The sequence below is a fragment of the Nicotiana tabacum genome, chromosome 19 (assembly GCF_000715075.1).
Source record: "Nicotiana tabacum cultivar K326 chromosome 19, ASM71507v2, whole genome shotgun sequence".
NCBI classification, from domain to species: domain Eukaryota; kingdom Viridiplantae; phylum Streptophyta; class Magnoliopsida; order Solanales; family Solanaceae; genus Nicotiana; species Nicotiana tabacum.
Genome location: NC_134098.1, coordinates 150,103,661 through 150,175,749, shown reverse-complemented (window position 1 = coordinate 150,175,749; position 72,089 = coordinate 150,103,661). Strand labels below are relative to the sequence as shown.

Genomic DNA, 72,089 nt, shown 5'->3' with positions numbered 1-72,089 from the left:
ACCGAACAGCCGATTCCCTTTGCCTATATGGCCTTTCCCAACTATTGATTAATTTACTCAGTCAAAAATCTATATATAAACCCCTTTACAACTTGCATTTTCATTTCTTTCCCATTTTCCATTAAACCCTAACCCCCTGAACTTCGATTGTCTCTCTGTTTTGTCTGTATATTAAATCGACAAATTGAACGTCTTAAGTTTATGAAATAGCACTGCGAGTTCATTTTAACCGATCGATTTGATCGATCGGGTTTGTTTACAATAAAGAATAGTGGAAGCTTAGGAAGATGTCGAAGTTGTATGGAGGGGATTTCAATCAGAAGATAGATTACGTGTTCAAGGTGGTGCTGATCGGGGATTCTGCGGTTGGGAAATCGCAGCTATTGGCCCGGTTTTCGAGGAATGAGTTTAATCTTGATTCTAAGGCCACCATCGGTGTTGAATTCCAGACGAGGACTTTAGATATCGATCATAAGACTGTCAAGGCTCAAATTTGGGACACTGCTGGTCAAGAAAGGTAATTTTGAACTTCATATCTGTGTAAGATCTGTTAATATTTCGCGGTGATAGTGATTTATTCCAAATTGTCGACTTTTGATCTGTGAATTATATAATTGGTATTTGTTTGATATGGGTTTGATCAAACGGTTCTGTTATGCTATACAGAGACTTAAAAGACTGTATTCTGATATGTTCACTTAGATGTGTTCTTTTCGAGCTATGATCAGATATGTTTCTCTATTTGATAAGAACTTTGTCTTTTAGAAGGGATATACAAGTAACTGTGAACCCCAAAATATGGAGTATTGGAATGAAACGGGTTCAAATTGAGCAAAATGATTACTTAGTCCCATTTAGCTCGGAATTGTCGATATTGAGGAATCATATAATTGACCCCAATTAGATTAGCATTGTTTGAGATTGTAAAGGAGTGCCCCTTTTTAATACATCTAATGCTTCGCCTCATATTCTGCGTTGGGTCATTTGATTCTTTATTATCTTTTTCTTACTCATTTTGTATCAATCCGTAGTTTGATTTACCTTCCAAATTTAGTTCTTATGTTGATAAAGGGTGCATTTTATTGATTTAATTGGGGATAACTCCATATAAAATGACATGCAAGAGTAGAGGATCTAGATAAAAATGTGATCCTCTACAAAAAGGTCCCAATCATCTATACTAATTGGAATTTCATAGGTTTTCGAGAAATTTCTACATAAAACGTAAATGATCCTCTTTTTTGATAAGTCCGGAAACATAAATGATCCTCTATTATGTACAAAAGAGTTTTCAACCTCTTCAACAGGTATTTTCTTCCTTGCTTTCTAAATCTTCCAAGTGAGTGCCAAAGGAACCATTTCCTCCGCTCTACTCATCCTCCTTTTTCTTCTGAATACCTAACTTAGTAGCAAACTTATAACAAAATATGGCACTAATCTTTCGATACCCAACATATTCCAAATTACTCCACAATTTGCGGCTGTCCGATGCACAAGGCATCCCGCGTTCACGCAGGGTCCGGGGTGTGATGTAGACAACCTACCTTAATGTAAGCATTAGTTGCTTGAAATTCTAGTTAGCAAGTCATTCACATCTTCACTGATTTCTTGCACACAAAAACCAACTTATATGAGTTATATCCCTCTTTATCAAGTTCTTGGATGTCAAGAATGGCTATAGTCAAGAATGGCCGTCAAGAATGGCCATAGCTATTAAATTAAGAGCATATATATCATTACCTTCATTGCCATCTCCATCTTTATGGAGTTGAGGCAAGAATTCCTTTTTTATTTCTTTGACTTGTTTAATTTGGTTGTTGTCAAGTTCTTTACCATTTTCTTTGGTTATTTTAAGTTCTCAGTTTCTGCTGCCCTGGTTTTAGATTTATGAACTTCATAAATTTCTCTAAAAGGTAGCTATTAGTAGGTTTCTTTTCCAAACACAGAGTGGGCAGGTGTTTGGGCTACCTAAAATTCTCACATAATTTAATGTCATCCTGGGAACTCCTTCCCCTGGATTATAAGTTTTGCATTCGTAAGTCAGGTAAATGGACTGTAGCTAAAGACAATCTGTGCTGGTACTGAACGACAACTCCATGCATAATTAAATATAACCACAGTGACACAATCCAACTTTGATTCTGGGGAAAATGGTAGTTATAACTTCTACTTCCCTTTTCTTTTTAGGACTACAGGATAGCTGCAGGTATCATTGTTATCAGCATTCCATATCACCTCGAAAGGAGAGAATGTATTTGTGCCTTGAGGGGCTGTGAATACATGACATCTGGTGTAGAATGTCTAAAAATCAATTTTTTTTTCATAAAAAAAAGAAGAAAAGATAATACAACCATATGTGGAAGACTGGAAGATATTTCTTTGTGAGACCAGTCAAGTGCAATGAACATCAGAATGCTTAAGAAGTTCAGTCCTGTTTGTAGGTTTTGTATTCGTGTGTGAAATGAGTACCCTCCTAAGAAAGAAAAGAAAGAAAATGGAATTTCAATATGCAGCCGAAGATATAAAACTTTAATATAACTGCAATCTCATACTGAATTCAGGAATGTAGAGAGCTGAACTGAATGTACTAAACACTTATGCTTGGTGCAGTTTAAAAATCTGGACTATGATCCCTCTGGGTGTTTTCTTGTTAACCATTTGATTATAGGTTATGCCCCCCTCAGGAGAGAAATTAAGAGTCCCAAAGGCAATATGTGTGGTGATTGATGACTGAATGCCCGTAGAAATGCTTTGATACCAAACATGAATGTGAAGTGAGGAAAGAGTTGCAAAAAGGAAAAAAAACTGAAGCACAATGTATTCCTCTAAATGATAGTTGACAATTCGACATAGTCTGGTAACTACTAATCTGATGTGGGACACCCTTTACCTATTAATAATATAAAAAGATGTCCTCTGCATAACTTAGTAGTTGTTCTATATACGTGCATTATTATGGTCATGCATGATTATGCTTGTGCCTGTCGCAAGAAAATGGCTGCTATTTTCCAGATGCTCTATGTGCCCTTTTGGGTCTCAAAACTTATGTTTGGTGTGTGGCTCCAGATATAGGGCAGTAACAAGTGCATACTATCGAGGTGCTGTTGGAGCAATGCTGGTCTATGACATCACCAAACGTCAATCCTTTGATCATGTTGCTAGGTGGTTGGAGGAACTGCGGGGCCATGCTGATAAGAACATTGTCATCATGCTTGTAGGCAACAAGACTGACCTGGTTAGTCTTCGTGCTGTACCTACTGAGGATGCCAAAGAGTTTGCTGAGAAGGAGAACCTATTCTTTATTGAAACATCGGCCCTAGAAGCAACAAATGTTGAGACAGCGTTTGTTAATGTCTTGACGGAGATATATAGAGTTGTGAGCAAGAAATCCCTTGTTGCCAATGAGGCAGACTCAGCTGGGAGTTCAGCTCTCCTCAGGGGAAAGGAAATTGTTGTTCCTGGCCAAGAACCTGTACCAAGTGGGAGCTCATACAGCTGTTGCAGATCTTCATAGGATTGATCTTTTCCAGGAGGTTTATATGTGGGTATTATCTGGTAATCAGTTTTTTTGGTCACTTGTAGCTCTCAACGGCTTCCACTTCTTGATGTCTGGTTCCCTTTTTTCTGTGACATTTATACTTTTCTTTCCCTTCATGTGGGACTGATGAGCAAGAGAGATGTACTGATCCCTGAGTTGGAACAGTATTGCTACAGTAGAATTAGATAGTTTTCATTCTTCATGTAGGTTTTCACGAGCTTACAAGTATGGCATTGTCTTCTGAGGGGATATAAGTTTGATGTGTTCCATTGTGTATCATAATCACATAAGATTGTGTTTCTTTCTTGCTTTTACTTCCTGATACCTGAAATTGTAACTTGCAGTTGAAAACGAACCAAAAACATTACATACTGATCAATTAAAGTACACGCGTCCTTTCACTTTCTTAAGGGAGCACTGGAAATCTTTTTCTTACTTCTCTATAGTAAGTGTATACATCTTGACTTCCTGCAGTTATTCCATGCATTACTACTTCCCTGCCTTGGAGACTCCTGTCATTTTTTTCGCTATAATTGGCATCATTTGAATAGGGAAGAGGGAGTGCTGGGAGAGATGATGACTTTTAGATACGGTGTTTAAATGACGGAATTAAATTAGCTATAGTAAGTTTTTAAAAACTAAAGTTTAGAAAATTTCAGACCCTTCTGCTTCAGAACTTAGGGTATGAAATTTTAAACTGCTATAGAATGTTTGAATTTTGATCTGCCAAAATTAAATTTGACAGTTTAAACTTCTTTGAAACTTCAGCCCCACGATTGAAATTTTCAGACCCGAGGTTTGAAATTTGATTATAAGATAGCTAAACTTTTTAAAAATACTTTGTAAATTTTGACTATTCTTTAAATATCGGTCTTAAAAATGAAAATTTGTGCACTTTGCCGCATTGAACTTGAGGGCGGCCCATTCGATAAACTTGGGCTTGTATTTGGTTCAGTTAGGTGGGCGGGTCATTGCCTCTAGCCAAGTTTAGGCTTAGCCCAACTTGTAATGTAACTTGATGAGTCGATGTGGAAATGACTACACAGTTGAGCAGAATGAACATCTGTTGATATGTCAATAATCAATACCTATTTGTTGGAATAGAAAAGGCAGACTAATGAATTTGCTTCCACTTCACCATTTTGAGTGCAAAGTTGTCATATACCTAAACTGATTGACCTTCTTAGCCACCCAAATAATTCTAAATTTTTTTAGTTTTCCAGTCTTTGAACAAAAGAAGGATAATCCTTGCAAAAACAAATAGTGGCTTTCAGTTATGACACAGAATGAAAACTTCATTTTATACTTCATTATACACTCCATCATTTTGATCAAACTGGTATACGTAAATACACGTGCACATCTTTGTAATGAGAGTTGGCATTTGAATTGAAGATACTATTATAAACTAAAATATTTTTTTAACGATGAATCTGTATACAAAACAACTGGAATATGATTTTCTCATTCCACTTGTGAACCCACAAGATTTTCATGTATTTATTATTACTACTACCCATAATTCATTAATTCATCCATATATTGCCCTACCAATAGGGTATATTTTGAATCCACAAACTTTTCAGAAAATTTTAATAATAAATACATAAATAAATTGACTTGATATAGATTGTCAACAGAATGAGATGAGGTAATCAGCTCCCTTACAGGTAAAAGTACTTGTTGCATCATCATAAGGATAACTATAAGCATCTGGACAAGCCTTCTTGAAAATTTCTGAGTACTTTGTAGGTTTGCATATGTTGGGATCATTGAATTCCTCAGTGCAACAATACTCTGGTTTATTAAAAGCAAGGCATGCACTTTTACATGCAATGACTGTATCATTATTTGTTTTCACTTGTAATTCAGGAGGACATTGTAAGTTCAAGTCTGAAACACACTGGACATTTGAACAATTCCCAGATCCACCTAAAGGGTAAATTGATATGGGGATATTGAAACCATCCACAAAACTAACATCATAGAAATCCATAGGACTATCAAGGGTGAACTCTGCAAGTGAGGCAGGTGGGTTGCCACCTGCACCATTGCATTCGAGTACTCCGCCGCAATCTGCAGTGGCACATGTCCCTTTACCTGCAGTGGCGTACACAGAATTTACAACAACAACAATAACATGCCCAGTGAATTTTTACAAGTGGGGTGTGAGGAGGGTAAAATGTACGCAGCCTTACCCCTATCCTGGAAGGGCAAAAAGATTGTTTCCAATAGACCCTCAATTAAAGAAAGAATGAAAAGAAGTAATGACAACAAGTAGTAACAAGAACATGATAAAACAAAGTCGAAACAAAATGATAGAAATCTAAGAGTATAAAGATATCAAACTAGCACTAAAGCTAAAATTCGCATGTATAATTCTCCATTTTCTAAAAGTAACCTAGCACGTAAAAACTATGAACAATTTTGTCTTTCACTCTTTCCATCTCTTAGTCAAATGCCTCTCTAATTAGTCAGATCCCTCACTATAAAAGCTGCAATGCCCTTCTTTTTCTATCTCCCTTTAATTTCTTCTTCCATATTTGTACCTTTCCTCTAGTAATTGGGACCAACAATTCACATGTCAAATAAGAAAGTGCTTTCACATAATTATTTGGCTCAAATTTAGAAAGTGCTTTCACACACGCGCACGCACACACATATATCATTTCCAGGGGCGGAGCCACAACGTTGGTTGCGGGTTCGGTCGAACCCACTAGCTTTTGTTCAAACTCTGTATTTATACTAAAAATCTAATAAATATATATAAATTATTAACTTAGAACACAGTAACTTAAAAGGATTATAATCTCGAACCCATAAAGTGCAAATCCTAACTCCGCCTCCGATCATTTTGATACCCCTTACTAAAGGGTGTCATCGTCACTCGTGTTTACCTGAGGTGTCAAAGTTGCATTGGCTTCGTGGCCAGAATCGACCTGACCAACCAGTAGGTGCTTTGATTTCTGCAGTCTCATTTGGTTGTAGCTGCAAACCTCCATTCATTAGTAAGGGATGACCTCCTCCTGATAAAATTCCAGGCCATATTTTCATATTACATTTGTTTTTTAATGTGAAAACTGCAGCATCTCCACCTGTATGTAAGATCATATATAAGTATTGAGAAGATAGTATATTTACATTTTAAGAAACAAGAACTATATATATAGAGCGTTAAAGAATACTTACCAATGAAAAAGAGAAGGAAATAAAGGATAAGAACTAAGAAATGTGGTTCCATATTGATTTCCTTTTGACTGTTTTTGAGTTCAAGGATTTTTTAGATTTTTGGATCTTGAAATTGATGGTGTATATATAAGGTTGAGATGAAGTTAGGAGTAGTTGTATACTCTATTTATGAGGAAGTTGAGAAAGGTTGATGTGAGAAAGGTCAATTAATATCTATCAATCATAAATGAATTAGAGGGAGGGTTATCTTCACATGCCTAAAATTAAATCTTTAATTGTAAATTATGAAAAAAGGAAAAGAATGGTTGAAAAAAAAATAGAAGAATTATAATTTCAATGATTTTTCTACCTAAATGAAATGGGTAGTCATGAAAAATAGATGGTGGTTTGAGAAAATGAAGGAAAAAATTAAGGCTGGTTTCTCCCCCTAGCTTTAGACTCGTTCTAGTTTCAACATCCTTGGTGTATATATTATATATGATGAAATTAAAAAAAAATTGTTTGATTTACGTTATCAATGATTTCTTTTTCTTTTGTGTTTATATCATACCGAGTGGATATTATGTTGTTTCTTCTATGGACCTCGATTAACAATGTCAAAGAAAAGTTTTTGCTCATAAAACTCAACAATGTTATGTTAGTACAAAATATTGTTACTAAAATTTTGGTGAAAAGTATATATCTTTAATCTTTAAAAAAAAGAACAATATCATGTAAAATGGAACTAGTTAAAAGTAAATTATAATTCACGGAGATAACATAATTTGAAGATGTCAAAATCATTTCGTTTGTCACAGAAAACCCTCCAAAAATATTGTATTCCTGAAATACTGAAACAGCAAAATCATGTTGTAATCACTTCACATCATTACGTTTCTCATAGCTTTCAGCTGAACTTTCTCCTCTCATGGCCAAATGTTCGTGTTAAACAATTGGCACCTCGATGGAATTGTAACAACACTAAGATTTGACGAGAGTGTATGTGTGTATAATTAAAAATAATAATATTCGAACATATGATATTTTTCTTGTGGTTTATATATTTCATAAGTTTTAGTTTTGTGTAAAATGATCAGTTTATCCCTGTCCAATGTCACTGTGATAATTAATTAAATTGACACTCTCAAAAACATAAAGTAATGGTCAACGAAAAAATGCAAACACAGGAGATTAATATTTAATATCTCCATATGTAGCCACAAAAAAACCAGTTCGTTTCCTTTACGAAATTATGTAACCCTGAGGTGAACGAAGATTTTAGTATCAATATCCTACTATCTATAAAATTTCTTTTACATGATTATATTATCTAGAAGAGTATAATCATAAAGATGATTATAGGTAATTAACACTATTCATAAAAAGTGAGATTGATAACTTAAAAAATAAAACATATCATATGCTACAATATATATTAAAATACACAGATAGTGTAATTTTTTTTTTACACAATTAGTGTATATAAGTTAATCTTTCGAAGCAACTTGTTCAAAGTTCAAAGTGCCGTATAAACTCGACACATTGTTTAACGATTTGGCACATGAGTAGCATATGGCTTGTCTTTGCATTTTTTATTTTTCTCTCCTTAATTCGTTTAGACCATAATTGTATTTTTTATAACTAGAAGGTCATGTTATGAGCCTATGCATCTGCAAGAGGTTACCAGTAATAGAAATATTGAACACTAAATTCAAACCATAGATAAATTTTCAAGTTAATTAAGCGAAGCCATGTGCAGTGTTACAAACCTTTTTATTGTGTTCATCTTCCCTTGCGTACAAGTAATTCCATGGTTAGGACTTAGGAAGCCATGGTCATTGTCCGACATTTGGAACGTGCTATTGAAATTAATCCTAAGATTCTTACCTCCCGTAATATTTTATTACTATAAGTTTTGGCACGTGTTGTTTTGTAGGGTTGTAGGCGAATTACCATTTTGTTACTGTATACAGTCAAAATCGGGTTCGCCTCTTGTGCGACTAATCGAAACTGAAAAATGATAGGTTAAAGTTCAACCTCGAATTATTTCAAACCGAGGTGCGAAGCTATATCGTTAAACTCGAGACCATGTCATCGAACAAAATCGAGACTAGACGAGATCGAGAAAAATTTACCAAGCCGAATAATAGAAGGACAAAATATCTGTGATCGGTTATAGATCACAGCGGAAATCTCAGCACGTATCAAGGATAGGCCGATTGATTAGCAAATCATGAGATTTCTTACCTTGTATAGAATTGTATCGAGAGTAGGACTCCCCTACTATATAAAGGGAGTCTGAGCATTTGTAAAGGGATACATTACGCAACATAAAGCAATATACTGTTATTTTCTAGCTTTTATCATCTTGTTATTCTGTTCATACATTAGTTGAGACATCTCTCCGATCAAGGGTGATCGAACTCGAGGGCCAAAGCTGTTCGATTTGATAAACAGTTTGGCATAAGGCTGCTCGATTCGTGTGGTTTGCATTAATTCTTTTATCATCAATTTCAATTTTAATCTGTGTTCCTTAATTTGTATCAAGTTATATCACGTATCCATAAAACCGCGTATAAATTCAATTGTTATCCGATTAGGGTAAACAGTTTGGCGCCCACCGTGGGACTAAGGATAATAGTGATTACCTGGTACAAACTTTCATCACACACTATTTTACACTTGTTCTTTGGAGTATCTTTGATTCTAGAACCAAAATGTCGAACTCTAAGTCAACACCTCTACACGTGGACAATGATTTTAGTCACCACGGCGAAAATGATAACATAGCACCAGGGAACGACATACCTCCAGTTGGCCTTGATAGAGTTCCGGCTGTAGATCCAATTAACGTCAGCTCGCATGTTGCCATCAATACAAATTTGGCCGTCGATCCCGAGAATAGCATCCGTAGAGACATTCGATCAGCCGCTCAAAGTACACGTTGCGGCGAAGAGGGCGGGATTAGCCTGCGGGTGATCTTCGAAATGTTGCAGGCTCAACAAGCAGCGATAGCCCAGCTCCAAAACCAGAATCACCCAGCGAGCAAGATCGAGCCCGAGCCGTCCCAAGAAGTTGTCCATAGGGTCGAATCGGTTTCAAGGAAATCGAACGAGAAGGAATTGGAGTCCGATCGTGCAATCATAAAGATGCTCGAAGAACTGACAAAACAAGTTGAGTCTGGGGAAAAGAAGATCGAGGCAAACGATAAGAAGGTGGAAACTTATAACTCCAGGGTCGATCAAATCCCGGGGGCACCACAAATATTGAAGGGTCTGGATTCCAAAAAGTTCGTGCAAAAACTCTTCCCCTTGAGCGCGGCTCCCAAATCGATTCCCAAGAAGTTCAGCATGCCCGAGATTCCTAAATACAATGGAACGACCGACCCAAACGAGCATGTCACCTTTTACATATATGCTATCAAAGGGAATGATCTAGAGGATGACGAGATCGAATCTGTCTTGCTAAAGAAATTTGGGGAAACCATGTCAAAGGGAGCTATGATATGGTACCACAATTTACCACCTAACTCTATTGATTCGTTTGCTATACTTGCAGATTCTTTTGTAAAGGCACACACTGGGGTCATCAAGGTCAAAACCAGGAAGTCGGACCTTTTCAAGGTAAGGTAGAAGGACAACGAAATGCTCAGAGAATTCGTGTCTCGATTCCAAATGGAACGAATGGATCTGCCACCGGTCGCCGATGATTGGGTTGTTCAAGCTTTCACCCAAGGACTCAATGTTCGAAGTTCAGTGGCTTCACAACAGTTGAAGCAGAATTTGATAGAATACCCGCTATTACTTAGGCCGATATGCACAATCGGTATCAATCAAAGATCAGGGTCGAAGATGACCAGCTTGGAGCTCCTTCCGGGTCCGTTTATTCTATCAAGGACCGTTGATAGAATCAAGAGGGACATTGACCGAGAATCGAGGTTGAACAGGGATCAGTATCAGTCATATAATGGAGATCGTAGGAGCAGCGGATCTGGGCGAAATCCTGTATGAAATGAAAGGAGGGGTGATCGAGGCTAGAGCTCTCGAGGGCTTATGAGTAAGAACAGCTTCGACAGGCCTATCGTACCTAAAGAGGCACCACGATTAATAGAATATAACTTTAATGTTGACGCAGTCGGCATCGTATCGTCTATCGGACGCATCAAAGATACCAAATGGCCTCGACCTTTACAAACCGATCCAGCCCAGAGAAATCCCAACCAAATGTGCAAATATCATGGCACCCATGGCCACAGAACGGAAGATTGTCGATAATTCAGAGAAGAAGTAGTCAGGTTATTCAACGACGGGCACCTTCGGGAGTTTCTAAGTGATTGAGCCAAGAATCATTTCAGAAACAAGGATTCCAATAAACAAAACGAGCAAGAAGAACCTCAACACATCATCATATGATTATCGGAGGGGTCGATGTTCCCCAAAGTCTGATGTTCAAACGTACCAAGGTGTCAATCACGAGGGAGAAACAAACTCGGGACTACATACAAGAATTATCACTATGTTTCTGCCATCTCCCCTTTTTGTGAACAGAGAATGATCATAGGCACTTTGAGAGTATCCAACAGTGAGCAATGCATTAGACAACTTGATGTTCCATTGTCTTGATGCCTGCTTTAATCCATATAGTGATGTCAATAGCTTGCATACTTTGGACTCCCCCTGCCTATGGAATCCCTGTGGCAAGTCCATGTATACATCTTCCATGAGGTCTCCTTGCAAAAATGCATTATTGATATCCATCTGATAGAGAATCCATCCTTCAGAGGCAGCTGAGCTGATGACAGTCCTGACTGTAACCATCTTGGCAACATGAGAGAAGGTCTCATGGTAGTCTAGACCCTCTTGTTGTGTGTAGCCCTTTGCCACCAATCTAGCCTTGAACCTGTCAACTTCCCCATTAGCCTTATATTTTATCTTGTAAACCCATTTTGAGCGTATTGGTTGTTTCCCTGATGGCAAGTCAACTACTACTCATATATTGTTGTCCTCAAGAGCATGTATCTCTTGCTTCATAGCACCAATCCATCGATTAACTTGTGATGCTTCCCTGAAAGAAGATGGCTCAATGTTGTTGGAGAATTCTGTCAGGTAAGATTGGTAATGACTTGGTAGATGGTCATATTGAACATGATTGGTGATTGAGTGAACGAGATTCCTGGAGGGAGTGACAGGCTCTTCATGTAGTTCTTCATGTATAGGTACTTCAACTGGTGCATTGGCTCAATTTTCCATCTCTGAATCCAATTCTACATCTGCTCCATTATCCATCTCTACATCCATTACATGATCAATTTCATCTGTTGCAATCCCATTGTCATCTTCTTCCACCTGGGCAACTCCCTCACCAGTGATAGTGTTAGATTCTGTTCCTTGTAGTGATTGACCAGAAGTTGGTTCACACATCTGCTGAGTTGGTTGGACTGCACACTCAGTATGTTCTATAGATGAAGAGAGAAATAGATCCTCAGAAGACTCTGCTAATTGCTTGAAAGGAAAAAAATTCTCTCTGAAACTAACATCCCTGCTAACCAGAAAGGTCTTGGAGTCCAAATTAAACAACATATAACCTTTCTGAGTTTCTGAATATCCTATCAGCACAGTTCTTCTTGCTCTTGGTGATAGTTTATCGCCCTTGGGCAGGATGCTTGCATAGCATATGCATCCAAAGACCCTCAAGTGTTCAATCTTAAGAGGCTTCCCATGTAGCATTTCATAAGGTGATTTACCATCTAGTACCCTTGTAGGTAGTTTGTTAATGAGGTAGACTGCAGTTTTTACAGTCTCCCCAGAACCTGGTTGGTAACCCACTCTGAAACATTAGTGCTCTTGCCATCTCCAAAATATGCCTATGCTTCCTCTCAACTACCCCATTTTGTTGAGGGATATAGAGACAACTACTCTGATGTATAATGCCAAATGAAGACAACAATTCATTACACTTTGCATTAAAGAATTCAGTTCCATTGTCGAATCTCAGAACCTTAATCGTTGTCCCAAATTGATTCTTTATTAATGACAGAAACTTTCTTAGTACAGTTATCACCTCACACTTTGAATTCAGTAAGCAAATCCAAGTATATCTACTTTAATCATCAACTAATGTAGCAAAATAGTGCTTTCTATCATAAGTGGTAGTCCTATATGGACCCCATACATCAATGTGCACAAGCTGGAAAACACAATTAGATTTGCTGTTACTAGTAGGAATTTTAGTCTACTTTGCTAGGCTAATGGACAGATTTGATAGTCTTCTTGTACTTTTTGATTCAGTTTGTTCTTCAAAGCTGGTAAATGCTACATTGCCATTGGTGATGAATGCCCTAACTTTTGATGCCATAATGTTGTTGTTAAAGGTTTACACAAGTAATTTAATTAAGTAAAAACTATAATTTAAATAAGTAATTCATGCTTTTGAGTCCTAAACTACCGGACCTTTAGCATTTAATAGTAGCTACGCACGGACTCTCGTCACCCAGTGCGTACGTAGCCCCCCACAATTAGCAATATTTATTTAATTTAATTGCCTATGGGTAATTTCCTCATCACAAGATTAGACAAGATACTCACCTCGTCTTGCTCCAATTTAATCCACTAGTAGGCATTTCCCTCGATTATCCAACTTTGATTGGCTCGAATCTAACCAAAAAAAATAATTCGATACAATCACTAAAATTTATAGGAATCAATTCTATAAGAAAATACTACATTTTCAATAAAAAAATTCCGAATTTAATTAAAATTTCGTCTGTGGGGCCTATGTCTCGGAATCCGGTGAAAGTTACAAAATCCGATAACCCATTCAATTACGAGTCCAACCATACCAGTTTCACTCAAATCCGACTCTGAATCGATACCGAAATCTCAAAAAATCGTTTCTATGAGATTTCTAAAAAATTCCCAAATTTTAATATCAAAACACTAATTAAATGATGAGAACAATGATATATTTGTGTTTATAGACCAAATCCAAGTTAGAATCACTTACCCCAATGTCTTTTTCTTGAAAATCTATCAAAAATCGCATTTGCTCAAGCTCCAATTTGTTAAAAATGGTGAATGTGACGAATGCCCTCTTTTATAATTCTGCCCAGGCAGCCCTCGATCATGGTCGAGGATCCTCGGCCTCGATCGTGGCTTCGATCTTGGGTCTCGATCTTGGGGCTCGATCTTGGCCCAGAATTTCCAGCATAAAGGAAAAATTGCAACAATTGTTTTAAATCCAACTTTTGATCTGTTAACCATCCGAAACTCACCTGAAGCCCTCGGGACCTTAACAAAATATACCAACAAGTCCTAAAATATCATACAAACTTATTTGAAACCTAAAATCACATAAAACGACGCTAAAATCATGAATTATGCTCCCATTCAAACTTAATAAAACTTAAAATTTCCAACTTCTACATTCAATGTCGAAACCTATCAAATCAACTCCGGTTGACCTCAAATTTTGCACACAAGTCATAAATGATATAACGGAACCATGAAAATTTTTTGAACTGGATTCTGACTTAGGTATCAAAAAGTCAACTCCCCGGTCAAATTTCCAAACTTAAATTCTTGTTTTTAGCTATTTCAAGCCTAATTTAACTACGGACTTCCAAATAAAATTCTGAACATGCTCCTACTTCCAAAATCACCATACGAAACTGTTGGAATCATCAAAATTCTATTCCGGGGTCGTTTGCATATAATTCGACATCCGGTCACTATTTGAACTTAAACTTTTAATTTTTCATCAAAAATTCATATCTTGGGTTAGGGACCTCGGAATTTGATTTCGGGCATACGCCCAAGTCCCAAATCACGATACATACCTACCGGAACTATCAAAACACTGATCCGAGTCTGTTTGCTCGAAATGTTGACCAAAGTCAACTCAATTGAGTTTTAAAGCTCTAATTCACATTTTAATCCATTTTTCGCATAAAAACTTTCCAGAAAATTTTACGGATTACGCACGCAAGTCGAGGAATGATAAATAGTACTTTTGAGGTCTTAGAATACATAATTAATTATTAAATTTAAAGATGACATTTTGGATCATCACATTCTCCACATCTAAAACATACGCTCGTCCTCCAACGGGTTTAGAATTATACCTGAAGTGTTGAATAAGTGTGAATATCTGCTCCGCATATTTTTCTCAGCCTCTTAAGTCGCTTCCTCGACTGGTTGGCCCTTCCACTAGACTTTTACTGCAGAAATCCTCTTGGACCTCAACCGTCGAACATGTTTATCAATAATGGCAACTGGCTCCTCTTCATAACCCAAGCTATTATCTAGCTGAACTGTGCTGAAGTCTAACGCATGTGATAAGTCGGCATGATACTTCCGGAGCATAAATACATGGAAAACCGGATGAACCCCCGATAGGCTGGGAGGCAATGCAAGATCATAAGCAACCTCCCCAACTCGTCTCAACACCTCAAATGGGCCTATAAACCTTGGGCTCAACTTGCCCTTCTTCCTTAATCTCATGATTCCCTTCATCGGCGAAACTTTCAAAAGAACTTTTTCACCCACCATAAATGATAAATCACGCGCTTTCTGATCCGCATAACTCTTCTGTCTTGACTGTGCTGTACGAAGTCACTCCTGAATCCACTTTACCCTTTCCAAGGCATCTTTCACCTAATCGGTACCATATAACTTAGCCTCACCGGGCTCAAACCACCCGATGGGCGAACGACATCGCCGACCATATAAATCCTCAAATGGAGCCATCTAGATGCTAGATTGGTAACTGTTATTATAAGCGAACTCGGCCAAAGGCAAGAAACGATCCCACTGACCTCCAAAGTCAATCACACATGCCCTGAGCATATCCTCCAAAATCTGAATTGTCCGCTCTAACTGGCCATCGGTCTGCGGATGAAAGGTTGTGCTGAGCTCTACATGGGTCCCCAACTCACTATGTACTGCTCTCCAGAAATATGAAGTAAATCGAGGGCCTCTATCTGATACGATAGAAATTGGCACACCGTGCAACCGAACTATCTCCCGGATATATATCTGGTCCAACCTATCTGAAGTATACGTAGTCACAACAGGAATAAAATGTCCCGACTTGGTCAGCATGTCAACAATGACCCATACTACATCAAACTTCTGCAAGGTCCGCGGCAACCCAACTACAAAGTCCATAGTGATGTGTTCCCATTTCCACTCTGGTATAGTCATCTGCTTAAGTAGGCCACCTGGCCTCTGTTGCTCATATTTAACTTGCTAGCAATTTAGACACCTAGCTACATACTCAACTATGTCCTTTTTCATTCGCCTCCACCAATAATGTTGTCTCAAATCACGATACATCTTCGTAGCACCTGGATGAATAGAATATCGAGAACTGTGTGCCTCCTGTAGGATCTGTTTCCTCAGTCCATCCACATTAGGAACACATAGACGATCCTGGAGTCGCAGAACACCATCCACTCCAATAGTAACTTCTTTGGCACCACCCCGTAGTACCGTTTCTAGAAGAACCATTAAGTGTGGATCATCATACTGGCGAGCTTTGATCTAATCAAATAGTGAAGACTGAGCTACAACTCATGCAAGAACTCAGCTGGGCTCTGAAATGTCCAGCCGCACAAGTATGTTGGACAAGGACTGAATATCCAAAGCTAATGGACTCTCCTCTGCTGAAATGAAAGTCAAACTACCCATACTCTCCGCCTTTCTACTCAAGGCGTCTGCAACCACATTTGCTTTACCTAGATGGTATAGGATAGTAATATCATAATCTTTTAGTAACTCCAGCCATCTGCGCTACCTCAAATTTAGGTCCCTCTGCTTGAACAAATGCTGCAAACTGCGATGATCAGTGTAAACTTCATAAGACACCCCATAAAGATAATGCCTCCAAATCTTAAAAGCGTAAACAATCGCAGCTAACTCCAAGCATATGCAATAACTCACCTTTCCTGCATTAATACACAACCCAAACCAACGCGTGAAGCATCGCAATACACTGTATACATTCCCAAATCGGAAGATAGCACTAACACTGGTGCTGTAGTCAATACTGTCTTGAGCTTCTGAAAGCTCACTTCACAATCATCAGACCATCAGAACGGAACACCCTTCTGGGTTAATTTGGTCAAAGGTGCTACAATAGATGAAAAACCTTCCATGAACCGACGATAATAACCTACTAAACCCCAAAAATTCCTGATCTCAGTCGTTGAAGTGGGGCGATGCCAATTCTGAATTGCCTTAATCTTTTTGGGATCAACCTTAATAACATCACCCGATACAATATGCCCCAAAAATGCTACAGACTCTAGCCAAAACTCACATTTAGAGAACTTAGCATATAGCTTTTGTTCCCGTAATGTCTGAAGCACTACTCTCATATGCTGCTCATTCTCCTCCTTACTGCGCGAGTAGATCAAAATGTAATCAATAAAGACAATGACAAACGAATCAATATATGGCCTGAATACCCTGTTCATCAAATCCATAAACATTGTCGGGGCGTTAGTTAAACCAAAGGACATCACCAGAAACTCATAATGACCATATCTAGTCTGAAAAGTAGTCTTCGGAACATCTGAATCCCGAATCTTCAACTGATGGTACCCCGACCTCAAGTCAATCTTAGAGAACACCCAAGCACCCTGTAACTGGTCAAATAGATCATTAATACGCGGCAACAGGTACTTTTTCTTAATAGTGACTTTGTTCAGTTGACGATAATCAATACACATCCGCATTATTCCATCCTTCTTCTTCACAAATAATACCGGTGCACCCCAAGGTGATACACTCGGTCTGACGAACCCTTTGGCTAGTAACTCCTCAAGTTGTTCTTTCGGAGCCATGCGATACGGTGGGATAGATATAGGCTGGGTATCTGAAGCCAAGTCAATACAGAAATCAATATCACGATCAGGTGGCATACCTGGAATATCTAACGGAAATACATCGGAGAACTCCCGAACTACAGCCACTGAATCAATAGTTGGAGTCTCTGCAGTAGTATCCCGAACATAGGCTAGATAAGCCAAACAACCCTTCTCAACTATGTGTTGAGCCTTTATAAAAGAAATAACTCAATTAAATGAATTAACAGGCGAACCCTTCCACTCCAGCCTAGTGCTCTGATACCATGTTGTCACGACCCAAATTTCACCTATAGGTCGTGATGGCGCCCAACACTACAGCTAGGCAAGCCAACTAATAAGTCAATCGTACATTGGTTAAACTTTTATTCCAAGAAAATAATAAAAATACCAACTTCTACCAATGTGTGTGCCAAGACCCGGTGTCACAAGTGCATGAGCATCTAGTAGATTATACAAAACTCCAAATACTGTCTGAAATAAAATAGACAGAATATAAATATAAGAAGAGACACCGGTAGCTGCAGAACGGCTCAGAAAGGCATCTCACCACTATGCCTCGGGATGACGTGGGTATGTGATGATAGGTCCTCCACTAGTACCTGTCTCAGATCCTGCACAAAAAGTACAGCAAGTGTAGTATGAGTACGTAAACAACGTGTACCCAGTAAGTATCAAGCCTAATCTCGAAGTGGTAGAGACGAGATGGCCGACTTTGACACTCACTATGGGTCAATAATAATTGAAATAAAATTAGGATATTCAAATCAGCATGATTTACAGAATTTACAAATAATTTATTTAATCAGCGAAAATAATCAAATTCCTTCAAATGTAACAATTCTCAATATATTAATTAAATTCCTTCAATTCAAATAAATTCCAATTTATCAATTAAAACTCATTTACAGGAGTAACAATTAATTCCTAAACAAGCAAGAATAATAATTCATTAAATTTCAAGGATTTTCCAATTTATTACTTAGCTTCACAAGCTGAAATAAATTATTAAAGTATCGTGTAATTATCATTATTAAGCACGATTTCTGCCGAGGATGTACGGCCCGATCCAGAGTGTCGTGTACACTGCCGAGGAACGTGCGGCGCGATCCATAGATGCATCTATCCTGCCGAGGCATTCGGCCCGCTCCACAAGAAAGGAGGATATTTTCTTATGTGCCTCCGGAAGGAGAGTATATTTATTATAAGGTAAATTCGGGAGGAGAATAATTTCTTTTAACAATTAATTGATTTAAACAGACAATCAAGCCTATGAGATTTCCATCATTTAATATCTTTATCTAACAATTCACAATATATTCATATAGATATCAATTAATATAAATAAATCAAAAAATACAATTTACACAAGTAAGGCATGCTTTGAGTCCTAAACTACCCGGACTTTAGCATTAATAGTAGCTACGCACGGACTCTCGTCACCTCGTGCATACGTAGCCCCCCACAATTAGCAACAATTATTTAATAATTATTTAATTTGAATCACCTATGAGGTAATTTTCCCCTCACAAGATTAGACAAGAGACTTACCTCGTCTTGCTCCAATTTAATCCACAATTTTGCCTTTTCCACGATTATCCAACTCTGTCTCGCTCGAATCTAGCCAAAATAATTCGATACAATCACTAAAATTTATAGAAAATAAATTCTATAAGGAAATACTATATTTTTAATAAAAATCCCAAAATTAATTAAAAATTCGCCCGCGAGGCCCACATCTCGGAATCCGGCGAAAGTTATGAAATCCGACAACCCATTCAATTACGAGTCCAACCATACCAATTTCACTCAATTTCGACTCCGAATCGATACCGAAATCTCAAAATTTCGTTTCTATGAGATTTCTAAACTTTTCCAAATCTCAAATCTCAAAACCTGCCAAAAGTCGTCTCTGCTCAAGCTCAAGTTCGTCAAAAATGGCAAATGGGACGAATGCCCTCTTTTTATAAAACTGCCCAACAGCCTTCGGAACTGGTCCTCGAACTGGGCCTCGATCGCGGCATCGAACATGTGACTTCGATCAGGGCATCGAGCTTGGGTCTCGATCCTAGCCTCGAGCCATACCTTCGATCATGCCCTCGAGCCATACCTTTGATCATGCCCTCGAGCTTTACCTTCGATCGCGGCTTCGATCACAGGCTCGAGCTTGGACCTCGGTCATGGCCTCAATCAGGGTATCAAGGTTGGGCCTTCGATCATAGACTCAATCATGGCATCGAGCTTGAGCCTTCGATTGTGACCCCTTGATCTTGGGTCTCGATCCTGGCCCTCGAGACTTGCCTTCGATCATGGCCCTCGAGCTGGACCTTCGATCATGGCTTCGATACACTAGCTCGAGCCTGTACCTCGTCAACCCTGGGCTCGATACCTGGGCTCGATATCTGGCTCGATATCTGGGCTCGATATCTGAGCTCGATCACAGCCCAGAATGTCCAACATAAGAGGAAAAATTGCAGCAGCTTTTTAACTCAAATTTTTGATCCGTTAACCGTCCGAAACTCACCCGAGGCCCTCAGGACCTCAACTAAATATACCAACAAGTCCTAAAATATCATACGAACTTAGTCGAACCTCTAAATCACATCAAACAATGCTAAAACCATGAATCATACCCCAATTCAAGCTTAATGAAACTGAGAGTTTTCAACTTCTACATTCAATGCCGGAACCTATCAAATCAACTCCGATTGACTCAAATTTTACACACGTCATAAATTACATAACGGAGCTATGAAAATTTTCGGAACTGGATTCCGACTCCGGTATCAAAAAGTCAACTCCCCGGTCAAACTTTCAAACTTTAAATTTCTATTTTAGTCATTTCAAGCCTAATTTCACTATGGACTTCCAAATAAAATTCCGATCACGCTCCTAAGTACAAAATCACCATACGGAGCTGTTGGAATCATCAAAATTCTATTCCGGTGTTGTTTTCTCAAAATGTTGACCGAAGTCAAACTTAGTACTTTAAGGCCAACTTAAGGAACCGAGTGTTCCGGTTTCACCTCAAACACTTTCAAATCCCGAACCAACCATCCCCGCAAGTCATAAATCATTACAAGTACCTACGGAAAGTTTTATTTTAGAAAACGGGGTTCTACAAGTTAAAATGGCCGGTTGGGTCATTACAGTAACAGTCTTGACATGACAATCTAGAATAACATAATATGGAGATAACCAGTCCATGCCCAAATAATTTCAAAATCGGTCATCTCAAGCAATAGGAGATCTGCTCTAATTTTATAACCACAGAATGTAATAATACAGGACCGATAGATCCGGTTCATAACAACAGAATCGCCCACAGGATTGGACACATAAACAGGAGTACTCAAGGACTCACGAGAAACACCCAAGAATAGAGCAAATAGAGATGACACATATGAATACGTAGATCCTAAATCAAATAATACTGAGGCATCTTTGCCGCAAACAGAAATAATACCTATAATCATGACATCTGAGGCCTCTACATCTGGTCTGGCCGGAAAAGCATAGAACTGAGCTGGAGCGCTAACTGGCTGGCCTCCGCATGGCTGGCCTCCACCTTTAGGACGACCCCTACCCACCTGTCATTCACCTCTTGGTGGTCGGACTACTGGTGGAGCAATTGGTGCGGTAATCATAGGCTGCTGACCCTGCTGCACTGGTCTACCCCGCAGCCTGGGGCAGAATCTCCGCATGTGACTAGGATCCCCGTACTCGTAACAACTTTTTGGTGCGATAAGCTGCTTACTAGAAGTCTGGCCCTAGTGACCTGAATACCCACTAGAAGAACCCTGAATAGCTGGTGGGCAATAAGAACTCTCTGGTATAACACTGAGATAGGGCCGCACTGGAGCACCTCGAGGAGGCGATGGTGCTGGATATGGGGACCTGCTGGACTGCCCTCTCACGAACTGACCTCTTTCCCCAGACGGAGCACCTCTGAACTCTCCAGAATACCTTAACCGCTTATCTCTCGTAACCTGCTCTCGGCTCCGCTGACGTACACCCTCAATCCTGCGGGCTATCTCCACGACTAACTCATAAGAAGTACCCATCTCAACCTCTCGAGCCATAGTGACCTGAATGCCAGTATATAAACCCGCAACAAACCTCCGAAGTCTCTCCGCCTCAGTAGGGAGTATCATAAGTGCATGGCGAGATAACTCAGAAAACCTTGCCTCATAATCGGTCACTGACATCTGACCCTGCTGGAGCTTCTCAAATTGAAACCTCAACTCTTCCCTCTTAGAGGGTCGAATATACTTGTCCAGGAAGATACGGGTGAACTTGTCCCAAGTTATGGGAGGAGAATCTCCTGGTCTGCCAAGAACATAAGACTGCCACTATCTACGGGCTCTGCCCTCTAGCTGAAAAGTAGCAAAGTCTACCCCATGAGACTCCAATATCCTCGTGTTGTACAGTCTATCCTTACACCGATCAATGAAATCCTGGGGATCCTTATGTCGCTCACCCCCAAAGACAGGAGGATGTAGTCTAGTCCATCTGTCCAATAGTTTCTGAGGATCAGCGGATACAGCTGACTTGGGATCAGGTATAGCTGCTGCCACTGGCTGGACTCCACCCACGGGTAGTGCACCCTGGGTCTGATATACAACAGTTGCATGTCCATGAACCTATGCGGTAGGGGTATGTGCTCCCCCGCCCGCCTGAGATGTGGCTGGGTCTGCCGGAAATAAACCGGCCTGAGTCATATTATCCATGAACCGCAGCATACGACCTATGGCATCCTGAAATCCCAGTGCATATGTGAAATCCACCGAAGCTGGCTCTGCCACAGGCACCTCACCCTGCTCCTAAATAATGGGATTCTCTATTGGACCCACTAGCAGCATAACTGGAACAGCCCTGGGACGTCCTCACCCTCTACCACGGGCTGGAGCCCTCCCTCGGCCTCGGCCTCTGCCTCTGCCTCGAGCAACTGGAGGAGTAGCTCTTCCCTAGTCTGGAACCTCATTAGAGTGCGTTCTCACCATCTGTGAGAGAATAAGAGAAGGATATTTAGTAGTACATTAATTGCACGATGGAATATGAAAAAGGTAGTTTCCTAACACCCCTTAGCCTCTCGAAGATAAGTACAGACGTCTCTGTACCGATCCGAAAGACTCTATTAGGTCTGCTCATAACTTGTGAGACCTACGTGAACCTAGTGCTCTGATACCATGTTGTCATGACCCAATTTCACTTATAGGTCATGATGGCGCCCAACACTATAGATAGGCAAGTCAACTAATAAATTAAACATATCGATAAAATTTAAATCCAAGAAAAATATTAAGACATCAAATTCTACCAATGTGTGTGCCAAGACCTGGTATCACAAGTATATGAGCATCTAGTAGATTATACAAAAATTCAAATACTGTCTGAAATAAAAATAGACAGAATTAAAAATATAAGAAGAGGCATTGGTAGCTGCAGGACGGCTCAGAAAGGCAGCTCACCACTACGCCCCTAGATACCGAGGATGTGCTATGATAGGTCCTCCACTAGTATCTGTCTCAGATCCTGAACAAAAAGTGCAGCAAGTGTAGCATGAGTACGTAAACAAGGTGTACCCAGTAAGTATCAAGCCTAATCTCGAAGTGGTATAGACGAAATGACCGACTTTGACACTCACTAAGGGTCAACAATAATAAATAGAATAAATTATAATTATTCAAATCAACATGATTCACAAAGTTAATAATAATTTTATTCATTTAGCAGAAATAATAAAAATTCTTCAAATGCAACAATTTCCAATCTATTAATTAAATCCTTCAATTTCAATAAAAATTTCAATTTATCAAATAGCTACACAAGCTGCAATTCAATTTCAATAAATTTCTAATTTATCAAATAACTTTACAAGCTGCAATAAACTGTCCAAGTATCGTGAATTTTTTTTATTATCAAGCACGATTTCTGTCGAGATCGTACGACCCGATCCAGAGTTTCGTGTACACTGCCGAGGAACGTGTGGCACGATCCATAGATACATCTATCCTGCCGAGGCGTTCGACCCGCTCCACAAGAAAGGAGGACATTTTCTTATGTACCTCCGGAATGAGAGTATATTTATTATAAGATAAATTCAGGAGGAAGAATAATTTCTCTTAATAATTAATTAATTTAAACAGAAAATTTAAGCATATGAGATTTTCATCCTTTAATATCTTCCCTAACAATTCACAATAATCAATATATATATATATATATATATATATATATATATATATATATATATATATATATATATATATATATATATATATATATATATATATAAAATCAAATAATTTAATTAAGTAAAGACTATAATTTACACAAGTAATTCATGCTTTTGAGTCCTAAACTACCCGAACTTTAACATTTAATAGTAGCTACGTACGGACTCTCGTCACCCTGTGCGTACGTAGCCCTCCATAATTAGCAACATTTATTTAATTTAATCACCTATGAGATAATTTCCCCTCACAAGATTAGACAAGAGACTTATCTCGTCTTGCTCCAATTTAATCCACTAGTAGGCCTTTTCCTCGATTATCCAACTTTGGTTGGCTAGAATCTAACCAAAAAAAATAATTCGATACAATCACTAAAATTTATAAGAATCAATTCTATAAGAAAATACTACATTTTCAATAAAAAAAAATTCCGAAATTAATTAAAAATTCGTCTGTGGGGCCCACGTCTCGGAATCGGCAAAAGTTACGAAATCCAACAACCCATTCAATTATGAGTCCAACAATACCAGTTTCACTCAAATCCGACTCCGAATCGATACCGAACTCTGAAAAATTCGTTTCTATGAGATTTCTAAAAATTTCCCAAATCTTAATCTGAAAACACTAAATAAATGATGAGAACAATTATATATTTGTGTTTATAGACCAAATCCAAGTTAGAATCACTTACCCCAATGTCTTTTCCTTGAAAATCTATCAAAAATCGCCTTTGCTCAAGCTCCAATTTGTTAAAAATGGCGAATGAGACGAATGCCCTCTTTTATAATTCTGCCCAGGCAGCCCTCGATCATGGCCGAGGATCCTCGGCCTCGATCGTGGCTTCGATCTTGGGTCTCGATGTTGGGCTCGATCTTGGCCCAGAATTTCCAGCACAAAGGAAAAATTGCACCAGTTGTTTTAAGTCCAACTTTTGATCCGTTAACCATCCGAAACTCACCCTCGGGACCTCAACCAAATATACCAACAAGTCCTAAAATATCATACGAACTTATTTGAAACCTCAAATCACATAAAACTTCGCTAAAATCACGAATTGTGCTCCCATTCAAGCAATCAAGCTTAATGAAACTTAAAATTTCCAACTTCTACATTCGATGTCGAAACCTATCAAATCTACTCCGATTGACCTCAAACTTTGCACACAAGTCATAAATGACATAACAAAGCCATAAAATATTTTGGAATTGGATTCCGACTCCGGTATCAAAAAGTCAACTCCCCGGTTACACTTTCAAACTTAAATTCTTATTTTTAGCCATTTTAAGCCTAATTTAACTACGGACTTCCAAATAAAATTTCGAACACGCTCCTAAGTCCAAAATCACCATACGGAGCTGTTGGAATTATCAAAATTCTATTTCGGGGTCGTTTGCACATAATTCGACATCCGATCTATATTTGAACTTAAACTTTTAATTTTTCATCAAAATTCCATATCTCGGGCTAGGGACCTCAGAATTTGATTTCGGGTATACGCCCAAGTCCCAAATTACGATACGGACCTACCGGAATTATCAAAACACTGATCCGAGTCTGTTTGCTCAAATTATTGACCAAAGTCAACTCAATTGAGTTTTAAACCTCTAATTCACATTTTAATCTATTTTTCACATAAAAACTTTCCAGAAAATTTTACGGATTGTGCACGTAAGTCGAGAAATGATAAATAGTACTTTTTGAGGTCTTAGAATACTTAATTAATTATTAAATTTAAAGATGACATTTTGGGTCATCACAGTCACTACTCTACTAAGGTTAGGCTTGACACTTATTGAGTACCGCTGTGGTATATTTATACTACGCTTCTGCATATCTTTTTGTGCAAATCCAGGTACTTCTTACCAGTCTAGACATTAGTGAGTACCTGTGTACGGATATTTCGAGGTATATCTGCCAGCGTCCGCAGACTCCGGAGTCCCCTTCTATTCTTGTTATGTTGCTTCCTTATTTTCTTAGACTTTGTTATATAGAGACACTGAGCATAAATTCTTAAAAGCTTGTAACTTTTTTCTACTGAATTTTGGGAGTTGAAATTATTTGAATTGTAGTTTATTTATTTCAGATATTTATTATTATTCCGCATTGATAGGTTTACCTAGTCTTAGAGATTATGTGTGCCATCACGACATCCTACAGATAGATAGATAGATATAATATAAATATATATATAGATATAAATAATTGAAAACAATTTGATTACCTCGTGAAAAAGATATTTCTCTTTTTGTTTAACTTAAACTTAGATTTTAAGAATTGAAGACTGTTTGATTTTCTTGAAAAGGTACTTTTCATTTATTTATGGTAGGATTTTGGGAATTTTATATTTTTCTTTTATTTATGTTAGAAAATTTAGGAATGTCTTATTTTTCTTTTTAACATGTAAATCAATTATTTTTATTCTTTGTAAGTATATGTAATTACACTTAGTTAATTTCTTTGTTATTTAAATTAGGATTGCTAAACACTTTGAGAACAATTTTGTTACTTCTTGTAATGATAATTTCCTTTTTTATTTACGTTTTATATTTTTGTATTTTCCCTAAAAATTATTTTTATTTTTTTGACAAAAAAGAAATAAGACATATTTCAAAGAAATCAAGGTAACAATAAAATTTTATAGGAGAATCCTTTGCTACGTTTAGCTGTCAGAAAGAGGAAAGTTTTCAAAAGTTATTTTTTTAGTTTTGTTTGATAAGCAACAAGGTTTTTGGGAAAAAAAACTCTCACAATCAAAGTAGATAAGTTTCCTTTTTAAGCTTTTTGAAGGAATTATAGTAGAAAAATCAAAGTACTGAATATTAGGAAAGTAATTCAATGATTATTTTTATATATTAGGAAATTATTTTAATGATTATTCCTAACTATTAAGAAAATAATCAAATGACTATTTTGTTCGACGTGAACTCTATTTTTAAAGGGTAAAAAAGCCGAGCGACATTTCGCTAAGGTCACGAATTTCGTACTTTTAATATAATATAGATAAATTTATATACTTGATTAATACTTTTAATAAATTTTTACTTCAAAAATAATATTTGTTTTGTTTTAAAAGTAGGACAAAAGTAAGTCCATAGCATACGTTTTAGAAGAAAGAGAAAAATATTGTGACTTTCAAAAAATACAAAGAGATGAAATATTGATAATCTAAAGGGTAAAATATGTATTATTATTATTATCGAAAATAAGAGTAGAAAATGTATATTGTCTAAAGTTTCTCGGAGAATTTGATTTCTGAGACAAAATTGAGAGGAAAAAACGATTTTTAACCAAATATAGATTATAAAATATAACCATCTCTTTAGAAAATTTCCATAATTTTTGTTTCATTGCACAATGTTTCTAAGTTATTACAATTACGGCTAACTACTAATAAGGGACGCCTCTTCCCAAACGCCGCCCCACCCATTGACAAAAACTTGTTCTTTCTTCTTTCAGTTTCTTAAACCCTAAACCCTAGCTGTCAGTCATACTGTCCAAGAAAGACAACAGGAAGATGGAAGACCAAAACGAAGGAAAGAATAAGGCGATGTCACGGCCGCATTTGTTGCAAGAGAAAGATTACTCAGCACTGAAAGAGCTGTTCAGCCACCATATTGAGTCCTTTGATCATATGGTCGATAATGGTCTTGAAACCATGCTCCTCAATATCAAGCCCGTTGAAGTCCTCGATTCCTTTTCCAAGCTCAAGCTAAGAAATATCCTTTTTTTCTTTTTTCTTTTCAAAATTCCTTTCTTTAGTTGCCAATTCTTCTGATTGAATTTTTAGCTATATACAGAGCTAAAAAGAGACGGAGTCTGTCTTATTTAGTCAAACAGGATAGTGAACAGCTTGAAAATATGTGCCTTGTGTTAAAGATTGGATTTTTTTTAACTATCTTATTTTTCTTTTCTACTGTATAAATTGAAGACCTAGGGGTTGTGCATTGAATCATGGTGAAGTTAGGATTATAATTTTCTGTCCTCAGTTTATTTGAAAAACAAAAGTCCTTTTAATTTTAAGATTTATTTCAGAATTGGAGAAGAGGTAAGTACATTATATAGTACTACTATCAATTTAGAGTAGGAAAATAAATTTAGTGCATTTGGTAGTGAATATGACTTTTCATGATAAAATCTGAGGAAAGGTTCGTGCTTTGCGGTCATTTACTAGTCAAAATGTATTAAAAACAGTTTCACAGTGCTTCCGATATGGGTTAGAGATTAAAATATTTGAGCTTGGCTTAATTGTGTTTTTAATCTGTAAAACAAGGAGGTGAATGTTGTTTTTGCTTCTTTTTGTTAGTTTCTTTTTTCTTATCGCCAGTCTTAAGTTAATCGTTTATTTAATAGTTTTTCTTAACCTAAGACTACTCTGGTTCGGCAAACCTGAAATATTCCCACCTCAAAAGGAACGAACTTCCAAGACCATGCATGATGCTCTGTATCCTTTTGAGGTAAGATTTTATGTTCATGCGTACTTCTGTCAGTGGAATCCGTGACCGCAGCTAATCTATGATCTATTGCGTTCGTGAAACAGTGTCGACAAGCTAAACTTTCATATACGGGAAAGTTTTTGGTGGATATTTGCTTCCAGTATGGAGATGGAGCAGTGATCAGAGAGAAATTTAATTTTGGGCAGTTCCCTATCATGTTGAAGGTCAGCTTTTTTAAATCTATAATACCTAGTTTGATGACTTAAATATTCATTTAATTTCAGCTGAAAATGTTGCAAGTTGAGAAAAACAAGACATTATGGGATAGTTATAGAAAAGAATCTGGCAGTGGACACCTTAAAAGTGGTTTTGATCATTTATCCCAGTGTATACATGTGTTTTACGCCAGCATCTGTCTGTTGCAGAGGTTTAAATTAAGCGCTCAATTGTAGAACCGTCAAAAGGAAATGTGTTGCCTCCTTTTTTCCTCTTTAATGACATACTATTGTTAACACTTGCATGACCTTTAGCTTGTTCATCTTTCCTCTTTTAGTCAAAACTATGTCATCTGAGAGCTGCTGATGACTCCAAAAAGTTAACTGCTCACAAGGAAGAACCATCAGAAATGGGCGGGTGAGCTCAAATTTTAATTATCAATCACTTTATCCTCACTCTATCCAGCACCTTTTCTCCGCAGATTTAGGAGTCCTGCCTTTTTCATTGGGAATTGAAGAATTTTGAATAATCTATCATGTTTTTGTAACATAGACATAAATTTTTGGGTGTATTCACAGATATTTCATTCTTAAAGGGCTTGAGAGAGTCATTCGCCTTCTAATTTTGCCAAAACGAAACTATGTGAGTCTTCCTATCTATTTGACACTTGCACTACATTTACACAGGTTTCTCTACATTATGCTTTATTCTGCTGGAATTTTCTATTTCTTTCATGTGATTCATTGGTTTCATTTAACATTTTAACCTCCAGCCAATGAGTATGGTACGGAATTCATTTCGTGATAGACGTGAAGGGTATTCCGATAAAGCTGTCGTTATAAGGTTCCTTCTCAACACTCTTACTGATGACTTGCTTATGTAGCAATTGTGTTCGGTTATAGCATTGATGCTTGTTTATAAGAAGATGTTATCTTGCTTGTGACAGTTCCTAAAGATCATTGCTTACATGTCTGCCGAAATAAATATGCCTCTGCAAAAAAAAGAAGAAGATATTCTCAAATAAACGTCATGTACTAGAAGTATTTATTGGAGATTCTTGTGCTCATAAATGGTATAAAAAGAAAGTGACCGTTGTGTTATGACTAACACCGGTAAGACATCTGAGAACAGATAACCCTTTCTTTTAGTTATTTAAAATCATCAATCAAAGTAACCGGGAAGGATGAAGGAAAGGATGCTGGAAGGAAGAGGTTTGTTTGATCCTATTCTCTGATAGGGTTGGTTGTATGGTTAATCTTTGTCCTTCTGATAGAGTTCCAATGATAACTACATAATAAATCCATCTACAGTAATTCTTTTGGTCTGAGACTGCAGAATTAATACTTGCAAAGGGCAAGTACTAAACTATTGTTATACATTTATTATATTGTGGAGCCAAGGAAAAGTTCCTCTAGTAGTTGTATAGTTTTGACCAATAACCAATCTTTTAAATCAGTGAAAATGACAAAGCTGATTTGAGATGGCCTGATTGACCATATTGGTCTTTTATGGCTCACTGGAGAGAAAGTTTTGTATAACTTTGGTTCTTTCTGCTTTACAGGAGTTGGACATATTAATAAGTGTCTTTGGCTTATTTACTCGGAGAATAAATTAGGATATAATAATGGTCAAAATGTTTTTGCGTCATTTATATGATACTGTTTTGGTTCTTCTTTATTTGTTGGGCTCACATGTATTTGGCACAATACTGATCCATCTATTTGGATTTCAGATGCGTTAGAGAAGATCAGTCTGCAGTCTCAGTTAAATTGTATTATCTAAATAATGGAAGTGCAAGACTTGGATTCTGGTGAGGAACTACAGCTTAGTTGATTGAACTGTCTTCTTGTATAATTTCAAAAGCATTCTTCTTGCTATCTCCTTGCAGGATACAAGGAAGGGAATACTTGCTTCCTGTTGGTATCATATTAAAGGTAAACTGGTATTCTCTAGTCTCGTTAGATTCCTCTTTGAGACTCTAGAATGTTTTATGTAATATACCTGGTTAAAATGCAGTATAGATTTAAAATTTCAAAATTAACCAGCTATATCATTCTATCAGAAGCTGTAATGCTGGCAAAGGATACTTACAAAATCAATTACATTATTGTTGGGGTAGCATTAGGGGGCTCGCTTAAGAACTATTCAAATGTAGAAGTGAATAGTTGATGTTGATGCATTGATTCGACAAAAGTTTTTCTTTTGAACTCTGGGCTTGGATCACACTTCATGGTAGATTATTGTTTATGTCGTAATAGGCTTGGTCTTGGTTGGATACCATCCTGCCGGACTTGTATACCTGTTTTGATGTAAAACACCATTTTGGAGCACCAAGTATATGATGATATTATGGGCTTCTTGTCTCCTGGTGTCTACTTTATGTTGGGATCCATTGGTGTATCTACTGTCTTAGACTCGAGCAATATCTAGTACCTACTCTCGGTGATATGTAAATGCCTCATTTAGATTGAGCAACTTCAATTCCAAGAAAGTACTTCAAGGCCCCAAAGTCTTTGGTTTGAAACTGTGAGTGCAAATAGCCCGTTAGTTGATTAATGCCAACAACATCATCTCCAGTAATAACAATATCATCAACATATACAACCAGGAGAATCTGTTTTCCTTCACAATGTCGATAAAATACTGAATGATCAAATTGACTTCTTACCAGACCAAAATCAAGGACAATTGAGCTAAAGTGACTGAATCATGCTCCAGGGAATTGCTTCAAACCATATAAGAACTTTTGGAGTTTACACCTTGCCAAAGCACTCCCTGTGAGCAACAAACCCAGGTGGTTGCTCCATGTAAACCTCTTCTTCCAAGTCACCATGCAGAAAAACATTTTTGATATCTAATTGATGAAATGGCCAGTGATGAACAACAACCAAGGATAACAATAGACGAACAGACACAATCTTTGCTACAGGAGAGAAAGTATCTCCATAGTCCAAACCTAGAACCTGTGTGTACCCCTTAGCGACAAGACGAGCCTTCAAACAATCAATTTGACCATCGGGGGACATTTTTACCGTATATACTACACCCTACTGTAGTCTTACCTGGTGGTAAGGAAACAAGCTCCCAAGTTTCATTAGCATTCAATGCAGACATCTCATCCTCCATTGTTGCCTGCTAGCCAAGATGTGACAGTGCATCTGTAAGAGATCTAGGAACAAAAACAAAGTCCAAAGAAGAAAGAAATTCAATATATGGTGCAGATAAACGGTTACTCCCTCCGTTCCAATTTATGTGAACCTGTTTGATTGGGCACGGAGTTTAAGAAAAAATGAAGACTTTTGGAATTTGTGGTCCTAAAGAAGTCAAAAAGGGGCCAGAGTATTTGTGTGGTTATAAAAGCTTCTCATTAAGGGTAGAATTGTAAGTTTAAGCAAAATTGTTTCTAAATTTAGAAAGGGGTCATTCTTTTTGGAACGGACCAAAAAGGAAATAGGTTCACATAAGCTGGAACGGAGGGAGTATAATTTAGAAATTTATAGATAAGGCAAGAGGCATGACTATATTTTGAGGGTTGGCAGTAGAACGGGTACATTTTCTATGTGCAATAGGAAAATCTAGTTTTGTAAAAGACAATGATGGTGGATGCAAAGATGAAGGCAGGCAACGTTAGAGCAGGGGTCAGGATATTGTTTATTAGAAGGTACCTGTAACGCCTCTGTTGGGCCAACCTCCACCTGAGTTCTTTTGTGCTTGCGCTGATAAGTAATCATTTCCGGTGGATTATTTGGTGGAGTGGTAGATGATTCCTTAGAAGAGATAGGAGGGAGTGGAAATGGGTCAGATATCAACTCACAATGGTCTGAAGACTTGGAAAGAAATGAAGTATATTCAAAAAAGGTTACATCTGCATGTATAAAATACTGATGTTGTTTTGGTGAATAACACCGTATCCATTTTGTGCTCGAGAGTAACCCAGAAAGACACTTTATCGGGCGAGGAGATAACTTGGACGAACCTGGAAGTAACTGATGAACAAAACAAAGACATCCAAAGATGCATGGAGGTAGTGAGTAAACTGCATTAGAGAAAAACGAATTGAAAAAGGAATTTGACCATGAAGAACACTAGAAGACATTCTATTTACCAGGTAACATGAATTGAGAAGTGCATCACCCCAGAAACGAGTTGGCACAATCATATGTATGAGTAAAGTTCGTGCAGTCTCAGCAAGGTGTCGATTCTTCCATTCCACAACCCTATTTTGTTGAGGAGTATATGCACAAGAAGATTGGTGTAACATGCCCCGGGAAGACATAAAAAACTTAAAAGGTGTTGAGAAATATATTCAAGCATTGTCACTGCAAATAGGGACACCAAATTGTGTTTGAATTTCATTGGCAAATGGGACAAAAGTGAAATATAAAATCAGAACGATTCTTCAATAAATAAACCCATGTCATTCTAGAATAATCCTCAATGAATGTTTCAAAGTAAGGATAACCTTGACTAAACAACGGGGGCTGGGTCCCAAATGTCTGAATGAGCTAAAACAAAAGGAGCACTAGCTTGTTTGTTGACTCTACTTGGAAACTGAACCCTAGTGTGTTTACCAAGCTGACAAGTCTGACACTTTAGTTGACTAACATTTGAAAAACTCGGAACCATCTGCTTCAAACTAGCCAAGGAAGGATGACCAAGACGACAATGAATTTGTTGCGGGAATGCAATGACGGTGCAGGCAGTAGGTGCTTCAAAAGGTGTTGGAACAGCTAGCCAGTAAAGACCTTGAGACTATGCCCCTTTCCAATCGTTCCTCCAGTCTTCAAATCCAAAAAAAACACAGAATCAGAAGTAAAAATCACAAAACAGTTAAATTCCTTGGTTAGTTTGCTGATGGATATTAAACTACAAGGAAACTTGGGAAGATAATAAAGGGTGCGGAAGCAGTGAGTTGAGCAGTCCAAAGACCACTCACAGAGGTAGTAGAACCATTAGCTAAAGTAACTAAAGGTAAAGAATAAGGAGTATGAAGATAGATAATAATTTTAGTTACCCGACATATTGTCAGATGTGCCCGAGTCAAGGACCCAAGGGCCAAGAGAGGAAGATGTAGTAAGACAAGCCAATGACTTATCCGACTGTGCTAGGTGAGCAATAGGTTGAGACGCCTGCTATTCTGCCTAATTTAGTAGCAGATGAGCATATTCCTCAGCTGAAATAACTATAGAGGACTATCCAGTGGAGGGAACATTGGGTGAAGTTGCATTACCATCTGAATTGGTAGAAAATTGTGTCTGAACAGCATTAGCAATTTTAGGAGGAAACCCATGTAAAGTAGCAGATGAGCAATTTTAGTAGTAGATGAGCATATTCCTCAGCTGAAATAACTATAGAGGACTATCCAGTGGAGGGAACATTGGATGAAGTTGCATTACCATCTGAATTGGTAGAAAATTGTGTCTGAGCAGCATTAGCAATTTTAGGAGGAAACCCATGTAAAGAATAACACTTATTTTGGGTGTGACCACGACTTCTGCAATGATTGCAAGTTAAAGGATTCACATGACCTTCTTTGCCTTTACCACTTTTAAATCCTCGATTATCCTTCCAACCATATGTTGTACCCAATAAATTAGAATCAGTCACAAAGGCAGTTTTCTCCTCCCCCATCATACCTGATAGAGCCACCAAATTACTAGTCACTCAAATCAAATGAGCAAATACATCCTTCAATGGAGGTATTGATTCTCCACTAAGGATCTGAGCTCGGACAGATTCATAATCACCCCTAGACTTTGTAAGCATATAACCATTTTCATTTTGTCACATTGATCTTGTGCTTTCAAATCAGTTGTACAAGGCATAATCTCATCAAATTCAGTAAACAATGCCTGCAAGCGCGCCAAGTGTGTTTGCATATCAGTATCTGTCAATTTAAGCTGAAAGAGGCTAGAGAGGACATCATAAACCCTCGTAACATCACGGATATACATCTCATGGACGCGAGCCCATACTCCTTTACATGTCTTGTATGGACGGAAAACTGCCATCAGGGAAGGATCAATTGCCTGCCATAGAAGGGAACAAAGATAGGCATCAATTCGGGTCCAGTTTGCCTTCTTAGACTCCTCAATTTCTGACACATCTTTTGGAAGGTGCTGCAAATGCCCTTGACACATAAACCACAATTTAGCAGCGTCCCTCCAATCAGCAAAATTCTTCCGTTAAGTTTGACGGTAGAAATCACTGGAGTTCCAAAAATTAGGGAACCACCGTATGCACCAGGAACTAAACTTTGTTTTTCTGACATTTTAGATTGAGATGGTTTCAATAAGGTCTTGAAGACGAATGCAATAACCAACAAAAAATCAGTGAAAGCAGTATGGAAGAGTCTTCAAAATCCAAGAATTAATCACTGTAGCCAGATTACTCCAATTAAACAATAGCCAACAAAAATTCAATTTTTCAGTGTTACCAGCAGAAAGGAGGCCACTATGTTGAAGAACCAACGAACGAAGAGCAGCGCGAAGAACCAGTCACAAAAGACCAACGAACCAAACCAGTGAAAGAAAAACAACGAAAAAAATCAGTCCACCTGTAGCGAGAAAACAAAAATCTGTTAACCGCCCGGATGGAGACAAAGAGGACAGATTCTGTCACAAGCGATAGAGAGGGAAGTGATGTAACTTGGTTTCCCCAACCCTAGCTCTGATACCATGTGAAATAAGAGAGAAAAGAGATTGGGGAAAAAGTGTACAGCCACTCTACACATCTCTCTGTATATATATATATATATATATATAAGAGAGTATTTACACAAGGTAACAAAAAGAAAACATTATGTACAGTTAGACCTCTAATATATTCTTTTTCATATTTAACAAGTTACTTTCAGGCTTTACTGAAGTTCTCTTTGTCTCATTTGTATATTTGTTGGACCTTCGTTCTGTAAATATTATACAAATTGGTGCATAATTGGGGTACCATAACTTATTGATTACTGGGAAGATAAAGAAGGATTCATTTTTTTGGGTGGGGGGTGGGGGGCAGGCGTTGCTAGAAACCACTAGGCTTTATCCCGCTAACCTTGTCTATTTTGCTAGACTTCTTACCGTATTTATGTGTCCCCAGGCCCTCGTTGACACTACTGATCACGAAATATACGTCAATTTAACATGTTGCTACAATGAGGAATATGACCGAGTAAAGGGAGCTGTTGGCACCCAGCTTGTCGGTGAAAGAGCAAAAATTATTCTGGATGAAGTTCAAGCTTTATCTCTTTTCACCCGAGCACAGTGCCTCCAACATATTGGTACTTGTTCTGTTTCCTGTCAAGGTTAACTGTCACCTTATCACGACTGTTGACTGCATATGATCAATCTTCTACTTTTCAGGGGAGCATTTCCAACCCGTTATGACAGGAATGCAAAATTATAGTTACAATACTGTAAGTATTATCTTGGTTGTACGTGACATGATTTATTTCTAATAGTCAGAACAAACATTTTTTGTCTGGATTTGATACCCGTACGTCACATACTCCTCTCTGTTTCTCTTGGCAGGTTGCTGATGCTGTGCTAAGAGACTACATATTTGTCCATCTGGATAACAATCATGATAAATTCAATCTACTTGTGTTAGTATTTTTCTTCTTTGGAAGTTGTCTTGTGATTTTATGGTTACTCTTCCACCTGCAGTTGTATGTTTTGGCTATTGATATACTGATACTTTTTCTTTATTTAGCTTTATGTTGCAGAAGCTTTTTTCTCTTATAGACCAGACTTCTGTCCTAGACAATCCAGACTCTCTGCAAAATCAAGAAGTTTTGCTGCCGGGTCACTTAATTACTATTTATCTCAAGGTCCAAACTTTGAAATTATTTCTTTTACGGAATAATTGTCTTGTGATATTGAATGTAATGCTTAAATAGTGAGTGCCGCATAGCAATATGTCTTGTCATTCTCCCTTGTGCTAAAAAATCTTATATCCAGGATGAATTAAGTAGCAATCAACTATATCTCAAACCCGAACTAGTTGATGTTTGCTGGATGAGTCATCTCCATCAATTGTGTTATATTCATGCCCATTTAAGTCGAATACTAAGTAGGTCTTTTAAGTTGAGAGTTAGGCATACTACAAGTGCTAAAGTTGTCTGCGACAGCTCGTGGTTGCAGTACATTTTATGGATATATATTTTCTTTTGCTTGCACAAGGCACTTAAAAGAAATGTGTGATGTTTTGAAGGACAAGTGGCTGCTCTTGTGACTGTATTACGTTTTGTTTAGCTGTTTGAACTTTGGGGTAATATGGGAATATGAAAGAAATAGATGGATTCTTATAATTTTTGAGCTCCTTGGTGCTATAACATTGTGTGCAGTTACACATCACTTAGTACTCTTTAACGATTAAAAGAACACTTTAAGAGAATGTAGATATCTTCTATTACATTGTGAACTAGCAGGAGATCTCTAGCAAATGTCCTATTCCCATTTGGCACATAATGAGTCAATGCCTCTGTTTAGGGGACAGCGTTACATCATGGGCTGGTTTGAAGATCAAAAAGACATACAGAATTCTGAATATATTTCCACACTGCCTCATGTGGTGATGTTGTCGAAGTAGAGGGATAGCACACAATATGAGTGTTCCACTCTTCCTGTTCATAGGTCTAAATTTTAGTGTTTAGACTTCTCGTATCTTTGGTATGAAGGGGATAAAAGAATTAGCACGGTTCGTGGATTCCTTCAGTTTCCACTTGAAAGTTTCTGTCCTTTCACACTCTAGTACTTTGATTTTTACTTTTCTTTCTTCTATCCTTCCGCCTTCTTGGTGCTTCTATTCCATTATTAATTTCCCTTTTACTCATTACAAAACATGAGGATGTGGCAAATATTACATCTTGGGAGCTATGTGGTAAAACTAAATTTTTTAGGTCAAAGTCAACTTTAAATTACTGCATAATTGAAGTCACTAACCTTTAAGCAATTAAATTACTGTTACATGTCTGAAACTTGTTACTGAAACTGATTAAATGTTTCATTCATTGGATACTTATGAAACTAGATGCTGAAACTAAAAGACTTTACATGTCTAACTAGTTTATGTTCTTTTAACTTCTATATGCACTAAACATAATGTATATTTAATTATGAATATGTTAATCTGATAATATATGTTGAAATATATTCGTTTTGGTACCGACATGTAATGGTTGACAAGTTTGAGATGAAGTCTCATTGATTTTGTGTTATGATTCGTGAAGCATTTAAAAAGTGGCACTTAATATATTAAGTGATCTTCTAATTTTATTATCAAACATGTTTAATGTCTTCCTCACATGAGATATTCAATTTTATGTGTTGAGTTGTGTTACGCTTTTACAGATCGACACCATTTCTGAATCAGAATGTTCTTTTGTTTTTCCTGACATAACTGTTATCTACTTGGATTTTGCAGTTTTGCGTTGGTTGTATTAGTTGATGGTAAATTTTTTTTACTGTATTTGCAATCTTAACTTTGTCTTGACATTCTCTAGCACATTTACAGGAAAAGCTACAAGATTGGCTGCTTAGATTACAAAGGATGCTTCAAGAAGAAACTGATGGTGAAAAAAAGAAGTTTGAGCTAAGTAGCTGTATGTTCCATCTACCTATTTTATCCATCTTAGTTTATATCACTTTGTAGATATATGTACATGGCTATGATGAGTGCTTTCACAAAAATGTTGCAGAAATTTGCAAGTTATGTACACAAAGTTTATTTTTTAAAAAAGCTTCACATCTTCTCTTCTTTTTTGTATACTACTTGTATACAGGCGCTTTTGTGGCCGAAATATTAATGAAATTTATTTATCTTATAAAACAAATGACAAAGTTTCACATCAGTTTTCACCCGTGAAGCTGTTCCTGATCTTAGCATGCAACTTGCGTGGACCGATGAATAATTTGGGACATCCCTGCAAAAGTTCTGGAATTGGTCCGGTCCAGACTTTGTCTGAATATTTATGCCTTTTTTGCCAGTCCTACATGGGTCATTATCATAAGCTTTTCTGTTAGTTTAACGTTGCAACACAAGTACTAATGTCCAGAAAGTCAGAGCTTCCCTTTTTTTTTCCCATTCAGTTATCTCAATTTCCATAGATCAAATCCGGGCCAAAATTACATTTCTTCTCTTCATTTTTCAGTCTCTTTTCCGTTTTTTCATCATTTAGTGATCACCAATATGCAGGCCTATGATTCACCTACAAATAAGATAACCTTAAACATCCATGCCAGAGAATGCTCATGTACCTCACATATAAGATAATTAAATCAGCTTCCTCCTAGAACTCAGGTAGAATTTTGGATTGACTTCATCTGCTTTTATGTATATTGCAGTGGCAGATGTCAAGAAGACTATTGAAAAAAATGCTCCCAAACAGATGAGCTTGGCTATTGAGAACATGTTAAAGACTGGGAGATTGGTTACACAATCAGGTCTTGACTTGCAGCAGGTATTTATTTATGCTGCTTTTATACGAAGCACCAACAATTAAGACATTTGCATTTGCAACTGATGCTTCTTCCTAACTGTCTTTCTTATTCTCCATATGGCAGAACTCAAACATTTTGTCTTCTGAAAGGAAAATGAGTTTAAGCTTTCTCTGCTTCATCTGATAACTACCATAAGATTCATATAGGAAGGTAGACCAATCAAAAAAGAAAAAAGAGAACACATAGGGATACTAAATGAAATTGAACAGTTAATAATCGGTAAAAAGTTCTCACAGGAAGGAAAACCTAACAAAACTAACAGAAAATGGAGAAAGAATTTCGATTGAATTACATCTGAAGATTCTGTTCTGTTATGCCACAAAGCTAACGTACATGCAGTGTTGGATTGAAATTCTTGACAAAAGGAATACTCATAGTGCCTTGTTGGAGAAACTACACCAAGTAGATTGGGTACCATAGTGAGCAAAAAGAACACGGGCTTAAAGATAGTCTATTTTTAGTGGTTTTCGTTGGGGAGATCTTTACACAAATAATCGGTTGAATTCATTGTTTACTTTTTCTAGCTAGTATACCCAGATTATTTAATGATTATACACGATTCTACACATATTATATATGGATTATAAAAAAAATGGCAGAGCGGTGCACTAAGCTCCTGCTATGTGCGGGGTCCGGGGAAGGGCTGGACCAAAAGGGTCTATTGTACGCAATCTTACCTTGCAAGAGGCTGTTTCCACGGCTCGAATTCGTGATCTCCTAGTCACATGGCAACAACTTTATCCGTTACGCCAAGTCTCCCCTTCTATATATGGATTATACATATATTATATATCCGCTGGCTATTTTAAGTTTAAGCGTTTGGATAGGCCGCTATTTAAGTTAATTTGACAGCGGAGTCTCAAATAGAATTCTCTTCTTCCCCGAGGGTTGGTAGATAGAATAGAAAGGGATAACTTGCGAGTTACGGGTGCTTGTGAAACATCAAGTAGGTTTCTCTTTGTTCGTTTTTTGTTTTTTTTTGGGGGGGGGGGGGGGGGGGGGGGGGGAAGTGGGTGATTGCATTAAATAAGTAGATCTACAGCAGCTTTGTGTGGGGTAATCTGATTGACTATACCTATCCCAAAAAAAGAACCTATCAGAGAAATTTAAACTCCTTTTCATTCGCTTCTACTAGTACTCCTAGTCCTAGTTAAACAGGTTCTTCCCATTTTAAAGGAAGTGTATTTTTGTGACAAACAATAGTGGTGCTTTTCATGCTTTTTCATGTTATTAAAAAAATTTGTATGAATGAGATAATTCTTGTTGAAGGTAGCACAGTTAGGCAATGGAAGCCAATTTTGGCCTCTCAAATATTAAACTTTGGTTAGATCATTTTATAGAAAGTGCACCTTTGGCATCATGTTCTCATGAGCATCTTCACTTGGCTGTTTTTTTTTTTTTTGGTTAGAGAGCTGGTATGACAGTTCAGGCAGAGAGGTTAAATTTCCTCCGTTTCCTTTCACATTTCCGAGCAGTTCATCGAGGTGCCTCATTTGCTGGCCTTCGTACGACAAGTGTGCGGAAGTTGTTGCCTGAGTATGTTGTCTTTTTGTCCGCTGCCCAATTGCTTTATTTTCATGGGAAATCACTATTAAGTTTTCATTCATATTTTTGTGGCACTTCCCACCATTTTTCAGATCTTGGGGTTTCCTTTGTCCTGTTCACACACCTGATGGGGAGCCATGTGGGTTGCTTAATCATATGACTGCATCTTGCCGTAAGTTCCCTTTCCTTGTGCTGTCGATTGTGTTCACCAACCTAACTTTGGGATATAGTCTTGTTTTTGCTCTTTTTTTTTACTTAACCTTTTTTCTTTTATGAAATCTTGCTCGCTCCCATTGATTCACCACTTGCTGAATCAATATGGCAAGGAGAAAACTAACTGTTAACCCAGAACAGGAGGGGCATTGCCACTTCCCAATCACCACTGGTGCTTTTCAGGGGTGAAGTTAACCTGTATATCACTAACCTTTTGTGGAATTTTGCATCCCCTAGTGTTTCTCTGTTACTGCAACTTCTTCTTCTATGCTACTACATGCATTGCTCCAATTGCCCATCATTTGCTGCACGTACCACGGACTCCTTGTGTCATATTCACATCAGTAGTTAAACAGGGAATGTGAAGTCCTGATAGTGTGTGACATAAATTGTTTCTTTGCTCTTTTTTAGTCAAATATTCAACTTTAGCACTAAATGCTTCCACTTCAAACTAAGTATGATTGTGAGGTCCAATGTCCTTTGATTAATTTCTCTATTTTATTTGGAAAACACAATGCAAAATTTGCTATCCACTTAATACAATCATTCTGTCACTAGGCATCACGTCATACTATGATTTGAAGGGAAATATTAAAGACTTCTTCAAAATCCGGGAGTCCATATTGCGCGTGTTGACTACAATTGGAATGATACCATCAGCGCCAAAGCTTGTGAAAGGTGGCCCCCCTGAAGAGCTGTCTGTCCTACTGGATGGTCGTATTGTGGGCAGTATGCGATCTGATAAAATTGAAGAAGCTGTTACATACTTGCGAAGATTGAAAGTGTCAGCGATATCGGTTTGTTTCTGATCGACTTCTTTTTGCAAAAGATCTTTTGCTTAGTGACTTATTATGCACCTAATGGACAGTAGATCCCAGTTGATTTGGAGGTTGGATACATCCCGTTGAGCATGAGTGGAGCATATCCTGGTCTATATCTGTTCACATCTCCTTCTAGGTTTGTTCGTCCTGTAAGAAATATCTCTGCGCCTGCTGAAGAGGGCAATGATCTTGAACTCATTGGACCCTTTGAACAGGTGGGTACTATATTTCTGGCTTTTCCTCTCCCAAGTTCTACACTTTTGCTGGAACAGACATGAATGTAATGAACTTTACTGTTAATGAGAACCTCCAATATATCATTGCAAGGTCATGTACTTGTTATGTGCAGGTGTATATGGAGATAAGCTGCCCGGATGGTGGAGATGGAGGAAGGAAAAATGTATTCCCTGCCACACATCGAGAAATTCATCCAACTAATATTTTGAGTGTTGTTGGCAATCTTACACCTTGGTCTGATCATAATCAAAGTCCACGTAATATGTATCAGTGTCAGGTATTGAGTTAATTTTAAAGGATTTCTGGATGATGTTATATAGACTGCTCGCTGCTGAGGCTCAATACATTAGTATATCCCATGCTTCATCTATTTTTGTTTTGATTGTTAAAGGATCTCATGCTTCATCTACTGTACAGATGGGTAAACAAACAATGGGTTTCTCCTCGCAAGCATTAAACTGTCGTGCTGATCAAAAGCTATATCACCTTCAGGTTTGTCCTGGTTATTATTTGCAATTCGATATTTTTTTGGGAGGGTGAGACTTATTTAGTAGTATCTAAGTAATTATGTGCCTTGAACTGGATGCCATTTCCTTGAAACAGCTATAAATCTTAAGAACTTATGTTGATAATGTTCTAGCCTCTGAGATATTATCTTTTCCCTTTCCTCTGATTTTCTTTTGGGGAAAAATGGATCTTTTCAGACTCCTCAAACTCCAATTGTACGCACAAAAGCTTATGAGAAGTACTGTGTTGATGACTATCCATTAGGAACAAATGCAATTGTGGCAGTTTTGGCTTATTCAGGGTAAGAGTTCTGTACTGTGCCTTGTCTTTTCTATCAGTGGAAACATTAAATGCATATCTTCATGTTATACAGATATGACATGGAGGATGCCATGGTCTTAAATAAATCATCTGTAGATCGTGGTTTGTGTCATGGGCATATATACCAGGTATCATCTGCCACTAAGGGGTTTCCCCATACAAATTCATCTACTGAACTATGACTTTCCTTTTGGCACTGCATTGATGGAGTGGCAAGTTTTCTGATCTTTTATGTGGACGTCTTTTATTGACCAATGTGTGATCTGCAGACAGAAACAATTGACTTGACTGAGCAAAGCGCCAAATCTGATCGTGCTCAAAGGGTGTTTAGAAGAAGCTATTTGGATAAGTCATCTCATCAGCTGATTGATTCTGATGGTCTTCCATATGTGGGGCAGGTAAGAGGATGTCTGTTCTTTTTTATTTTTTATTTTCTTTTTGTGGGTCAAGTTGCGTCTGAACCAACATGCTAATTTGATTACAGAGGATTAATCCACATGAGCCATATTGTACCATTTACAACGAAATAACCAGTCAGACAACTAACATGAAGTTGAAGGGTTCAGAGCCTGTTGTTGTTGATTATGTTGCTGTCGATGTAAAAAATAAAACGCATCTGCAGAAGGTGAGTAGTTCCAGGATATGTTCGACTTTGAGAAGATATATGTGTGCTGTTACTTTTTCGGGTTTCTGATCCGCTTTGCTGTTGTTTCTGTGCTCTTAATTTTCTACCTTTTCCATCTTCATAAAATGAAAGGTTTGTTAAAATATATAAGCTGGTATAATTCTTTTATCTTTTGCTTTCTAGTTCCGATATATACATCGGCCACTGAACGTTTTCTATCTGATGCTTTATTATCATAGTCGTGTGATTGCAGAGCTATCCATTTTGGTAAGTTACTATTTTATTGCTAGAAGGTACCCCTATTGCACTAGAGGTATACTCAAACTGAAAGGTGCCCCTATTACACTAGAGGTATACTCAAAACTGAAAGGTGCCCTTATTACACTAGAGGTATACTCAAACTGAAAGGTGCCCCTGTTACACTAGAGGTATACTCAAACTGAAAGGTGCCCCTATTAAAAGGTATACTCAAACTGTAAAGGGAAGAGCTTCCTTTTGCAGAACTCCATTCCATCATCTATACAAACAGCAAAACATGTGTGCTAGACTAAGTCCTTTAGATTTATACTTTATTGCAAAAAAAAAAATCCTATAGAACTTTCTGATGGACTTTTCTTTACCTTCAAAAGCTCTCGAGTTCCTTTCTCTCCTTGTAGTTCACCTAATAGCTTGTGGAGTAATATCCCAGAGTTCTAGGCATGGTCCAGCTTAAACCAAAGAGATTCAGCATCAACTGTCATAGTTTATAGGTTGCTTTAGTGGTTGAAGTACATCCTTTCAGTCTCTTGACAAACATCACAAGTTCGAACCCTGCCACAAAAAAAAGCCTGGTGTTGAAATGGAGAAGGGCAAAGGGAAGGGCCCGTTATCAACCGAGTTTCAATTCGTGCCTTATTGGCCCTCGGAGATTTCTCGGTTATCAAAAAAGAATCTCCAACGATTTAAATTGCTGTCTCATCTTTGTTCCAACAGTTATTCTGGAACCCAAGAGGTATATATAGCATCATCTTCCACCTCTGCAACATATCATCAGCAGCCAGCAAGTGCTATAGTCCCGTAATGTTAGCATTTATAGGGCACTCAGATTCTGAATCAAATTGCTTCCTGTTGTCTGATTCAGACTCTTCCTCAGATGGTTAGTTATCCATCTTCTCAAGACCCTTCCCCGCATCCTATTGGGTTTTGCTCTTCTAGTTTATCAGTGCCTCTTTCCCTCACGCCTTAAATTCCGTGTCTTCAAATTATGTATTATATAGACTTGCATCTGGTTAGGGGAGGGGAAGAAGAAAAGTTAGGGGATCATGGGAAAGGTACTTAAATTATTTTTCATAGTCCCTTTGCTGTAAGGTGGCAGTGTTGATTCAACATGCAAGTTGTTACTACCTATGCTTGAGAATTGATTTGGTAGTTGTTAACCGGGAACAAATGGATGGCCGAACAACATCCTGTTGGTTGTTGGCAAACAACTTAGCTGAGGAGAATGGCCTCAGGGTTTAAGCTGTTCTCCCAACTACTATCTGTGATAACCTCAGGGTTTAAATTCCCCCAGATTAATTGTGAACCTAACTTTTGACTTTGAGGTGTCCCGCTGGCTTCAAGTTTTTTCCTGCTTCTGAGATTATTGAACTAACAATGGTACATAACTTAATATTGTTCCCCCCACCCCTCAAATTTATGCTTTTTCAATCTTTTTATGCAATATTTTACCTGAGATGTCAGCAGCATATCAATTATGAGAACTTGGAGTATCACCTAATCTTGACTAGATTTGCATTTTATACCTAGTTCTACTGAAGGCAAACGGGAACCTACAGGGCAAACCTTTTAGTCAATGACACTGTCTCTGTGATTGAACGTTTGAGCAATGGATAACTTCAAATGTTTCTTGGTTTCTGATGTAACTATGCTGGTCGTAGTGGTCCACCTCCCTTGACAAGGGAAAAGAAGAAAACCATAATCTCTAGCCACCTACTGTCCATACTCACGAACCCACTACTTTTCCTTAATTTGTATTTAGCATAGATCTAACATAGATAACAAGTTTATGAAGTCTCTGTTGTTTGCTATAACTTCTTCATCTTATTGCCTTGTCAATATCTCTTTTTATTTCATTGTATCAAGGTAAGTTGATATTCTCTTGGTGACTCATGTCTGCCTTGGAAGTTCAAAATTTCATGTTCTTCAGGGGGTTTGTGGTACTATTTACTTTTTATCGTCTTAAAGTATGGGGTGTTCCCTTTGATGCTGTGGTTGAAGGTTTATTGCGCTTATCAAATTTTGCAACTGTTGTTACTTGTCAGCTTTTTTCTTTTTTCTTTTTATTTATTTATTTGTGATAATAAAAACCTTGTTAGTTCATGATGTACACATTTCTCTCTGTTAGCTAAAATTTTTACTCTGGTGTCATGACTTCAAAAAGCTTCAAATTGTTCAACTTATGACAGTCGTTTCTCACTTCTGGGCAGGCAAACATACGTTTTAGGCGCTCCAGGAATCCTGTAATTGGTGATAAATTTAGCAGCCGACATGGGCAAAAGGGTGTTTGCTCTCAATTATGGCCTGATATTGATATGCCATTCTCAGGTGTTACAGGAATGAGGCCAGATCTTATTATTAATCCTCATGCATTCCCTTCAAGGATGACGATTGCTATGCTATTGGAGTCAATTGCTGCTAAGGTACGTCTGTTTTCTCTTCTGTCAGTCTTCGGAGTTAAAGTAGCTGGCTACATGATTGCATGTGCTGACGACATCTCTTGTTTATGGAATAAATTGTTCCTTTAGCTTGACATGGATGATCATACATGCTGAAGACTCTTTATTTTCTATGCTATCTCCAAACAGGGAGGTGCTTTACATGGAAAGTTTGTCGATGCAACACCATTTTCTAACACAATGAAGGATGCAGAATCAGAATCCAGTTCACTGGTGGATGAACTTGGTTCCATGTTAACAGCTTCTGGCTTCAATTACCATGGTGTAGAAGTACTATATAGTGGAGTATATGGGACAGAGCTGACTTGTGAAATATTTATTGGGCCTGTTTATTATCAGCGGCTACGGCACATGGTTTCCGATAAATTTCAGGTTCGTATCATGCTGATATTAGAATAAAATCTTGATTATTCATCCTGCCCCCGTTGACTCTTTTATGTTGATTCATGTTTTCATCAAGGGGAGAATAACTGCTTACATAACCACCTCTTGTGCTCAAGTCTGATGTGAACTGTTTAGTTTGGAAGTTGGAAACTGAAAACCGGAAAAGAACCCCTTGTTTTTTGCTCAATATTGACTTACAAATGATACCAAGATCCTTAAATGCTTGCTCTACATCGTTTTCCTTTTCCTGTTTGAGTGTTTCATTACTATATTATTAAATGTATCTTATGCACTACGGGGTTGACAGATTTGATGCTTTAATGGGTCTCTTTTACTGCTGTTCTTTTTTCTTCGACTTTAAGTGGGATATCACTTTGACTAGGTGTAAAATACAAGTTTATCCTGCGGAAGGCTTCTCTTTTTTACCCCACTTAACCCCCCCCCCCCCCCCCCCCCAAACACAAAAAACCACAGGTGCAGTTGAATAAATTAAGACTTTCAAATATTCTTACTTTATCAACCTCATTCCGAGGTGATCTGTTCAGGTTATATAGTTGGATACTGAAATTGGGTCATTTCTTTTTACAGGTCCGTTCTACTGGAACAGTAGACCAGGTCACGCGGCAGCCCATCAAGGGGAGAAAGCGTGGAGGAGGTATCCGCTTTGGAGAAATGGAACGAGACTCACTCCTTGCTCATGGAGCAGCATATTTGCTGCATGATAGACTCCATACCAGCTCAGATCATCACATTGCAGACGTGTGTTCTGAATGTGGAAGTATCCTAACAGCGTCACTAATCCAGCCGCCAAAACAAAAAATGCAAGAAGAAATGCGGAAAATTAGTGGTCTGCCACCTGCTAGAGAACCCAAAAAGGTAACTTGTCTTGCTTGCCGGACAAGTAAAGGAATGGAGACTGTTGCAATGCCGTACGTGTTCAAATATCTAGCGGCTGAACTGGCAGCCATGAACATCAAGATGACCCTCAAACTAAGCAATGGGGCTGGAGCTTGATATGCGTTTCAGGCTGCTGATAGAAAAAAGCAGGAGCTTGATGCTCATTTTACCTGTAATTGTTCTCTCCGATGCGCAAATGTCCAACAAAGGGTTGCAGCATCAGATGACTCGATTCTGGCGATGGTGATGTGTTTTAGACATAGAAAGGCCAGCTTCCTAGTAGGCCATCGAGATAGAAAGTGTGCTGCAAATAACACATGCTTCTTGTCATCTCTACAGTGCTGGAGGGAGCAAAATATGGAGAACCTCATTAGTAAGAATCCCGAGTTGTACAAGTCTTTTGTCTGGCTCAAGAGGTGCAATGACCTTCCTGGCATTATGAAGATGGCCTTGTGAAGTATAGAGCAAAATATAGTGTTATGTGCTTTATACTTTGTTAGATATAGCTTTTTGTACATTGTAGTGACTTATGTATAAGAAGATACCATTGTTTAGGCTCTCTTGGAGCCAGTAGTTTTTTTTAATATTTATCTTAGTATACTTCTAATTGTCTATTCTTTATTTACATGTGTGATGAAGTATGTTTTAATCTTTTTTGGGGGGCATATATTCTTTTCCATTTTAAAGCAAAATCATCAATGGATCCAAGATAGTACCTTCTCGCCAATTATAGCGACCAAAAGCTAAATCTAGGACAAATTCATCTATTTGCTTGAAAGTTCACAAGACTGCAAGTTATAAAAAAGATTAAACATGAAATCATTATTTGGAATACAGACCGGAAAAAGAAAAGAAAAGAAATGAAAAGCTGGAACTTTGAGCTCATAGCATGCTATCTGTTCTAGCTGGTAATCTCTTGTAGAAGTTGCCGGGAACAGAGGGCATCTTGCTTCTGAACCTGGGATGCCTTAGCATATATAATCCAGCAACTAAAGCCACCACTCTAAAGGGAGTCGCATAAAGCATAACTGCTGCAAAAAGACTGAACATGATAAACAAACTGGTTGCTCTTGGATCTCTCCAGCTTAGCACCCCCTGCAGCCTCTCTCCTTGTGTTGCTATGTCCCCGACCACGGTCTGAACCCTCCCGGCCACACTTCTCAGCCTATCATACCTCATTCGAGCAATGTCCGGGGGCCTAGACGTTGGAAACGTGTCGAATTCTTCATCAAGCTCATCAGGGTGCACTGTTTCTGCCCATGAAAGCTTAGTGTCCATGTGAGGAGGGTGCCTTGGCCGGAAACGGTAGTTCCATAGTCCAATGAGGAACATGTAGAGAAACAGAGTAGGAAGAATCAACTCTGGATACCAGATCAGTATAAGGAAGAGGATGTGAACCAAGACTGAGGTGACTGGATTTTTCCAGTGACAAACATCACCAAACCATCGATTAATGGAGATTATGCCCGAAAGGAGTGACATGATCCTAAAGAAATTAGCCTTGCTTCTTCTCATACTCCACATGTGAGAATCCACATCTAACATGTACTCTACAACTTCTTTCCTGAGTGGTGGTTCAGCTCTAGCAAGCCTAATAGCAACAATGTTCATGGCTTGGTATCTCAAGTTATCTACTTGGTTGACAGTAAAAGGATGAAGGTAATGCATTTTGGGAAGCAAAGGGTGGCCATAAGTATGTATCATGTTGGCTAAAGAGAGACTTGTGAATCTTACTGCCAATTGGAGTTCCCCCATTTTCTTAACCCCTGATGGGTGCAGAACAAGAAGGGGATACGAATGAGTGTATATTCGATGAGATTCCAACGTTGATAATCTTATACGCACCTTTCCAATTCGCGAGTCTCGTGTTGCTCCAGTTCCTGGCTTCTCAACTCCCAAGTGGCAGTTATCAAAGACTCCCAATGTGATAACTGTGCAAGGATCATAAACTTCCCAAGTGTATTGCTCATTCCATTTGGGGCTGAAAGTGTCAAGAATGGTTCTCGTCCTTACCCATTTCTGACCATATTTAGCCACACAATAGGCATCTGTGCTTCCTCTGCCATCCTTCATCTTCATTGGAAGAAGCCCTTCTGCACCTAATATTCCAATTTCCAGTACTCCCACAGGTGGCTTCCATAGCTGTCGCGCTGTTGGCCTTTGATCGCTTATGTACATGGTTGATTCATCCAGCACATGATATCCACCTTCAAGGCATACTCTGAGGTGAACTCTGCTTGAAAACTTGAGTTCTTTCCTCCTGTCAACTTCCAAGGCACCAAAACCAAACTTGTCAAGGTTGAACCAGCGAGAATGGACAGGCCGATGGTCAAGCCTCTTCTCGAATGTGTTGAGTGGGAAACTTATCCTCCCAAGAACCTCATCTTTCATAGGGTGAACACGGTCCTCAATGCTGAGGACTAGATGCTCCTCAAAAGGCTCAGCGGCTACAAAAACCAAATCTTCATTCCACATTGGATTTGCTGTTCGAGCAGGGCATATATCGGTCTTGAGAACCTGATTTCCCACCTGAGCTTTCACAAAAACTTCAGGGAGGCGGCTCTGGTCATTCGGGATGATGTCCTGAGCTTCAATAACATTTACTCTCAGGTACCAAAGTTTTGGAGAGACATAAACTTTAGACCTTACGCTCATAACCCCCTCTCCATGAACAAAGGCAGCATCTGCATGCCAGGCATCTGAAAATGCTTCATCTGCTTGTGTTCCCATCCAAATAGCAAGCATGATCTCCCCTCTTACTTTCCCTTCTCCTCGGCGATCCTCCAGTCTGTACCATTGAGGAGCCAGGGGACTATCAGGAGGAACTCTTGTTGGGACCTCATTCAAGTCAAAAACCACCCTTCCAAGATAATCATCTCTTCCCATCATATCTTTATCCTTCACATATACTTCAACAACTGAAGACTGAATTCGATCTTTAGAGAAAGCAAATACCTGGTTCCACTCAGGATTCATTTTCTTCTCAAAATGCTTTGTCCTTCCTTTGTAATTCCCCAGCTTCACTTCCACATATGGATCACAACTACCAGTGAGGACACTTTGTTGAAGATCTTTCGACTTAACAACTCGAACATATAGATAAAACATCTGCTCCACAAGGTCATATGTGCTTGCATATCTATCATTATTCATCCATCCTCTTCCTCCTCCATATCCTCCGCCACGTGGCCACTGCTCACCGAGCTGAGGATTTGTGTCCTTCAGCTCATACTCATCCTCAGGGTGATCTACTTGATGCTGCATTGTCGGTTGGACACTTGGGTGGCTATGAACAGCTGGAGGGTGGTCTACTTGACGCTGCATTGTCGGTTGGACACTTGGGTGGTTATGAATAGCTCGGGGGTGATGGTCTACTTGATGCTGCGTTGCCGGTTGGACACCTGGTCTCTTCCTTATTTGTATGACTGGCTGCTGCATAGCTTGATGCTTGAAAATAAACTGAGATCTTTCCTCAATATGCTTAAAGGATTCCTTTCCCTGCTCACTTTGAGTAAGATGAGCAGGTTTTTCTACTGCAGTAAAGCTAGAAGAAATCGCAGTGTTTCCATTTTCTAGTTTTGGACTACTACTAGCTTTAGCAGTATCAAGACTAGCAACTTCAGAGACAAGAAGAGAAGCTGGTGGATTATCTAAATATTCTGGATTTTCTGTGGAAGGAATATTTGAAGGACTAGAAGATTTTTGAGGATGTGAATTTGGATCAGATTCTGATGAAGTATATATTTTGAGGCCAACTTCTCCTTTAACAAATGAGGAAAACCATTTCTTTTCAAGTTGGAATCTTTGATAAACTTCTTCTCCTTTCTTGACTATATTTGAGCAAGGAATTCTCACCCTTCCAAGAAAGTTTCTCCCTGGTATAGGCCTTCTCTCATGATACACTGAAACTTCAATGTATTTGTATTGGTAATTTCTTATATCATCAAGATTAAAGAGGAGTTTATGGTTCCAAGTGGGGTTGAGATTCTTTGGGACTGTTCTAGTTTTGCTAAGTTGATTTTCAAAATCAACTTCTACAAATGGACTGACTGATCCTTCACCATCTTTGGGCATAAGATCATGAGCATCTATTACTTCTACTATGAGCTTCATTCTTCCCTTTTTGTTCTTGTTTTTTTGCCTACCAGGAAATAACTCCTTTCAAGATATCTCAAACTCAATTCTCAAGTAACCAGATTCTAATATTTACCAAAGATAGTAGTAAGTTAAAGGAAGGAAGTAAACAACTTTGTGTTTTTTTAGTGTGTAGTATCAAAGTGCATTGTACAAGAAAAGAATGATTTGATGAAGAAGCTGTTGAATAGTTTCTAGAGGAAAGATTCTATGAAACAGAAATGGATCCATGTAAATTTAGGTTCAACTATGAGTTTAACTCGTATGTTATAGAACATTTGTAGACCATATATTATAGCCTATTTGGTCAAGCTTGCCAATACTAGAACTTTTTTTTCTTCAAAGTTGAAGTGTTTGGCCAAGCTTTTGGAAGAAAAAATGTGCTTTTGAGAAGAAGCAAAAGCAGTTTTGGAGAAGCAGAAAAAAATAGATTGTCTCCGAAAACACTTTTTTGAAAAGCACTTTTGAGAAAAATACACTTAGAAGCAGTTTTTAAAAGTTTGGTCAAACACCAATTGCAGCTCAGAAATGCTTTTCAAATCAATTAGCCAAACACAAACTGCTTCTCACCAAAAGTACTTTTGAAAAAAACACTTTTGAGAAATAATACTTTTTAAAATAAGCTGATATTTACAACTTGGCCAAAGAGGCTATTAAAGTCTATAACAACAATAACAACATACACGTGTAATTCCACAAGTGGAGTTTGGGGAGGGTAGAACCTTATCCCTACCTTGTGGAGGTAGATGGATTGTTTCCGATGGATCCTTGGCTCAATGAAAGCATAATCACATCAGTTATGACAAAGAAATACGGTAGTGGAGAAGCTAGGGAAAGAAAGCAATAACAACAACCATTAGAAAAAAAAATAAATCAAAATTCTAAGAAACAATAGATAAAGTTGTCCTAATATAATACACTGATAAATTATTTATACTGATAATATATTTATGTTAAGTCCTTCAAATATTTTGTAACAACATTCTAACTTTTCTGTCATATTGTTCAAACTTCAAACCAATATATGAAACTTGGCTAGAAGTGACTGTTGAGACTCGTGTCAAACATACACTTTTGGATTAAGATAATACTATGCTGGTTAATTTGTTCCACACTCTTTTTCTCTTTTAGCTTTTATTTACTACTTTAAGCTAGAAACTAAGAACAATCTAGATGTAGATCCGATGTTTATTCCATTCTTCTATTATATGTTTTCTTTTAAATTTAAAAAGAATATGAGCAGTAAGAAAGTATTTAACGAAAAAAAGGCCTACAACTATGATTACCCCAACTGGATTTAGGGCTGTTTATTTGTATCGGATATCCGAAATTCGAACCGATCCGTTCAATTTCGGATTTCGGATATTTGGATCGGATTTCGGATCGGATTCGGATTGGTATAATTGTAATCCGATCTGATCCGAAATCCGAAATTATTAGGGCATTTATAAATATTAAAGTTTAATTTCAGATAATCAATATTTCCTTTACATATTCCTCCAAGTTATTACCTTTACAATTGCTGGATTTAGCTATATTGACATCATAGTACTCTCATAATTGCATAAACATGAATTTTTTATAATGTATTGCCTCTTTTACAAAGAAAATATACATATGAGTTTACAACTTTGAGGCATAATAATCCGATCCGATCCGATCCAAACTTTAAAATCCGATCCAATCCGATAATAATTCGGATCGGATTCGGATTGCATTTTATAGAATCCGAATTCGAAATGTGCTAAATCTGATCCGATCCATGCACAACCCTAACTGGGGTAGCCTCGTACTGCTTTTAAGCTCAAGCCTACAGGCAAGAGTTCAACTTTCACAAGTGTCAATCTAATTCTAACCCTTGCAACAACGATTTTAACTTCTATAAACCGATAATGTAAAAGAATTTTTATACTATCATATCAAAAAATAATTACAGATAACTGTGCATAACAAGAAAAATTAGTAACTTGAAAAATAAGGTTTGTAATGTTGGTACAGCTTATATAAATACATTAATACTATAAATATTTTAGCGGATAGTTGGCAGAACGTAGGGGAAAAATTTGAAAAATAGAAAAGAGGAGAGAATTTGAAAAGGAAAAAGAGAGGGAGACCTTTTTAAGTTTGAAAGAGAATGTAGAGGTAAAATAAAAAATGCCTTACTTGGATCTTGTGATCTTTTAAGGCATTCCATTCTTCTTAGTAAAGCAGAGCAAAAATATGAGGAGAAAAGAAGCATGTGAGGATCCAAAGAGGATAAAGCAGACACTGAATTTTATGTATAAACACTACCCAAAGATGCCTTTTAATGCTTTATTCTTTTCTTAATCACTTTAAAAATTACTTCCCTTCTTTAGGCTAGAAAAAGTTACATTTCCTTTATGATTAAACCACCACAATAAACAACAAAATTAAAACGAAATGTAACTTAATTGTAGTATACATTGTGAAATGTTCATAAATGGCATGTGAAAGACTATCCCCACTAACAAATGAACGACCTTATGAACTCATGGCACTAGGGGTGTTCATATGTCGATTTTTTTTCCTAAAAAGAAACCAAATCAAGTAAGTCGGTTCTTAAAATGTTGGAACCAAACCAAATCAATTAAGTCGGTTTTTAGCGATTCGATTTTTTGTCGATTTTTCGGTTATTAATCGGATTTTTTCTTAAATATGAGACATACACTACCAAACACATATTCGGACGACTACATTTTCAACGTAACACTATCAAACCAATTGTTCTTTGAGAAATTTGTTATTTACCATGATATATTGATGATAATTGAATCAAATAGTGATGAATAATTTAAGTACTCAATTAAAAATTGATTATTTTTAACACGAAATATTTCTTGTACTTAGCAAAAGCAAACTACCAATCAAACTAGAATGTAAAGGTAAAGAATTAGATTATTGTAATAACAAAGAACTAGACTTAAAATACAAACTACAAATATGTACCATAACATTTTAGAAACTTTATATAAAAATATACATATATATATGTGTGTGTGTGTATGTGTGTGTGTGTGTGTGTAATAATAAATTTCAATAGCTACTTCTATTGTCGTTTTGGTTCAGTTTTTTCAGTTATTTTTTGATTAAAACGAAAACCAAACCAAATTTGATCGGTTTTTAAATTTCAAAACTAAAATCAAACCAAACCTAAAAAGTATCGATTTTTTTGGTCGGTTTGGTTCTGTTTTCGATTTGGTTCGGTTTTTCAGATTTTTATGAACACCCCTACTCATGGTTAAGTTGAAAAAAACTCATAGGTAAACTATATATGTAAAAGCACCTGAAAGTATTTTAGCGCATGTATATTATTACAGTTTCAGATAGACACTGTAGACACAAAAATTTTAACAGATAAAGATAAATCCTAAATTCAAGACGACTCTTTAAATATTAGGAGTCTATTAGGGTTACTTGGTGGTTACTCCACGCAAACCCTAATTCATGCCTATATATAATGCTACATATGTCCTTCAAAGAGGATCTAAGCAATTCCATAAACTCTCGAAATATGCACAAAGAGATCAAATATACGATTTTTGAAATTCCATAAAACTCTTGAAATATTCATTAAGAGATCAAAGACATGTCAAATATGTCTTGCTCAATGTTCTAGCAACATTCAAGATCCAAATAGAGTGCTGCTACATGCTTCTTGATCATCAAATACATCAAGGAGATGCATATTGTCACGACCCAATTTCACTTATCACTCGTGATGGCGTCCAACACTACAGCCAGGCAAGCCAGCTAGTAATTTAAACCCTTCTTACTTGCAAGAATTAAAACATATATGAAAAGATCCGGTAAATTAAAATAACCAAGAAAAATAATTAAATCAAAATATTCTACTAGTGTGTGTGCCAAGACCTGGTGCCACAAGTGTATGAGCATCAAGTAGATTATACAAAAATTATAAATACTGTCTGGAATGAAATAGACAGAATAAAAATTCAGGAAGAGGCATTAGTTGCTGCAGAACGGCTCCGAAAGCAGCTCGCCACTAAGCTTCCAGATAACGTGGGTGCGCGCTGATAGGTCCAACGATAGTACTTGTCTCAGGTCCTGCACAAAAAAGTGCAGCAAGTGTAGCATGAATACGTAAACAATGTGTACCCAGTAAGTATCAAGCCTAATCTCGAGGTAGAAACGAGATGACCGACTTTGACACTCACTATGGGTCAATAATAATTGAAATAAAACTAAAATATCTAAATCAACATGATTCACAGAGTTAACAATAATTTTTATTTAACCAACAGAAATAATTAAATTCCTTCAAATGCAACAATTTTCAATCTGTTAATTAAATTAACAAACTGCAATTGAAATGCCAAGGTATCGTATTATTATTATTAGGCAAGATTTATGCGGAGGTCGTACGGTCCGTTTCAGAGTGTCGTGTACACTGCCGAGGGACGTGCGGTGCGATCCATATATGGATCTATCCTGCCGAGGCGTTCGGCCCGCTCCACAAGAAAAGAGGACATTTTCTTATGTACATCCAGAAGGAGAGTATATTTATTATAAGATCAATTCGAAAAGATGAACAATTTCTTTTAACAATTAATTAATTTAAATAGAAAATTAAGCATATGAGATTTTCATCTTTTAATATTTTTATCTAACAATTCACAATATATATATATATATATATATATATATATATATATATATATATATATATATATCAAATAATTTTAATTAAACAAAGAATACAATTTACACAAGTAATTCATGATTTGAGTCCTAAACTACCCGGACTTTAGCATAGATAATAGCTATACACGGACTCTCGTCACCTCGTGCGTACGTAGCCTCCACAATTAGCAATAATTATTAATTTAATCACCTATGAGGTAAGTTTTCCCTCACAAGATTAGACAAGAGACTTACCTTGTCTCAAAGTCCGCTTTTCGGTTAAAATATCGCGTAAAAACCTTAATTCGGTGCCAAAAAATTCGAAACTATCCAAAAGTTATATAAAATAATTAATACATGTTCAATAATTCGAAATTCATCTATTAAATAAATTACCCTATCCAAAATGGTAAAAATCCTAAAATTTATCCCAGGCCCACGTGCTCGGATTCTGGAAATTTTTAGATGAAAACGTTACCCATAATCTCAAGAACTCAAATATATAATTTCTATCCAATTCCATAACCATTCTCGTGGTAAAAATCTCATTTTTATAAAAGTCTAGGTTTTTCATCTAAACCTTTGATTTCTAAGATTTACCGGTTATAATCTACCTATAATCTATGTATTTAACTCAAGGGGTATAGAATTAACTTACCTCCAAGTTATTAGTTGAAATACCCTCTCAAAAAGCTCTAAAATGCCCAAACATGGAAGAAAAACGGACAAAAAAATGGATTGAGTTCGTCCGTTTTAAGGTTCTGTTCGAGCAGGTTTTTCGCACCTGCTAAAGGGATTTATCGCACCTGCGGAAGCTCCTCGCAGGTGCGAGTCTCACTAGCCTTGGCCAAGCTCGCATCTGCGCACACTGCCAAAATTCCGCATTTGCGGCAATGGCCTCCGCTTCCCTTTTCCGCTTCTGTGCATAAACCTCGCATCTGCGAGAATCGCACTTGCGGCTGTCCAAGCGCATGTGCGAACGTACCAGAAGCAGAAGGCTTCAGCTCTTCTTCAAATTTTCAAAATTGATCTGAGCCTCATCCGGTTAATACTCGGGGGTTCCGGGGCCTCGCCTGAACATATCAACAGGTTTGAAATCATAAAACGGAGTCGCTCGAACTTTCGAAACGTGTAAAACAACATTAAATCTAAGAATCATACTCCAAACCAAATTGATTCAACTTAGAAATTTCAAATACTTCAAACTTACTCCGAACGCGCCGAAATATATTTATACTACTCGGAATGACACCAAATTTTGCGTGCAAGTCTTAAATCACTATAGAGAGCTATTCCTAGACTCGAAATTTCAAACGGAACTCGATTACTCAAAAACCTATTCCAAACCAAATTTAAACCTTCAAATAGTTGATTTTCACTATTAAGCGCTAAAATGCTCCCGGGTTATCCAAAACTCGATTTGAACATACGCCTAAATCCGAAATTATCATACGAACCTATTGGAACCGTCAAATCCTGATTCCAGGGTCATTTTCTCAAAATGTTGACCCAAGTCAAACTTGGCCTTTTAAAGCCAAACTAAGGAACCAATTGTTCCGATTTCAACCCGATCACTTCCAAATTCTGAACCAACCATCCCCGCAAGTCATAAATTATTAAAAACACATTCGGAAAGTTTTATTTAGGGGAACGGGGTTCTAAAAGTCAAAATGACCGATTGGATCATTACATTCTCCACCTCTTAAACAAACGTTCGTCCTCGAACGGGTTTAGAATTGTACCTGGAGTGCTGAATAAGTATGGATATCCGCTCCGCATATTTTTCTCGGCCTCCCAAGTCACTTCCTCGACCGGTTGGCCCCTCCACTGGACTTTTACTCCAGAAATCCTCTTGGACCTCAACTGGTGAACCTGTTTATCAACAATGGCAACTGGTTCTTCTTTATAGCCCAAACTATTATCTAGTTGAACGGTGTTGAAGTCTAACACATGTGATAGGTAGGCATGATACTTCCGGAGCATAGATACATGAAAAATCGGATGAACTCCCGATAGACTGGGAGGCAATGCAAGCTCATAATCAACCTCCCCAACTCTCCTCAACACCTTAAATGGGCCTATAAACCTTGGGCTCAACTTGCCCTTATTCCCGAATCTCATGATTCCCTTCATCGGTGAAACCTTCAAGAGAACTTTTTCACCTATCATAAATGATAAATCACGCGCTTTCTGATCTGCGTAACTCTTCTGTATGGACTGTGCTGTACGAAGTCGCTCCTGAATCAACTTTACCTTTTCCAAGGCATCCTTCACCAAGTCAGTACCATATAACTTAGACTCACTGGGCTCAAACCATCCGATGGGCGAACGATATCGCTGACCATATAAAGCCTCAAATGGAGCCATCTCGATGCTGGATTGGTAACTGTTATTATAAGCAAACTTGGCCAAAGGCAAGAAACGATCCCAGTGACCTCCAAAGTCAATCACACATGCCTTGAGCATATCCTCCAAAATCTGAATTGTCCGCTCTGGCTGCCCGTCGGTCTGCGGATGAAAGGCTGTGTTAAGCTCTACGCGGGTCCCCAGTTCACTCTGTACTGCTCTCCAGAAATGTGAAGTAAACTGAGGGCCTCTATCTGATATGATAAAAATTGGCACACCGTGCAACCGAACTATCTCCTGAATAAATCTGGGCCAACCTCTCTGAAGTATACGTAGTCACAAGAGGAATAAAATATGCCGACTTGGTCAACCTGTCAACAATGACCCAAACTGCATCAAACTTCCGCAAGGTCTGCGGCAACCCAACTACAAAGTCCATAGTGATGCGTTCCTATTTCCACTCTGGTATAGTCATCTGCTGAAGTAGGCCACCTGGCCTCTAGTGTTCGTATTTAACTTGCTGGCAATTTAGACACCTAGTTGCATACTCAAGTATGTCCTTTTTCATTCATCGCCATCAATAATAATGCCTCAGGTCAAGATACATCTTCGTAGCACCTGAATGAATAGAATACCGAGAACTGTGTGCCTCCTCTAGGATCTTTTTCCTCAGTCCATCCACATTAGGAACACATATACGATCCTGGAGTCACGGAACACCATATGCTCCAATAGTAACTTCCTTGGCACCACCCCGTAGTACCATTTCTCGAAGAATCATTAAGTGTGGATCATCATACTGGCGAGCCTTGATCTGTTCAAATAGTGAAGACTGAGCTACAACACATACAAGAACTCGTCTGGGCTCTGAAATATCCAGCCGCACAAGTCTATTGGCCAAGGACTGAATATCCAAAGCTAATGGCCTCTCCTCTGCTGAAATGAAAGCCAAACTACCCATACTCTCCGCCTTTCTACTCAAGGCGTCTGCAACCACATTTGCTTTGCCCGGATGATATAGGATAGTAATATCATAATCTTTCATTAACTCCAGCCATCTGCGCTGCCTCAAATTTAGGTCCCTCTGCTTTAACAAATGCTGCAAACTGCGATGATCAGTGTAAACTTCATAAGACACCCTATAAAGATAATGCCTCCAAATCTTAATAGCGTGAACAATCGCAGCTAACTCCAAATCATATACCGGATAATTCTTCTCGTGGGGCTTCAGCTGACGTGAAGCATATGTAATAACTCGCCCTTCCTGCATCAATACACAACCCAAGCCAACGCGTGAAGCGTCACAATACACTGTATACATCCCTGAACTTGAAGGCAACACTAACACTGGTGCGCCAATGCTGTCTTGAGCTTCTGAAAGCTCACCTCACAATCATCGGATCATCGGAATGGAGCACCCTTCTGGGTTAATTTGGTCAAATATGCTGAAATAGATGAAAAACCTTCCACGAACCGACGATAATAACTTGCTAAACCTAAGAAACTCCTGATCTCAGTCGTTGAAGTGGGACGATGCCAATTTTGAACTGCTTCAATCTTTTTGGGATCAACTTTAATGCCTTCGCCTGATACAATATGCCCCAAAAATGCTACAGACTCTAGCCAAAACTCACATTTAGAGAACTTAGCATATAGCTTTTGTTCCAGCAACATCTAAAGCACCACTCTTATATACTTCTCGTGCTCCTCCTTATTGCACGAGTAAATCAAAATATCATCAATGAAGACAATGACAAACGAATCAATATATGGCCTGAATACCCTGTTCATCAAATCCATAAACGTTGCCGGGGTGTTGGTTAAACCGAAGGACATTATCAGAAACTCATAATGACCATATATAGACTGGAAAGCAGTCTTCGGAACATCCGAATCCCGAATTCAACTGATGGTACCCCGACCTCAAGTCGATCTTAGAGAACACCCTAGCACCCTGCAATTGGTCAAATAGATCATCAATACACGGCAACAGGTACTTGTTCTTAATAGTGACTTTGTTCAATTGACGATAATCAATACACATTCGCATCGTTCCATCCTTCTTCTTCACAAATAACACCGGTGCACCCCAAGGCGATACACTCGGTCTGACGAACCCTTTGGCTAATAACTCCTCAAGTTGTTCTTTCAACTTTTTCAATTCTTTCGGAGCCATGCGATATGGTGGGATAGATATAGGCTGGGTATCTGGAGCCAAGTCAATACAGAAATCAATATCACGATCAGGTGGCATACCTGGAAGATCTGAAGGAAATACATCGGAGAACTCCTGAACTACAGGCACTGAATCAATAGTTGGAGTCTCTGCAGTAGTATCTCGAACATAGGCTAGATAAGCCAAACAACCCTTTTCAACCATGTGTCGAGCCTTCATAAAAGAAATAACCTGATTAGGTGCACTAACAGACGAACCCTTCCACTCCAACTTAGGAAATTCTGGAATAGCCAAGATAACAGTCTTGGCATGGCAATTTAGGATGGCATGATATGGAGATAACCAGTCCATGCTCAGAATAATTTCAAAATCGGTCGTCTCAAGCAATATGAAATATGTTCTAGTTTCATAACCACAGAATGTAATAATACATGACCGGTAGATCCAATTCACAATAACAGAATCGCCCACAAGAGTGGACACATAAACATGAGTACTCAAGGACTCACGAGAAACACCCAGAAATTGAGCAAATAGAGATGACACATAGGAATATGTAGATCCTGGATCAAATAATACGGAGGCATCTTTGACGCAAACAGAAATAATACCTGTAATCACGGCATCTGAGGCCTCTGTATCTGGTCTGGCCGGAAAAGCATAAAACCGAGCTGGAGCGCCAACTGGCTGGCCTCCGCCTACCTGACCTCTACCTCTAGGACGACCTCTACCCACCTGTCCTCCACCTCTTGGTGGTCGGGCGACTGGTGGAGTAACTGGTGCGTTAATCATAGGCTGCTGACCCTGCTACACTGGTCTACCTCAAAGTTTGGTGCAGAATTTCTGTAAGTGACTGGGATCCCCACACTCATAACAACTCTTAGGTACAATGGGCTGCTGACTAAGAATCTGGCCCTGGTGACCTGAATACCCACTGGAAGGACCCTGAATAGCTGGTGGGCGATAAGAACTCTCTGGTATAGCACTGAAATAAGGTCGCACTGGAGCACCACGAGGAGGCAGTGGTGCTGGATATGGGTGAGCAAATAGAGATGACACATAGGAATATGTAGATCCTGGATCAAATAATACGGAGGCATCTTTGACGCAAACAGAAATAATACCTGTAATCACGGCATCTGAGGCCTCTGTATCTGGTCTGGCCGGAAAAGCATAAAACCGAGCTGGAGCGCCAACTGGCTGGCCTCCGCCTACCTGACCTCTACCTCTAGGACGACCTCTACCCACCTGTCCTCCACCTCTTGGTGGTCGGGCGACTGGTAGAGTAACTGGTGCGGTAATCATAGGCTGCTGACCCTGCTACACTGGTCTACCCCAAAGTTTGGGGCAGAATCTCTGTAAGTGACTGGGATCCCCACACTCGTAACAACTCTTAGGTACAATGGGCTGCTGACTAAGAATCTGGCCCTGGTGACCTGAATACCCACTGGAAGGACCCTAAATAGCTGGTGGGCGATAAGAACTCTCTGGTATAGCACTGAAATAAGGTCTCACTGGAGCACCACGAGGAGGCGGTGGTGCTAGATATGGGGGCCTGCTGGACTGCCCTCTCGCGAACTGATCTCTACCCCCAGACAGAGCACCTATAAACTCTTCAAAATATCTAAACCGCTTATCTTTCATAACCTGATCTCGGCTCCGCTGACGCACACCCTCAATCCTCCGGGCTATCTCCACGACTAGCTCATAAGAAGTACCCATCTCAACCTCTCGAGCCATAATGGCCTGAATGCCAGTATGTAAACCCGTAACAAACCTCCGCACTCTCTCCATCTCAGTAGGGAGAATCATAAGTGCATGGCAAGATAACTCAGAGAACATCGTCTCATAATCGGTCACTGACAGCTGACCCTGCTGGAGCTACTAAAACTAAAATCACAACTCTTCCCTCTGAGAGGGTGGAATATACTTGTCCAGGAAGATACGGGTGAACCTGTCCCAAGTCATGGGAGGAGAATCTGCTGGTCTACCAAGAAGATAAAACTTCCACCATCTACGGGCTCTGCCCTCTAGCTGAAAAGTAGCAAAGTCAATCCCATGAGACTCCAATATCCTCCTGTTGTACAGTCTATCCTTGTACCGATCAAGGAAGTCCTGGGGATCCTCATATCGCTCACCCCTAAAGATATGAGGATGTAGCCTAGTCCATATGTCCAATAGTTTCTGCGAATCAGCGGCTGCAGCTGGTCTGGGCTCAGGTGTAGCTGCTGCCACTGGTTGGGCTCCACTCACTGGTAGTGCACCCTAGGTCTGATATGCAGCAGTTGCCTGCTCATGAGCCTGTGCGGTAGGGGTCTGTGCTCTCCCGCCCGCTTGAGATGTGGCTGGGTCTGCCGGAAATAAACCGGCATGAGTCATAGTGTCTATGAACCGCAACATACGACCCATGACATCCTGAAATCCTGGGGCAGATGTGAAATCTATCGGAGCTGGCTCTGTCATAGGCACCTCACCCTATTCCTCAATAATGGGATTCTCTGTTGGACCCACTGGCGGCATAACTGGAATAGTCCTGTGACGTCCTCGCCCCCTACCACGAGCTGGAGCCCTCCCTCGGCCTCTGCCTATGCCTCTAGCAACTGGGGGAGTAGCTCTTCCCTGGTTTGGAATCCCATTGGAGCGCGTTCTCACTATCTCTGAGAGAATAAGAGAAAAATATTTAGTACTACATCAATTGCACGATGGAATATGAAGAAAGGTAGTTTCCTAACACCCTATAGCCTATCGAAGATAAGTACAGACGTCTCTGTACCGATCCGCAAGACTCTATTAGGTCTGCTCATAACTTGTAAGACCTACGTGAACCTAGTGCTCTGATACCATGTTGTCACAATCCAATTTCATCTATAGGTTGTGATGGCACCCAACACTACAGCCAGGCAAGCCAACTAGTAATTTAAACCCTTCTTACTTGCAAGAATTAAAACAATATGAAAAGATCCGGTAAATTAAAATAACCAAGAAAAATAATTAAATCAAAATATTCTACTAGTGTGTGTTGCAAGACTCGGTGCCACGAGTGTATGAGCATCTAGTAGATTATACAAAAATTATAAATATTGTCTGGAATGAAATAGACAGAATAAAAATTCAGGAAGAGGCACTAGTTGCTGCAGAACGGCTCAGAAAGCAGCTCACCACTAAGCCTCCGGATAATGCGGGTGCGCGCCGATAGATCCAATGATAGCACCTGTCTCAGGTCCTGCACAAAAAGTGCAGCAACTGTAGCATGAGTACGTAAACAACGTGTACCCAGTAAGTATCAAGCCTAATCCCGAAGAGGTAGAGACGAGATGGCCGACTTTGACACTCACTATGGGTCAATAATAATAATTAAAATAAAATTAGAATATCAAAATCAACATGATTCACAGAGTTAACAATAATTTTTATTTAACCAGCAGAAATAATTAAATTCCTTCAAATGCAATAATTTCCAATCTGTTAATTAAATTCACAAACAGCAATTGAAATGCCAAGGTATCGTATAATAATAATAATTATTAGGCACGATTTCTACTGAGGTCGTACGACCCGTTCCAGAGTGTCGTGTATACTGCCGAGGGACGTGCCGCGCGATCCATAGATGCATCTATCCTGCCGAGGCGTTCGGTCCGCTCCACAAGAAAGGAGGACATTTTCGAATGTACCTCCGGAAGGAGAGTATATTTATTATAAGACCAATTCGAAAGGATGAACAATTTATTTTAACAATTTATAATTTAAACATAAAATTAAGCATATGAAATTTTCATCTTTTAATATTTTTCCCTAACAATTCACAATATATATATCAAATAATTTTAATTAAATAAAGAATATAATTTACACAAGTAATTCATGATTTGAGTTCTAAACTACCCGAGCTTTAGCATAGATAGTAGTTACGCACGTACTCTCGTCATCTCGTGCGTTCGTAGCCCCCACAATTAGCAATAATTATTAATTTAATCACCTATGAGGTAATTTTTCCCTCACAAGATTAGACAAGAGACTTACCTTGTCTCAAAGTCCGCTTTCCGGTTAAAATATCGCGTAAAAACCTCAATTCGGTACCAAAAAATTCGAAACTATCCAAAAGTTATATAAAATAATTAATACATGTTCAATAATTCGAAATTCATCTATTAAGTAAATTACCCTATCCAAAATGGTAAAATTCCTAAAATTCACCCCGAGCCCACGTGCCCGGATTCCGAAAATTTTCGGATGAAAACGCTACCCATAATCTCAAGAACTCAAATATATAATTTCTATCCAATTCCATAACCATTTTCGTGGAATCTCATTTTTATAAAAGTCTAGGTTTTTCATCTAAACCCTTGATTTCTAAGATTTACCGGTTATAATCTACCCATAATCTATGTATTTAACTCAAGGGGTATAGAATTAACTTACCTCCAAGTTGTTAGTTAAAATTCCCTCTCAAAAAGCTCTGAAATCACCCAAATATGGAAGAAAAATGGACAAAAATGGATTGAGCTTCGTCCGTTTTAAGGTTCTGTCCAAGCAGTTTTTTCGCAATTGCGAAGGGATTTATCGCACCTGCGGCTTCGCACCTGCGGAAGCTCCTCGCAGGTGCGCCAAAATTCCACATCTGCGGCGATGGCCTCCCCTTCCTTTTTTCGCTTCTGCACATAAACCTCGCATCTGCGAGAGTCGCACCTGCGGCTGTCCAAGAGCAGGTGCGAACGTACCAGAAGCAGAAGGCTTCACCTCTTCTTCAAAATTCCAAAATTGATTCGAGCCTCGTCCGGTTAGCATTCGGGCCATCCCGGGGACCCGCCCGAACATACCAACAGGTTTGAAATCATAAAACGGACTTGCTCGAACTCTCGGAACGTATAAAACAACATTAAATCTAAGAATCATACTCCAAACCAAATTGATTCAACTTAGAAATTTCAAATTCTTCAAACGTACTCCGAACGCGCCGAAATACACTTATACTACTTAGAATGATACCAAAATTTGTGTGCAAGTCTTAAATTACTATACGGAGCTATTCCCAGACTCAGAATTTCAAACGAAACTCGATTACTCCAAAAACTATTCCAAACCAAATTTAAACCTTTAAATAGTTGATTTTCACTATTAAGCGCTAAAACGCTCTCAGGTTATCCAAAACCCGATTTGAACATACTCTCAAGTCCGAAATCATCATACGAACCTATTGGAACCGTCAAATCCTGATTACGGGGTCGTTTCCTCAAAATATTGACCGAAGTCAAACTTGGCCTTTTAAAGCCAAACTAAAGAACCAATTGTTCCGATTTCAACCCGATCACTTCCAAATTCTGACCAACCATCTTCGCAAGTCATAAATTATTAAAAAAATATTCGGAAAGTTTTATTTAGGGGAACGGGCTTCTAAAAGTCAAAATGACCGGTTGAGTTATTACACATATCATCCTACGTTCGAGAAATACGCCGCTATAGCCCTCGAATTACGGATAACAAATCAGAAGGAAGAATCAAAGGATAAATATAGTTGTAACCCGCAATGTTTATCAATAAAATCCTTTTTTTTAATAGTTGTTTGTTATTACATTTCTATTTTTCTGCGCAAAATTATTGCAAATAGACACCAATGATAATAAGTCGTATAAAGAAAGTATATTTATTTTCAAGCAAGTTGTGCTATATTCGACTTGAACTTAGTATGACTCGCATATGTTCCCAGTTTATTTCTATCTTAAGTTTTATTCTAATGTTCGATTTAACTTGCATAAAAGTATAATCTCATCCTATTTATCCATTGACAATCATAAATTTTGATCATTTCTTCCTGTTTCGTGCACCAGTTTTAGCTCTGTATGATTTCCTAGGACGCCATAGTAACTTTTAGAATCCCTACAATCAAGGGGGGAAATCAGAAATAGCCTAATTTACAACTGGTAATTAAAAAATAGCCACAGTTTCTAATCGAAATTTAGACACTTTTTCATGTAAAGATAAAATCTGAACAAAAACACAGTTCGAATTTTTCACATATGAGATTCCAACATATTGTAATGGAGTTCCAACATAATATGCTGGAAGTTTATACGCAGGAGCTCCACAATCCAGCATATTATGCTGGAATTTTCCGTGTTTCAGCTAAAATAGTAGTTATTTTTCAATGACTTTACGAACGCTGACTATTTTTCGATTACCGGTTTGAAAACTGGCTAGCTCATGTTATTTTTAACATGATGGTGAAGAGAAGGTTATTTCTTAGGTTCATGGCCCAGCCCAATCAATTTACATAGTCCATTACAATTTCTGGACCAGCTCTAGGTCATAAATTGTGGGCTAAACATAGGTAGTTCTTTGCCTAGTTGGCCCATTGGAGGTTTCAATTTCATATCTTTAAAGTCCTACTTTTCTTTCTGCCTTACAGTACGAGTAACAGAGTATCTTATAAACATAAAATAACGCAAACAAATAATATTCTATGAAATTCTTTGACGTTAAAAATCAAATAAGTTATTCTGAACATTTTTCTGAATTAATATTCGAAGAGGTGGGAGGAGTTTTTTTTTTTGGGGGGGGGGGGGGGGGGGAGGGGGAGGGGGGATCTTGGCTGGTTATATTGTAGATTTATATCCTCGCTTACTTTTCATTCATCGAACATTTTTAATTTTCTCTTATAAATGTTAACCTATAATAGATGTGATATATATATATATATATATATATATATATATATATATATATATATATATATATATATATATATATATAAGGTTTTACAAATTAATGGGTTGAGTCAACTTAAACTTAGACAAGATGGATCAATTAAAAAAAAGATCATGACCCAACCTGCTCAAAGTTTGGTTGAATGAAAATGAGCTAGGTCAGAATATGTTAAATGACGGGTCATAATTAACATGAATTGAGTTTCCTCTTTTTTATGTTACTTTTGGAAAAAATATTATTTTAAAAGAAGAAGTTAAACTAATGTATTTTTCTAAAATTATTAGCTTAATTCTTTCTAATTTACATAATTTCTAATATCCAAAATTTGATTTATTATGTTTATTTGTGTTGCATTTTGACACGTTGCTTACGTTATTTGATCTGTTTTGGTATAATAATTTGATGAGTCATTTCAAGTTCAACTGGAAATGAATAAACTGGTTTTTAAACTGGAAATATTTGTCACCTCTACCGTGTTTTTTTTATTCACTGTTTTGTTATTTAGTTGTCTTATTACGTAGGGTATGTTACAAATATACATACAAGTTGAGTAAAGTATGAAGACGTGATTTTAAAAGCTCTATAGAAGGTCAATTATAAGTCTAAACTTCTAGAAACAGCGTTGAAAACTTCCTGTATTCAAATATATGCTGCCATGCTGGAGCTATGCAAGAAAGGAAAGAAGAAGGAAATACTCAAATTACTCAAAGCCACCAGCTTTGATTTTTCCCTTATTTTCCCAGTCAAAGTTGTCAAGATTAATTCCTTTTTTCTATCAATACAGAATTTAAATCTTCAATGCCGAGAAAGATAAAATTTAATTATATGTATATATTGACTACCCACAAGAAGAAAAATCAAAGGAATTAGTTCATTGTTTGATCCGCTTAATTAGTTTCTGTCTTTCCTTCAAATTTCTGATTTCAACCCGCCGGCCCGCCCCCTTTCAATTCTTCCAAGAGTTAGGATATTTTGTGAGCTCTTTCCTGTGCTTTATCAACGCATTCTATCGGCGACGGAGTTACATGGTTCGAAAGGGATTTATTTGAACCAATTTGCAATGAAATGGTTCTAAGGCATTGGCTCAAAAATTGCTTTAGGTCGCAGATACTAATCCCAAGTATAGTATTCTTGTATTTTTTCTGAACTGCCACTGCAGTTTGAGGTTTTCCTAACTTGTTCTATCCATGGGGGAGTGGGTAATTGCAGCCATTATCAATTTATTAGGAAGCATTATCATTAACTTTGGAACCAACCTCCTTAAATTAGGCCACGATGAGAGAAAAAGGCATTCTATGAATGTAAAGCCTACGATGAATAAGCCCATTATATACTTCCAAACATGGAGAGTTGGTATTCTATTCTTTGCAATAGGAAATTGTCTCAATTTCATTTCATTTGGATATGCTGCTCAATCACTTCTAGCAGCTTTGGGATCTATACAATTTGTCTCTAACATCGTTTTCGCCTACTTTCTTTCGAACAAAACAGTGACAATCAAAATAGTGTTAGCCACTGCTTTTATTGTTGTTGGTAACATATTCCTTGTAGCCTTTGGCAACCACCAGTCCCCTGTTTATATGCCAGAGCAATTGGCTGAAAATTACACAAACACTACATTTCTTCTTTACTGTTTCACTTTGGTATTGGTTGTTGTATTACATCATTCAATTTACAAGAGAGGAGAAGGGCAAATGCTGGTTCCATTTTCATATGCAGTTGTTTCAGGTGCTATTGGATCATGTTCAGTATTGTTTGCTAAGTCTCTTTCAAACATGTTAAGATTGTCAATGTCAACAAGTGGTGGTTATGCAATATTGCAAAACAGGTTCACGTATTCGATGCTTCTGATGTTTCTAAGTACAGGTGGATTTTGGATGGCGAGGTTAAACGAAGGACTTTCGCGCTTTGATGCTATACTTATTGTCCCTATGTTTCAAATAGCTTGGACTTTTTTCTCCATTTGTACTGGTTTTGTCTACTTTGAGGAATACAAGGTGTTTGATGCTTTGAGAACAACAATGTTCATTCTTGGAATGATTTCTGTGTTTGTTGGCATTTATTTGCTAGCACCTGAAGATGATGAATCATATTCAAAAGGAGGTGAAATACTGAAGGATGACAAGAGGCTGTTCATGCCATCTCAAGACACCCAAATTAAGGATATAGAGATCATTTGGACAAGTTTTGGTGATGAAAACTGCTAATATGATTGGAGCAATTTCTCATTTGAAGACAATTGTGTCACGTAGGCGCAACCACGATTTCATCGTGATGTGTTCTCAATTTTAGAACGACGATTTTAAGGGTTCTTAATTTAATATTTGTACATATTTAATGAATTTTTCAATACAAATACATTATTTGAACAAAAGCTACGGGGTTTGGCCGAACGCGTAGACGGGCTTCTAGCTCTGCCCCCGGATGGTGGGACAATTTTGGAGGCAACTGCAATGCTGCACCAGGGTATCAACTTAGACTATGAGGAGGGTGACATTAGTTTGTGGTGACGGACATGAGAATGCTTGGCACGAGCAAGAAGGGCTTAATTGAATACGTTTCGCAGTAAAATTATATCTTATATATAAGATAAGTACAATTTTTTTGTATATATTGAAATTTTTAAGATTTCATAAACTTTAGAGTTCTAAATAGAAATTTTCATTCCAATCCGTTTGTCTTTAAATTCTTTCATTTTCAAATTATTTAGTTGTTCTTCCATACTATGAAAAACTACAAAATTCAATATGTTTATAGGATTCTCCTAGTGTAAGGAATTAAGTGTTTGATTCCAACCTATAGAGAGGCGTATTCATAATTGAATCATAGTATTTGAGTATTAAATAATAACAACAACAATACCAACAACACTTTAAAAAAGGACATAAATTTTTTTTCTAACAAAATATTCTAAGTCCTTCGTGTTACCATATTTATAGTTAAAAAAAATATGTCAAATAAGATTCGAAAACTATACTTGTTCAAATGTTAAGAAGTATTGTATATTTTAGAGATTTTAACATCAAAATACTTATATGAAGTGTGTTATATAAAATTTAGGTTTCATATGTAGGCACCCTTCCGAAAAAGTTTGACCACTATCAAATTATAAGGGCAAGTTGAAGGTTAAGGTAGTAATTAGGTGGTTTAGAATTTATTGTAACAAGCAATTATAAATTAGGACTAGTACTTATAAACAAATTTGAATGCAAGTTTTTAAAAAGAAGTACTAGTGAAAAGACTATTTTCAGTAGTTCATTACTCCTAAAACAGTTTAAAATGTGGTATTTTTTGGTGTTTTGTTTGATTCTGGTATTTGGAACTAGATGTCCAAAGTCAGGGTTTTTAAAGATACTGTACATATTTTATAGTACTTGATAAATAAAATTATTTAGTTACAAATAAAAATGGTATTTTTATCCTTGTATGAAATTGTGTTACTCCTTAAAATTGGAAGATGGGGAGAAACCATAATTCAATAATAATCCACTTCTGAATCAAATCTTTTTATCGGCTTCTTCATCAAAAAATTAAGAGGTAGAAAAATATATGGGAATTATGTTTAACGATCCCCCTTTCTTGGAGAAAAAGCAAAGTTCAATATTTTTTCCTCAACATTTGCGTTTGCCCTAGATTTACTTTAGACAAGGTCTATAGATTTTGTCAAAAAGGCCCCTCCATTTCAGCTTAATACCTAATTAGACCCCCCGAAAAAGTAAAGTGAAAGGGCTTCCACAAAATTTTCCCTAGAGTAAGCCTCTGCTACTTCTTCCGCCATTAACTCGTAACTAGAAGCTTCCACTGCAAGCTTGAAAAAAGCTTGTACCTTTGTGGGTGTTTCTGTTCATATTAAAATAAAAAACCCATCTTTTTATTCACTTCAGTAACTAGGGTTTTTCTAGGATTTAACAATCCAGTGTACTGAAATGGTCAGCTCTAATGCTCTTCGTATTGCTCACCGGATTGCTCGCTGCACCTTTTCTTCTGGATCTTTATTAAAGGGAGGTTGTAGGAGATATAATACAGCAGTGTACAATCAAACAAGGGGCTTGTTTTATTTGAATTCTAATAATGGTATGTGTAAATTTGACCTTTTGTTGTGTTATTTGAATGAATTATAGCCGCGGATGCATAAAGTTTATTTCTTTTCTGTTTTGAATTTGATTTTTTTTTTCTTCTATTGTGTGAGTTATAGGGGGCAGTGAAAGGAGGGATTGGTTAAGACCTGGATTATTCAAAGCCAATTTTGGTGCCACAAGATCAATTCATGGAACAGGTACCAATTACCCATGCCCCGTTTAATGATTGTGATGAATTATCTGTTTTTTGTTATTCTATGTGGAAAATATATTAAATGTGAATACATAATTCATCTGTCGAATGTCATAAAAAATTTGGGAAATTTATGGATTCTATATTGGAGTTCTTGTTTAAAAATGCTGAACTGATGGGTAAAATCTTTCTGTATGCTGCTCTTCCTATGCTAATTAGACCAGATAAAAAAAATACCTTTCATCTCCTTCATGTTCCGTTGTGCCATTTGATAGTATTTATTGCCAACGGCCATTTGATAGTATTGATTGTGGCAATCTAGCTATAATTTCTTACTGGAGGTTTTTAGTGTAATTTCTAGGGGCTAGTTTCATTTAGTTGAATCAGTTGTTAACTTGCTGTGTTTTGACTCTTATTCCATTTTAATCAAAATCTTTTTGCCTCTAAAGCCGGATGAGTACACACTATGCAGTATGCACATTCATAGAGGCTGGTAAAACAGAATGTAGAAACTATCATACTTCCACCGTGTTTCTCGGTGTCTTTTATAGATTGCAAGCCGCTACTTATTCCAAGAAGAGGAAG

The 72,089-nt window shown here is 37.9% G+C and overlaps 6 protein-coding genes across 7 annotated transcripts in view; 4 read left to right on the top strand and 2 right to left on the bottom strand.

Annotated features, from left to right (window-relative positions):
• Positions 1–3,852, top strand: part of LOC107807251 (ras-related protein RGP1) — a 3,922-nt gene extending 70 nt beyond the window's left edge. The window contains exons 1-2 of the mRNA XM_016631599.2: positions 1–517; positions 3,067–3,852. The exon at positions 1–517 is cut by the window's left edge and continues 70 nt beyond it. Of these exons, the coding sequence (XP_016487085.1) occupies positions 288–517; positions 3,067–3,514 (678 nt within the window). The 5' untranslated portion in view covers positions 1–287 and the 3' untranslated portion in view covers positions 3,515–3,852. The remainder of the gene's footprint in view (positions 518–3,066) is intronic.
• Positions 3,853–4,976: 1,124 nt separating this feature from the next.
• Positions 4,977–6,881, bottom strand: LOC107807243 (pathogenesis-related thaumatin-like protein 3.5). The gene is made up of 3 exons (XM_016631590.2): positions 6,728–6,881; positions 6,436–6,633; positions 4,977–5,638 (listed from the first exon to the last, which is right to left on the bottom strand). The coding sequence occupies exons 1-3, from the start codon at positions 6,777–6,779 to the stop codon at positions 5,172–5,174; spliced, it is 717 nt and encodes a 238-aa protein (XP_016487076.1). The 5' UTR covers positions 6,780–6,881; the 3' UTR covers positions 4,977–5,171.
• A 20,257-nt stretch (positions 6,882–27,138) lies between these two features.
• On the top strand, positions 27,139–47,826 carry LOC107807249 (DNA-directed RNA polymerase I subunit 2). Its single transcript, XM_016631597.2, has 27 exons — positions 27,139–27,522; positions 28,178–28,260; positions 28,344–28,463; positions 28,793–28,872; positions 29,034–29,097; positions 29,228–29,298; positions 30,188–30,265; positions 30,344–30,389; positions 35,548–35,728; positions 35,811–35,863; positions 35,979–36,052; positions 36,160–36,277; positions 37,963–38,050; positions 38,793–38,908; positions 40,357–40,484; positions 40,586–40,665; positions 41,265–41,503; positions 41,578–41,742; positions 41,877–42,041; positions 42,182–42,256; positions 42,469–42,572; positions 42,645–42,720; positions 42,862–42,990; positions 43,077–43,217; positions 45,683–45,895; positions 46,061–46,303; positions 46,904–47,826. The coding sequence occupies exons 1-27, from the start codon at positions 27,321–27,323 to the stop codon at positions 47,327–47,329; spliced, it is 3,558 nt and encodes a 1,185-aa protein (XP_016487083.1). The 5' UTR covers positions 27,139–27,320; the 3' UTR covers positions 47,330–47,826.
• Positions 47,827–47,965: 139 nt separating this feature from the next.
• Positions 47,966–51,432, bottom strand: LOC107807244 (FT-interacting protein 1-like). The gene has a single exon (XM_016631591.2). It carries the CDS (start codon positions 51,323–51,325, stop codon positions 48,095–48,097), a length of 3,231 nt encoding a protein of 1,076 aa, XP_016487077.2. The 5' UTR covers positions 51,326–51,432; the 3' UTR covers positions 47,966–48,094.
• A 16,580-nt stretch (positions 51,433–68,012) lies between these two features.
• On the top strand, positions 68,013–69,866 carry LOC107807247 (putative magnesium transporter NIPA8). Its single transcript, XM_016631594.2, has one exon. It carries the CDS (start codon positions 68,420–68,422, stop codon positions 69,437–69,439), a length of 1,020 nt encoding a protein of 339 aa, XP_016487080.1. The 5' UTR covers positions 68,013–68,419; the 3' UTR covers positions 69,440–69,866.
• A 572-nt stretch (positions 69,867–70,438) lies between these two features.
• The window catches only part of LOC107807250 (chaperone protein dnaJ GFA2, mitochondrial-like), a 9,803-nt gene continuing 8,152 nt past the window's right edge, over positions 70,439–72,089 (top strand). The window contains exons 1-2 of one of the 2 annotated variants that reach the window (XM_075237641.1): positions 70,439–71,306; positions 71,428–71,508. In XM_075237641.1, the coding sequence (XP_075093742.1) occupies positions 71,159–71,306; positions 71,428–71,508 (229 nt within the window). In that variant the 5' untranslated portion in view covers positions 70,439–71,158. 2 annotated transcript variants of the gene reach the window in all.

Excerpts from the sequence above, each read along its gene's own strand:
- LOC107807243 (XM_016631590.2), bottom strand. The coding sequence starts at position 6,779 with ATGGAACCACATTTCTTAGTTCTTATCCTTTATTTCCTTCTCTTTTTC. Across the intron at positions 6,634-6,727 it reads TTTCCTTCTCTTTTTCATTG|GTGGAGATGCTGCAGTTTTC; the intron begins GTAAGTATTCTT and ends TCTTACATACAG. Across the intron at positions 5,639-6,435 it reads ATGCAACTTTGACACCTCAG|GTAAAGGGACATGTGCCACT; the intron begins GTAAACACGAGT and ends ACGCCACTGCAG.
- LOC107807249 (XM_016631597.2), top strand. The coding sequence starts at position 27,321 with ATGGAAGACCAAAACGAAGGAAAGAATAAGGCGATGTCACGGCCGCAT. Across the intron at positions 38,051-38,792 it reads GAAGTTTGAGCTAAGTAGCT|TGGCAGATGTCAAGAAGACT; the intron begins GTATGTTCCATC and ends TGTATATTGCAG. Across the intron at positions 42,257-42,468 it reads AAAAGCTATATCACCTTCAG|ACTCCTCAAACTCCAATTGT; the intron begins GTTTGTCCTGGT and ends GGATCTTTTCAG.
- LOC107807244 (XM_016631591.2), bottom strand. The coding sequence starts at position 51,325 with ATGAAGCTCATAGTAGAAGTAATAGATGCTCATGATCTTATGCCCAAA.
- LOC107807247 (XM_016631594.2), top strand. The coding sequence starts at position 68,420 with ATGGGGGAGTGGGTAATTGCAGCCATTATCAATTTATTAGGAAGCATT.